The sequence below is a fragment of the Arachis hypogaea genome, chromosome 5 (assembly GCF_003086295.3).
Source record: "Arachis hypogaea cultivar Tifrunner chromosome 5, arahy.Tifrunner.gnm2.J5K5, whole genome shotgun sequence".
Lineage (NCBI taxonomy): Eukaryota > Viridiplantae > Streptophyta > Magnoliopsida > Fabales > Fabaceae > Arachis > Arachis hypogaea.
In genome coordinates, this window is record NC_092040.1 from 106,490,816 (window position 1) to 106,559,417 (window position 68,602).

The 68,602-nt window shown below is 31.5% G+C and overlaps 4 protein-coding genes and 1 non-coding gene across 5 annotated transcripts; all 5 read left to right on the forward strand.

The window, feature by feature from the left end:
• The first annotated feature begins 24,037 nt into the window (after positions 1 to 24,037).
• On the forward strand, positions 24,038 to 27,405 carry LOC112802516 (xyloglucan glycosyltransferase 4). Its single transcript, XM_025845773.3, has 4 exons — positions 24,038 to 25,288; positions 25,540 to 25,848; positions 25,946 to 26,350; positions 26,441 to 27,405. Exons 1-4 carry the CDS (start codon positions 24,650 to 24,652, stop codon positions 27,071 to 27,073), a joined length of 1,986 nt encoding a protein of 661 aa, XP_025701558.1. The 5' UTR covers positions 24,038 to 24,649; the 3' UTR covers positions 27,074 to 27,405.
• Positions 27,406 to 29,695: 2,290 nt separating this feature from the next.
• On the forward strand, positions 29,696 to 34,363 carry LOC112802517 (uncharacterized). The gene is made up of 10 exons (XM_025845774.3): positions 29,696 to 29,918; positions 30,028 to 30,153; positions 30,302 to 30,460; positions 30,940 to 31,023; positions 31,367 to 31,546; positions 32,398 to 32,490; positions 32,564 to 32,707; positions 33,427 to 33,534; positions 33,860 to 33,911; positions 34,051 to 34,363. Exons 2-10 carry the CDS (start codon positions 30,052 to 30,054, stop codon positions 34,089 to 34,091), a joined length of 963 nt encoding a protein of 320 aa, XP_025701559.1. The 5' UTR covers positions 29,696 to 29,918; positions 30,028 to 30,051; the 3' UTR covers positions 34,092 to 34,363.
• A 6,552-nt stretch (positions 34,364 to 40,915) lies between these two features.
• On the forward strand, positions 40,916 to 43,995 carry LOC112802518 (uncharacterized). Its single transcript, XM_025845777.2, has 4 exons — positions 40,916 to 41,678; positions 42,144 to 42,197; positions 43,154 to 43,213; positions 43,676 to 43,995. The coding sequence occupies exons 1-4, from the start codon at positions 41,367 to 41,369 to the stop codon at positions 43,802 to 43,804; spliced, it is 555 nt and encodes a 184-aa protein (XP_025701562.1). The 5' UTR covers positions 40,916 to 41,366; the 3' UTR covers positions 43,805 to 43,995.
• A 110-nt stretch (positions 43,996 to 44,105) lies between these two features.
• TRNAP-AGG (transfer RNA proline (anticodon AGG)) lies at positions 44,106 to 44,177 on the forward strand. The gene has a single exon. It is a non-coding gene; the product is annotated as a tRNA-Pro (tRNA).
• A 17,684-nt stretch (positions 44,178 to 61,861) lies between these two features.
• LOC140173271 (uncharacterized) lies at positions 61,862 to 66,912 on the forward strand. Its single transcript, XM_072196098.1, has 6 exons — positions 61,862 to 62,060; positions 62,280 to 64,079; positions 64,326 to 64,461; positions 64,918 to 65,376; positions 65,844 to 65,979; positions 66,313 to 66,912. Exons 1-6 carry the CDS (start codon positions 61,862 to 61,864, stop codon positions 66,910 to 66,912), a joined length of 3,330 nt encoding a protein of 1,109 aa, XP_072052199.1.
• The last annotated feature ends 1,690 nt before the right edge of the window (positions 66,913 to 68,602 follow it).

Genomic DNA, 68,602 nt, shown 5'->3' on the forward strand with positions numbered 1-68,602 from the left:
TTCATGGCTCTTCTGATTATTGATAATATTAATCGGAATTTATCAATGGCAAATTTGTTGACGATTTAGTCGTCAGTAATCAGTAATGGAGTTTGAAATAAAATCTTTGGGATAAAAAATTTAACATAAAAATTTAATAATAATATTTATATTAAAACAAAATTTATAAATATAATTATTTTTTAAGTTTGTTACTAATAAGATAATAAATAAATAATTTTACAAATTAAAAATATAAAATAATTTATAATGGTACTTTTCGAGTCTTTAGTGACATGAAATTTTCAATAATTGAATCAAAACTAAATTTTTTAGTAATTTATAATATTTATTGAATTTTTTTATCAATTTATACAAATACAATAATATCATACTTATTAAATATTCTAATATTTTTTATCATATAAAAGATTAATTAAATAAATAGTAAAATATAAAATAATATTAAATTAAATAAATAAAAAATACCTAATATTAAATAAATAAATAAATAATTTTATATTTGTTAGATGATCTTTTTTATTTTTATTTTTTTTGTTAGATAATTTTTTTATTTAATTTGATTTTAATTTTTAATTTGATGTGTTGTAAAAATCATATAAAGGCTCACTCAATTTAGTCCAAATCTAACATATTTTTAATATTTAAAACTAATAACTATTGTGCAATAAAAATAAAAAATAAAAAGTAAACCTAAGTATTTTAAATCATAATAAAATATTTGAGTCAATTAAATTATTTTTTATTTTATAAAAAAATATTACTAATTTTTTTATAAAAAATTAGAAGACTATAATCCTATTGTCTAAGTCTCAACTAAACTGCATCCCTATCTGTAATATTTGTGCTTCTTGTGGCTGAATTTTTTGGTTATGGAGGAGGTGAAGGTGTTGTGTTGGTTTATGGAAGATGGAGTTCTACACCTTTATGTGGGATAGCTTTTTGCTTAGAGTTAGTGTGTAAAAATCGGACCCTCCGAATTCTTTGTTTCCAAAAATTTATAAGCAAATCGGAGGGTCCGTTTTGCTTGGAGGAGATGAAACTCACAGAATGAAATTCGGACCCTGCGATTTCTCCGTGACAAATCGGATGATCCGTTTTAGTCATTGGTTTTTTTTTAAAGTAGCTTGTAGTAGTCGCTTGGTCCGAATTGTGCAGGAATATTTTTTTTAAATTTAGAGTAAATGAAATCGGACGGTCCGTTTTTATTATTATATATTATTTTTGAATTAGGGTTAACAACTCGGTTGATCCGAGTTGTGGGTTTATATATATAGTTGTGAAGGTGCGCGAACCGTAGACAACCGACCATATCCCAGTTTCTTCATCTTCTTCGACTTCTCTTCTTCTTTTCCAGGGTGTGGGGTCTGTAAACTTAGGTTGAAAAAGAAAGTTGTTGGTAAAGTTTTTGTGTTTATTTAAGTGAATGATAGGGATGGATGATAGAGTGCTTTTAAAAGTGTATTATTTTGGTAAGATTTTGTTGCAGACGCTTGAAGGAGTAAAATTTGTTTGTCAAGATCCGTTAGATGTTGTTATTCCCATCACAATTTCATTTGAAGAGCTTAAAGGCGTGATTTGTGAGAAGATAGATTCCGAGATGTTAAGAAAAATATCATGTATTTTGTACAGATATCCTGTACCAGTTTTTGGTTGATTCGTTCAATTTCAGACCAAATATATAGCGGACGAAGCGAGCATGCAAGAGATGTTTTCAATGTATATTGAAAGTTGTGCTCAAATCTCGTTCATCGAGTTGTACATTGAATTCGAACAATCTGAGGCCGACCGAAATATTTTACGGGAAGACTACAATAGTGACAGTGAGGAAGAGTTCAAAAGCACTTACAAAGTTGTTGGTCCAGACGGAGATGAAGAGCAAGGTGACGACAATGTGGCTCCGAATGTGACAGACGTGGCAAATGCACTAGCGAACGAGGTGCCTTTTGAAGAGCCATCTTTCATGCGTGTTGTGGATCTGGAAGCCATGCATGCTCCAGAATTTTCGGACTATATGAGTGCAGGTACTCAATCTATGATTTGTAAAAGAGTTTATTTAGTCAAGTTTGAGAAAAAAATATTTTGAAATTAATAGTATTTAATAACCGGTATTTATTTAGTTATTTAGTTAATTAGGATTTATTAATAAGTGTTTATTACGGTATTTAATAAGTTATTTAGGGTATTAGTATTTATTTTTAGTTATTTAGTTACTTTGTATTTATTTAGTTATTTAGTTAATTAGGATTTATTAATAAGTATTTATTATGCTATTTATGAAGTTGTCTAGGGTATTGGTATTTATTTTTAGTTATTTAGCTAATTTGTATTTTCTTAGTTATTTAGTTAATTAGGATTTATTAATAAGTATTTATTATGCTATTTATGAAGTTGTCTAGGGTATTGGTATTTAAAATTTCTAGGGTATTGGTATTTATGAAGTTTTCTTCGATCATAGTCATTAAAACACGGTTTGGATTTTGACTATTTAGAATTCCTCGACTACCGTCACTCCTAGTAGAATCATCAGATACAAACTCTCCAGAATTACCTGAATAGGTAAGAAATGGATACCTTACGTCAAACGAATGCCTATCCACCATGAAGTCGGCCTGCTGACCATGTTGTGCTTGGTCGGCATCTGAGGCCATGAACCCAAGCAACTGGCTAAAAAAACCTCCGTCTCCTGAGTCAAACTGTGGCCTATCCCAGTGCTGCTGATGTATCAGGAACGATGTAAGAAACTGTGTCTGAGGTACATATTGGCCTGTGGAATGACGTTGTTCTTCTCGCGGTGGAGACGGAGGTAGAGGTAGAGATGGCGGTTGAACCGCCGGTGACTGTGGCTATTGCTCTTCATTATGATCATTCATAACCTGGTCACCCTCAACATCCTCTTGGACCGCAAGATCCGACAAGTTCAAGTGATCGCCATACTTTGAACGGTACCAGTACATATAAGTATCTAACGGCTGCTGCATTGCCATGGTCTCCTCAGTAAGAACGTGATTATACTTGTTGTCTACTGCATCACCCAAAATGAATGAGACATGGATGTGGCCCAGTTCAGATTCTTAGGGCCAGTTAAGACTTCTCCGTGTGCACGGTCAAGACTCCATTCCTGATGAGGAACTCCCTGAACGAAACCAAACTGTCGTCTAAACCTGTCGGTAGCATGCAATTCAATACACTCAAAAGATACAACGGTACCGTTGCACTCCAAATCACCGAGTGCATGTAGATGTCAACAGGTATTATGTCCGAATCAACACGATCAACAGAATATGTAACCCACAAAAACTGGTAACAGTAGAGCAAGCAAATAATTAAAATCCAAATAACTAAATCACTAGACCTGACCCAAATATAACATTAATGCAAACACACCTGGTCTTCCTGAAGATCATCAATGGCCTTCCTAAAATGAGCAAGCTTAAGATATCTATAGACTCGGTATCCACGCTCCCAGTTACGCCACCTAATATAACGCATCTCATTAACACAATTGGATTCTAGATATGAAGATACCAGGTAAATGTAAGATAATGTTACCTGTTTGTAAGCGAAAAACTGCGGGGTTCCCTAGGAACCGGGGCTAGATGTGGTAGGCGAATCCATGCCCAACACAGTAGAAGTGTTAACGGCCCATCGATTTCCTTACAGTCAAATCTTGATGTCCTGCATAAACTCCTGTACAGGTGTGCTAGGTATGCTGATCCCCAACTGTACTGTCCAATACTAGCAAAATGACTCAGCATAGGCAAATACTTCCAGTCGACAGATGCTCCAGTCTTGTCTCCAAACAAGATCGTACCGATCAACAACATGATGTGGCACTTAACGTATACCTGTATACTATTTTCATCAGTCAGCTATATCCGTTCTTTTAAATCCCGTAGTCACGTCAGTTTTATGCCGCTTTCTCGACAATCTGACTTTCTCGGTGCGACCCCAAATTGGTGCAGATACTCCGCCTCTAAGGCATCAAAACTACTCAAAGTCATCCCTGTCACTGGAAGGCCATCGGTCGGAAGAACAAAGATCAGAGCCACGTCTTCCAGTGTCACGGCACATTCACCAATCGGAAGGTGAAAGGTATGTGTGTCCGGGTGCCACCTTACCACTAAAACATTTACCAGTGCTTACTGACATTGAACTACACCAATCTGACTAACATGGTAAAACTCAGTTGATCGTAAATGCTCCTCCACTCTCTCATTGTACCGATTCAGAAGGATAGGATGATCACATGTCAACATCCGTAAAGCCTACAAAAACATAACAAAAGCACGATTTAAATTACACAACTATCATACATAATTTAAAAAAATCTAATTAAAACATATAATTAAATTCAATCCGATTTATTAAGTAGTAACATTGTCATCTCTAATTTTAATTAATGTACATAGAGCCTATATCTAACTTACTGAATTTAATAGTCACTAATACATACTTTCACTTTCTACCTAACTAATAATGTTCCAATGTAATAATAATAAAGCTCCAACTAAAATAACATACTTCTATACAATAAAAGGCTAACAAAAAACAAGTAATTACTACAAAAAATGTAAATATATTATACTTTATAGATTCTAATTACTATTTGAAATTATCAACATTGTTCTAAAAAAATATACACCGAAAGTATTCTAAAATTATAATTTTTAGAATTAATTATACCAGGTAACTAATTAATTATTGTTTCTAATATTATTACAAAAAATTATAAACAAGTCAATTTTAATACTAATCTATTATACTGGAAAAAAAATTCTAAACAAGAATTACTTACATTTAAACAGACATGTAACTATTATTTAAACATATAACCATAAATTCTTAAAATTAATTGTAACAGTTAACTACTTTACTCTAATTTCAAATAAATTTACAAAAATTTATAAACTCATCATTCTTAAAACTGATCTATTTATATTCGAAAAAAAATTTCTAAACAAAAATTATTTTTGTGTATAAATCCACTTATCTAACTATTATTTACATGCATATTCCTAAATTTTTAAATTTAATTAAAACAGTTAACAACTAAACAAAAATTACCTATTAAACATATATATACTTCTAAGAATAAAACCCAAAATAGCTTCTGACCATTATCTTAAAAGACAATGAGACCCTTAACAAAAAAAAACTCAATCCGATTCCTAATAATTACCTCGAAAGGACAACGAAGTCCCTGTGCCAAAAAAAAATCCAAGTTTTTTTTTTGCACAGGGACTAATCAGTCCCAAAAAAAATATCAGGAGCCGAATTAAATGTTTTTTTTTTAGGGTCTCGTTGTCCTTTCGAAATAATTATCAAAGACCGAATGTGATATTCACTCTATTTCTAACTATTATTACTAACTTTCTACAATAATTAACCGGGAACTACTTCTAATATATTAGAACAAAAAAATTTCAAAAAAATTAATTTTTTTTAATAATCCATTACATTACAAATCTTAGATATTCTAAACAACAGCCAACTTTAAACATTTATTTTTAAATTTTTGTGAATAAAATTATACACTAAGTCACATATATATGTCTCATTTAAACTTCTAACAATCATAACTATAATTAAATTTTTAAACACAATAAATATAATTTTGAAATATAAAAAAATTTAACAAATAAAACTTACATAATCAGAATAGCTGAGATATTTTATAATGTGAAATTTCGGACGATCAACATTTTTAAGTTTTGATTTATTTGACATTTGGGATTTTTTTGGCTCAAACAGCTGAAGCATAAATGGTTGAGGGAGGAAAAAGATGAAGGTTTCGAAGCTGGCTGGGGAAGAAAGGGAAAGTGAATTCCCTGAGTACGCATGCAATAGAGCAATAGAGGAGTGGTTGGTAGTGTTAAATGGGCACCGTCTCTGGGAGCACCACACCAACGACACGTGGCTACGGATAACAACAAATCGGACGATTCGCTTTTGTCGCGGAAACTCACACGGTCTGAGTTGTGTGCTGCCAGTCGCACGGTCCGAGTTCTTCCTTACCTAACACCACACCAATGTGAAGCACTCCTCCCCATCCAGAACCAGCTATGGCTCCACATTAAAATTTAAAAGTATGTATTTATCTTTCGTACTGTTACTTCATATTACATTTTCTTCGTTTCATACTATCTGTAGCGAACTTTATCGTTATAATGTAAAATAGCACTAAATTTCTAGTTACTAGATTTCTGAGTTGTTTAATAATTTTATTACATTAAATTTTTGTTATAGGTTTTTAAATTTTAGAACTTACGTTAAAAAATCAAACTTTTTTAAAATTAATCTGTCGTTACCGTCGGATTGTGCGTAAAATTATCTAAACGTTTTTTCTAATTTTATTTTATTAATTATGACCGTTTAGAGTCGAATAATTGGGTAATAATTCGGTAATAACTTTAGTTTGGTCATTGTCAAAATCCTTAAAGAATTTTAAACAAAATCTTTCTAAAATTAATGTTAACACTTAACATACTCAGTTTTTATTATTATTATTATTATTATTATTATTATTATTATTATTATTATTATTATTTGAAATATTAATATTTTCTGTTCCTGTAAAATGACTGACAGCATAATTCCGTTAAAACAATTATTCAAATATATGTAATTTATTTATTGTATTATTTTCAAATGAAAAAAAATAAGTTATGTATAACTGACCAAATAAACTGAAGAAAACACACCTGAAATGCATATTAATTAGATAACATATAAAGGGGCACATAATAATGTACATGTCAATGGGATTTGTCTTGGACTCTTGGTTATTGAGTTTGATGAGCAGGGTCATGTGATGTTAGAATCAACACACAAGAACCCCATGTGATGAGCTACCCTGTCCACGGTTGTTATGCTTGTCTGCATCAATATCAATATCTATCTTCTATTCATAATGTATGTGCTATTATATATAATTTAATTTGGCTTCTCTTATATTGGTCCGTTATCCTCTGTGACATGATTACACAAGATTTTTCATGCATGATAGCAATATTTCTTGTGATTTTGTTCTGACATATACTAAAAGAAACAATATAGAACTCACTTTTGCCTTTCTAATATGATTTATGTATTATTGAAACTAAAATCATAGTTTGTAAATAGCATGATTTAATGAATCTAAGTCTGATTATGATGGGAATTGCACATCGCCAAAGTCCATGTTCTACTACTTTGTGTTGACTCACAATTGTTATTATATAATAAACAGAAGAGTCGCGTACAAAAGAGGATCGAAATCAGTAGTTAATATATTTCTATGCGATCATTTAAAATATTTGAATAGAAAAAAATAAGAGAATATTTTAGGATAAAAATAAAAGTGTAAAAAAAATTCATCAACTAAACCATGTTTAATTGTAACGAATAAAGAAGTATAAATTTTTAATATTGTTGATAGTTATGCCAAAGATGCATAAGATGAGAATTTTTCTTTTGTTATTGTGTTGCTTTAATTTTCTTGAATTATTTATCTATTTTAAGTGTCTATTATTAATTATTTTACTTTAGTGTGTTGAATTCTTTTGTGTAAAAAAATAAAAAAAGATTTTAAATTTCAAGTAATAAATTATACATACAAATTTATAAAACTTGGACATTTTGTTGAGTTAAAAGTGTGGGATATATTAAAAAAATAAACTATCATTTTTTTCATAAAAATTAAAAATATTACTATTAAAATATTATATTATATAAAATACTTTAGACGATCTTTTGTATTAATAGTTAATAATACATATTATTATTAAATTCATTTCAAGTATATGAGCAAAAAATTAGATACATAGTAGATGCATAATTATTTTTAGGTATATACATCCAATAAATTTAAAAAAAATATTTTTTTGTTAAGACACCATTAGATAACAAAATGCATTTGTTAGAATAATGTAAAACACACTTTATTTTTCAAAGAATAAATTACAATTTTTACTTATATAATAAATTCAGAATACTAACAAATTTAATTATAAATAAACGAAATTAATTTTATACTTATAAAAGATTATTTTTAAATGACAAAATACCTAAATATTAATTTTATTCATTGATAAATTTGTGAACATTTATATATATATAATTGATATGATATTTTCTCATTATAGATTAAAATAACATGAAACAATAGAATCAAATTATTTAAAATTTTATAAATTTAATTTAATTCTCGATGAAAGCTTTGAGTTCAACAACCAGAGTGAGAAAAATAAAATTCAATACAACAAATCATACAGCTAGGCAAAATATCTACAGCTATATAAATTAAATAAATTAATGACATAGAGCCCACTACTTTTCGGTCTTTAATATCATACATGTCATGTTTTATACCATCCTTAATAACCCAGTATATATGTGGAAAGGTGGAAAATAAATAAATTGAATCTCATTTAATTTTAAGGAGCTACTCCTAATTAAAATCTTATTACTTGATATTCAATTCCTTTTTATAGGTGATGGGAGCACGTTTGAAACCAACACTACTTCCTAACAAAATTTCACATTCCAATCCATAGTCCTGATAAAGGTTAGATTAAATTATCTGGTTATATTATTACCAAGAACATTACATGTATACTATTTTTTTTTTCAATTTTTTTAGTTATATTTGGAGCAGTCAACTTCATTGTTCCAATAAAGTTTATATAGCAAGATTACTAGATTAGCATTTAGTTGTCTTTATATTTGTTCTCCATTTTATACCTTTTTTGGTTAAATCCAGTCATGAACCATTCAGTATTTGTCGACTAGAAAATAACGATTAATATAATTCCGTCAAAGTTCGATTCATAAATTACTGTAGCCATAAAACTTGTTAGATAAATATTAAACTTCATCCAATCTCAGACAGCAAATAAAAGAAAATAAATATTCTGACAGAAAAATGGAACTAATTAATATTATTCTCATAGAATATTCTTCTTCTGTTTTACTTCAGGTCTATCTATTTAATGGCATATGCGTGTCACATGACTACTTGACTACTTGTATATCTTGATTTTTTTAAATAAAAAAAATAAAAATTTCCTGTAACATAACGACGCCTATTTTTGTGCTTCTTTTCTTCTTTTTTTTTTTTTTCACATAAATCGTCATAAGAAAACTTAAGATCACTCACTCATTTTTTTAGGGTTTTTAATTTAAATAAAATAAATATATGAATTATCAACTTGGACAGAAACTAAGAAAAATTACATTTTTGTATTATGTATCCAACCATATTATTTCGTGGCATAATTCCACGAGATATGGAAAAATTTGGTTTGTTTCTACATCAAACGAGATATGAAACAATAAAAAGGAACTATGTCTATAAATTAGGGGTGGCACCATAACTCAGAGTGGATTGGGCCAGATTCGGATGCCTAATCAAGCCTACTCGTTCAACTCATATTCTTAATATATAATATGAATTTATATATATATATTTATGATGAGCAAGTGAAAATCTGAATTTAAACTTTTTTCTATCTTTTACACAAATATTTAGTACACCAAATTAAGTAATTTAATTTGTTAATCACATATAAATAATATTTGATATTATAAAATGTGAAAGGACTAATTACAATTGTATTTGAATAAAAGTAAATTTGTCTTTTAGGATCAGATTAAAAGATTTAATGTGTGAGTAGCTAAGATTTAGATTGAGGACAAAGTTTAAACTCACAAATAAGATTAAGGTGGGATTTAATCCTAAATAGTGATGTTTATACTTATTTGATACATACTTTTGTTTTTTATTAATTTTTTTCTCTATCTTCTTTTCACAAATGGATAGTAATGAATATATATTTGTGTGTATTTTAGTACAAACTTTAGACATAATTTTTTTTTTGAACACACAAGCTCAACACAATAAAGTGGAGCGACAGAAACAAAGGACTCAGACTACAAATCAACAAACGCAATCTGAACACAATCCCTATTGTTATCTTTGGCATTGTCATCAACAACAAAAGAATCCACACTACTCCACTCTATATAATTGGTCAAACATTTGTGAAACACCTCTTATACATCGGCTTCCTTGTTATTAAATATCTGCCCGTTCCTCTCAAGTCATACATTTCATATAACTACAAAAAATCCTATCTGTCACTTGTTGCGCTCCTCTTTTCTACTAATGACACTTGTCCAACTTTTAAAGTGTTCTTTCAGTGACTCCGGAACAGACCACAGCCTTCCAAGTTCAGAAAGTCATTCACATAACACCTGTCAGATAGACTCAACCAAGAAACAAGTGGCGAATATGTTCAACATCTTTTTTACATAAAACGCACAAGTTATCACCGTGGTTAATAATGCCCAGACTATGCAATCTTTCTTTTGTATTTACCCTTTCTATCAAAGCAACCTAAATAAATAACTCCACTCATGGCAGAACCAAATCTTTCCATATGGTTTTGGTGAAACTGTAGCTAGTGATATCCTCCGGCAGCATTTCTGACTGCACCACCTGCACAAAAGAGTTAGTTGAAAAAATGCCTTCCTTGTCAAACTTCCATACAATTCTATCTTGCGTATCATGTGCTATCTTTACCGGCCTTAAAGACTTCTGCCATTGATCCACTAACTCTAACTCCTATTGGTATAATTCTCGCCTCTACTGGAAGTTCCAAATCCACTATAACCCATCACAAAACCCACAATCCCCTATAACAGATCCTATTTGGTTTGAAACCGAGAAGAGCCTCGGAAAACTCATCTTAAGTGGACGACTTTGTAGCCAAACATCTTCCCATAATTGAGTATTCCTTCCATCACCCATCTTCGTAGACAACCCAGCAATCATCTTATCTCTCACAATATGGTCCTTGAACTGCAGTTGACAGATATCCTTCTATGAACCTCCTCTACTAGGCAATGTCTGAGCTGCCAGCATCACATTGGGGATTCAAATTGTGACAAGAGCATACAATCTTCTTCCGTAAAGGACACTCCTCTTTTGAGAAACGCCACCACCACTTGAAAATGAGAGTTGTGTTTTTCACCATGGCATCACCCACACCCCACCCACCCAACTTTTTAGTAGCCTGAACCACTGCCCACTTGACAAGTGCCATACCATGTCTGCCTTCCTCTTTATTTCATAGGAATTTTTTCTGCAATGAAATCAACATTTCTGCCACTGCTTTTGACATCTTATACAGACTCAAATAGTACACCAACAAGCTATTCAACACAGACTTAATCAGGACTAACTTGCCCACTTTGTTAAGGACTTTTGCCTTCCACAGACTAAACTTTTTCTCTATCTTATCAATTATCAGTTTTCAAGTGCTGACCCGCCTTGGGTTTGCTCCTGAAGAAATGCCCAGGTATCTCACTAGAAGGTTCGCCTCCTTACATCCCAATAAATTACACATATTGTGAATCCATGGCTGTTTACGATTGATTGGGATCATACTGAATTTATCAAAGTTAATACTTAACCCCGACATCATCTCAAAATACCTCAGCAATCTCGCATAGTTTCTAATAATCTCCTCCTCTAGTGGGTAGAACAATATAGTGTCATCTGCAAACTAAAGATGTGACAACTCTATATTATCCTTGCCAACCAACAAAGATGAAATACGTTTTTTTCTGACTGCCTCTCCTACCATCCTATGAAGAACATCAACAACCAAAACAAACAAAAATGAAGACAGTGGATCACCTTTTCTTAAACCCCTCTCCATCTTAAATGGTTTAGTTGGTAAACCTTTTATCAAAATTGACATCGAAGCGATACCAACACACTTCTTCACCCATTCCCTCCACCTCCAACCGAAGTCCATCTTCTGTAGTATAATATCCACAAAGCTCCATTTTACCCGATCATACGCCTTCTGAAAGTCTAATTTAATGATCGCCGCTTTCTTCTTCCCCATCTTTAACCATTGTACAGTTTCACATGAAATAAGTGCTCCATCATGAATTTTTTGACCCTTCACAAATGCACTCTGTGTCTCCCATACTAGACCTATCATCACTGACCTCATCCTTCGAACCATCACTTTAGAGATTACTTTATATACGCATCCAACCATGCTGATCGGGTGGAGGTTCTTAATCTCCTTGGCTCCAATGAACTTGGGTGCTAGTGCCATCCACATAATATTCAAATCAGAAAGCAGCCTTGACGACCGAAAAAAGTCCAGCACAGCTGACGTGAACTCTACACCAATATCATTCCTGCACTTTTTAATGAAATTCATGTTATACCCATCACTTCTCGGAGCCTTCAATGATTCATAATTCCAAACCACCTCTCTAACCTCCTCCATTGTCAGCATTCTCTCCAAATTTGCTGACTCTTCTACATCAATCCGATTTACCAAACCATCCCTAAACCTCACCATCGGCGATCTCTCCTGGTGATACAATTCTTTGTAAAACTATCTGATAGCAATTTTGATCCGAGTTTGATTTCTTATCAGCCTTCCATTGATTACCAAAGCATCAATTCTATTATTCCTCTTTCTTGCCGATGCCAAGTTATGAAAGTATCTAGTGTTCTTATCCATATCCTTCGCACGCCTAGATTGAGACAATTGCTTCCAACGTATTTTTTTCTCACATATCACCGCTTGTAACAACTTACCAGTGCCTTCCTTCTAGCCTCTACTGTACCATCATAAACTCCATTGCCAATCATATCATCTATCTTCTTGATCTCCTCTTAAAAGTGCTAAATTTTCTTCTCCATGTCTCCAAAATTGTCCTTATTTCATCTCCCCAAAGGCATCGTTAATGCCTTCAACTTCTCTGTGAACTGCAACTTGCCAAGATTCGTCCATTCCTCCCTGACCATACTTAGAAAACCCTCATGTGTAAACCAAGAATCTAAACTTCAAAAAGGTCGAGGTCCACCCCTAAATTTGGAGTCCTCAACTATAATTGGACAGTGATCTGACAAACCTCTCGGTCCACCTTTCAACCGAATCTCCGAAAATTTCTCAATCCATTCCATACTCAATAGAGCTCTATCGATTCGACTGCAAGATTAGACTCTGAACCATGTAAATTTTTAGTCATTCAACGGTAAGTCCACTAACTGCATATCTTAGAGCCAAGCCTTAAAATCTTCTACCGATGGTGTTAACTGTCTTGTCCTTTCCTGTCTTCAATCTGTATAACTTCATTGAAGTCTCCCATGTAACATATCGAAACTTGACATCACCCAACTACAAAGCTCAGTTCCTCTCACATAGTCAGTTTATCCACTCTAGTATGAGCACCATATACTAAACAAAAGGCACAATTGAATTCATTTTTTAATAGGACTCCTTCAATACATAATCATCTCTCCCCTTTGTAACAGTTATTCATTTTAAATAGCATCTCATCCCACATTAACAACAGACCCCCGAGCGTGCCTTTCGAACCTACAAACTCCCACCCCCACAGCATCACTCTCCTAGATATGTACTATATCAAACTTAGTCACAACTTGCATCTTAGTCTCAATCAAATCTAACATATTCAGTTTTTGCTTCTTTTTTAGTTCTTTTACCATGCTCAACTTTTCAACACCCCTTAACCCCCTAACATTCCAAGTGCTAAAAATTATTTTAAAACGTTATTACACACCTTTTTTAGTTTTTGGGTCTGCATCTTTGTGCCTTTTCTTTTTGCTTAGCCAATATCCTCTTTTGAGCTAGTGCTTCATTCTGTTCTTGAAAAATTACTATAATGTCATCTTCTTCATTATACTGCACCGCTCCTTATTCAACAGCCAATTCCCATGTCTTTCTGTTTTCAAGCATCTCTTCCCGTTCCACATCTGTTACATCCCTGTTTTCCTGTTTTTTGGTGCCAATCTCCACGGCAGCCCCGTTCTTGGTACTGCCTCCATCAAGGCCTGTACCATTCAATGTTATACAGTCAGCAGGGGTGCCTTTTCCATCCTTAGCTAAATTGTCTCTACAGCCCGCAATAATATTTCGGATCGCTACAGACCTCTCCTTTGCTTCCTCCTCTCCCCCCGGTCCCTAGACGAATGAAGACCCACCATCGTCGACACTAACCGGTTCGCGTCAGACGTTGCGGGCTCCATGAGAGGGATTCCTGACAAACCCCAATGTGACGGTTTATCTTGTATTGATTTTAGGGGATTTTATAACCTTTTACCCACATTTATTCAATGAAATAGCATGGTTTTGTATATTCTCCTTTAATTGTGCTTAAGAGTGAAAACATGCTTTTTAGGCCTTAAAATAGCTAAATCTAATTCACCTTGATTCCATTAGATGCCTTGATATGTTTGTTAAGTGATTTAAGGTTTAGGAGGCAAAGATTGGATCAAGGGAATAAAGAAAGAAGCATGAAAAGTTGGAGAACTCATGAAGAAATGAAAGAACCGGAAAGCTGTCAAGCCGACCTCTTCGCACTTAAACGACCATAACTTGAGCTACAGAGGTCCAAATGATGCGGTTCCAGTTGGGTTAGAAAGCTAACATCCGGGGCTTCGAAACGATATAAGATTTGCCATAGTTGCTACAAGTATGGTGGCGCGCACGCGCATAGTACGCGCACGCGCCGTTGCTGCCACCTAGTCCACTTGAAGCAAAACGTGGCCAGCGATTTTAGAAGCCTTGTGGGCCCAATCCAACTCATTTCTGATGCTATTTAACCCAAGGAGTGAAGAGGGAAACAGAAGTTAGTTACTATTAGTTTAGTTTAGTAGTTAGAATTAGTTTCTAGAGAGAGAAGCTCTCACTTCTCTCTAGAATTAGGATTAGGATTAGGATTAGTTCTTAGATCTAGGTTTTAATCTTTGCTTTCTTCTACTTCTACATCTCAATTCCTTGTTGTTAGATTCATTCTCCTTCCATTCTTTTATTGTAATTTTCTTTGTGTTGTTCTTATATTTTGTTGTAGATCTAGTATTGTTCCTTCTACATTCTTCCAATTCAATAAGAGGTAATTCATAATAATTGTTCTTCTTTGCTTTTCTATTGTTGATCTCTTGCCTTTGTAGTTAGATCTCTCTTTAATTCTTGCATTTAATAATGTTTACTTCTATTGCACTTTATGTGTTTGTTGAAATGCCTCTTCTAGATATAGTGTAGATTTTGTTCCTCTTGGCCTAGGTAGAGTAATTAGTGACACTTGAGTTATCTAATTCCTTTGTTGATTGATAATTGGAGAGATTGCTAATTGGTTTGGAGTGCACTAAAGCTAGTCTTTCCTTGGGAGTTGGCTAGGACTTGTGGCTCAAGTCAATTCATCCACTTGACTTTCCTTTATTAGCAAGGGTTAACTAAGTGGTAGCAATGAACAATTCTCATCACAATTGAGAAGGATAACTAGGATAGAACTTCTAGTTCTCATACCTTACCAAGAGCCTTTTATAGTTGTTAGTTTATTTTCATTGCCATTTACTTTCATGTTTCTTATCCAAAACCCCAAAACACATCACAACCAATAACAAGACACTTTATTGTAATTCCTAGGGAGAACGACCCGATGTTTGAATACTTCGGTTTATAAATTTAGGGGTTTGTTTTAGTGACAAACAACTTTTTGTATGAAAGGATTATTGCTTGGTTTAGAAACTATACTTCGACGAGATTTTATTTGAGAAATTCTAAACCGTCAAAAATCTAATCGTCAATTCCGGCCGGACGAAACTCGAGCATAGCCTTCCCCATCGCAGGCCCATGACCCTCAACTCCACAAATCCGTAGCTGCCCAGCGGTTTGGTGCCCAGCTAACCTTAGACATGATTACTACGAAATTTTGTTCAAATAATACGATTGTCTTGTATTATTGCGCACTCATCAGATAGAGTTATTAGTTAAGCCAAAGAATCTCATATTCATGAATACGGGAGTATTGGGATTGAATGAAAAAATAAATATCAGGTATTGATTTCTAACAATAATAAAAAATGGGAGCTTTCATTATCAAGTCTTTTTATTTATTTAGAAGGCTATGAGCTTATTCGAGTTTGTTTGACTGTCATGTGAATATAATTTGATTCAACAAATAGAGTGTTAGGATGAAGTTGAAAACATTGCGGATGATTCAAGTTATTGGATTGTGTGTTAGTTTTTATTATTTGGTCATTATAAATGTTAGAATATATTATGATCAATTAGTTTTTATTAGTATTATTTAGCATATTTGAATATTTATTATTAGATATTACATCTTTATTATTTCGATTTTCTTAGTACCTATAAATATCTTTTAATGTTATATTATTTCATACAACTAAAATAGATACAAACATTTCTCTACTACTCTCTTATTTTTCTAACATGGTATCAGGATCATGGTATCCTCCACGAAGAGAATAAATTATTTTTCTTCTTGTAAAATCACTATATTTTTCACATTTTTCTTCTATGTCATTTTTTCTTGTCTTTTGTCATTCCTTTAATATGCTTTTTCATCTCAACAATTAGTTTATCCTCTCCGTCTTGTGTCATTTCGAATTTAATGAATCAAACACTATTGTCATCTGCAATTTACCTATTCTCATGGTGAAAACATATAATTTTTGTCACTTTCTGACAATTCGTCATCCTTTGGCATTTTACTATCTCTTCGTAGTTTACTACTTTTCAGCCGTTTTCAGGCAGTTCTCCATCTTTTTGACAATTTCGTCTGTGCTTTTCTTGCTGCAATTCCGTCTGCGCTTCTTTCCGAAAGTTTTGTCTGCGCTTCTTTCTAGCGATTTCGTCTACACCCATTCTATCAGTTTATGTAGTTTTTTTTTCTTTATTTCATTGTTTTAAATATGTTTCAAATTCAATATATTAGGATCAATTAACCTTCATTAGAACTATTTAGCATATCTCAATATTTATTATAGAATATTACATCTTTATTATTTGTATTATTCCTTATGACTTAAATAGACACAAATATTTTTTCTACTGCTTTCTTTTACTTTTCTAACAATAAAGTATTATTTTGGCTATTATAAAATATTATTTTAGTGTACAACGTTTGAGCCGATTCCTAACATTTTAAACGTCCTATTTCAGTCCCAAAACCTTCAAACGTCCTATTTCAATCTCAAAAAAGTTTTAAGTCAGTTAAACATTGTCCCAATATTAAATTTGACACAAATAATTCGTATATTGAAAGGCTAATAGCATTCGATTTCAGTTTGTAAGTAAAATCGATCCACCAACGATCATTAATATAAAATTTTTTTCTTTGATTTTGAAATGTTGATGATTGATTGTTAGGATTTAGAGCTTTGTACACAAAAATTAAAGAAAAAAAATGTGACAAAAATTTTTTTTGATTATATTTTTCTAATACATGAAAAAAAATGACATAACTTATAATGTCATTAATGTCTATATCATTTATTCCATTAACTATTAATATCAAATTTAATGATAGAATCTCATTGAATTTGTTTAAAACATTTTAGAATAAAAATAAAATATTTAAAATATTAAAAATTAAATTAAGATTTAATTCAAATATTATAAACCAAAATAATATTTTATCCTATTTTTTATATCTATTTCCAGTCGGTTAGTATAAGTATCATGATATGCTTGTAATCTTGAAATGGATTTATTTCGATACAATTGAGTTATTCTTCCAATTTTTTTGTTTTATATTCTATATCATAGATAACAATATGGTATCCAGAGTCATTCTTCTACAATAAACTTTAGGTTAATTAAGTTATTTAATTTAGTTTAATTAGGGTTTAGATTAGGTTATATTAATTTGGTCAATTAGATTAATTTAGTTTTAAAATTACAATAAACTAGTTTTGATAAATTTAGGTTAGTTTAATAATTTATCTCTTTTATCAAGATTGTGTTGTTTACTTTTTTATCAATCAGAGTTTGCTTGGTGAGTTATTCCTACAATTCTCTTTTCCTTTTTTTTTTGAAACTGAGGTTAGTTCTCTCTAAATATATTTAAATATAAGTAGTTAATCCGACCTAACTCAATTAAATAAGATTATTTACTTGATTTATTATAAATAGAATATAATATGGTACGAATTTATGTATAAATAAAGTTGGATACGAATTCAAAATATATGCTATTATTCTATTCTATCCGTATTTTTAATATATTATATATTATATAATATATATTTAAAAATTATATAACCTCCTTTAATCAATTACTAAATTAATTATTTAAATTATTAATTTAATATGTTTGTTATTTAACAAATAATATTTGGAATTAGAAAAAAAATAATGATAAAATATTTCTTTTAATTTATATTATTTTAATTTAATTAAAAATTTAATGATTATATTATTTATAATTTTATATTAATTTTTTTTAAAATTTTATTATTTTTAATTTTAATATAAACATAATTTTATTTTTTATTTTATTAATATATATAAAATACAAAACCATGAATTTTATATTTGTTTAAAAAAATTGATAATACAAATAGAATCGAATAAAATAGAGTTGAAAATTTTAAAATGCGAATAGAATTAAGATTGAGAGATTTTTAACCTACAAATAAATTAGAATTGAGTTTTAAAAAAAATTACCTCACACATAAAATTAGAATAAAATTTAAATCCTATCATATTATATTGTATATTTCTATCCATTCTCAGTTCTAGATAGTGTTATCTGAAAGTTAGTATCAACTTTTCTGCAGTTATAAAATAATCTTAAAAAGGACATTAATCGTGTTTGGACTTTGGATGCATGCATATGTATCAATTAAATCAAAACAGAAAGAACAGTCCTGCTTGCTCCACAACGTTCATGCAGGTATCAATCAACTTGCACTTTTCAAGATAAGAAGCATGATATGATGGATGAATATAATTCATAAATAAAAGCAAAAAGTAAAATATATATATATATATATATATATATATATACACTTTTTTCTGGAAAGGACAATCATTGGCAAATAAGGTTTTTGAATCATTTGAAAAGAATATAGCATTGTTTGCGTAGTTATCATCCTGAAGCCTTAGATTAGACATAGTATATTGTATCTTATTATTAAGAATGTTAGGTTGACACTATAATATTTTATATTAATACTAAGTTAACAACAATTAAATTAAAAACTAATGAAAATTTACAATTTATAAATTTAAAAATCAATTTAATTTTTTTAAAAATTATAAATTATTTTAATAAAAACTAAAAATTTCAAGGATTAAAATAAATATTACTAATATTATATATATAATTAACAAAAATTATTATTTTAATCACCACTTAATAAATTTTAAATATTAAATTTTAAAATTCTATATTTTAATAATATAAAATAATAAAATATTAATATTAATAAAAAAATATTTGTTACTTAATATTTTTTAATAAATATATAGATTATGTTATATATATATATTAAAATTAGTTAATAATTAATTAACGTTAGTCACTAAGTCAATATAAAATATAAATATATATTAAAAATAAATTAAATTATATATATAAATATATATATATTTATACACAAATATATTAATAATTATTTTTTAACGATAAATTTTAATGTACGAATAATATTTTTATATTATTAAACGTCCACCGCCTGCACAAACCTTCTTATAAGGAATTGTATATTTGTATTAACATAATATGGAGAGAGTTTGTATAATAACATGTGTGGATATTTATTTTGACTAAAATTCCTTAAAATCCTTCCTATTCAGAAAATATGATACATATCGTAATGAGTAATGATTTTGAAAATTTTAAACACCGCGTCATAAGTCATAACCTAATCTATCCCACCGACACACGCTCATCATGCCAAGCCAAAGCCAGAAAGATATACATTGTGGGTCTACACTAACTACTATAAAAATGCAGATACAACGTAATTAAAAAAATTCAATGATGATGTTTATTTATTCTTTATTATTATAAATGAATAATGTGTCAAATATACAACACTGAAATTTGATATGTTCCTTCCTAGTTGCACTGAGATCCAAAATTAGAAGCATTACAAGCTGGAGCATGCTCACTATATATAGATATAATATATTCCCTAATTTACTTTTAGAGTAAAAGGGTCAAACACATACGAGCTTATCAATCGGTGCCGGATTTCATTTATATATAGATTCGATTTTTAATTAAGCTCTTCAGATCCATCATATTAGGCTCTGCTGTCTCTGTTATCCAACGTTGCATGAAAAACCTTAAACAAAGTCAATGATGCCATTTACATTTGCAAAACTTGGTCACCATGTGAAAAATGTACATGAAAATTAGCGCCACCCTTAATAGTACTACTATTGGATTAAATTGGTGACTAAAACTGAGTGGAAATTCTCATGGTAATTAATTACTAATAACTCCAGTACTAGGTATGAGACTAAAATAGGAGTTGAATTTATTATTCAATTCAACACCCAATTTTGTCAACTTGCATTTGGCTGGATTATTGACTGCATTTTAATAACCTTTAAATACGGCATCGATTAAGGCACAAAAATCATTTGTAAAATTCTCTCATACACACATGTATATAGTTTATTTATTGTGTCTAAAGACATACATTAAAATTATAAAATACATTTTTTATTAAAAATAAAAAATTTAAATTTTTAATATATTTATTAATAAAAATATTTAAATTTTTTATTAATAATAAATTTATTATATGTTCTCATACATATTAACTAAATTCATATATATATATATATAGACTCTCACTCTGTTGACTTTCAAGACTAAAAAATTGTAAATTATTATCAAAATAAATGGAATATATTACATGATAATTCACATAACATGAAAGAACATCATATAACCCCTTTCTTGTTTTTCATTTGTAGTATAGTGATAACTCCATCAATCATTGTATAATAATAATGACTATTTTCTTTCTATCGTTGTTTTATCTCTCTATGATAATATTTCATTTCTTGAAAGAAATTACAGTTACTCCACAAGCAAAGTAATTAGAGATGTGGAAATAGTTGAAGATTACCATGAAAGGAGGACATGAACAACGTACCCCCTTTTTTTTTTTTTCTCTTCTCCCTCTATCTAACAAAAAGTAAAGAGAAATAAAAGGGAAGTTAAAAAGGAAGACGAATACTTTGTTAAAAAAAAATAAGCCAATTATTTTAGCTGTTATTGATTATTAGTAGATCGAATAATTTTCTACATTAATATATTTAATGTTTTTTTTTTTAAATTATTAGTACACCAAATTTATGCTATTATCCTGATCTTTAATTATTTTTTACGAATTAAACCAGATTATAAGGTTATATTTCAGAAATTAAAAGAATATTTTTAAAAAAATATTTTTTTTTTATTTTTATTTATATAAGTTTGTGTCAAATACGGTCAATCACTTTATGTATATATAAAATAAAATAAATACTCTCAATCACTTTGATATAAAAAAGAGACAAAGACAAATATGTCCTTGATCTTTTGATCCGCACACGTTTAAGTTTTCGAAAATTTAAAAATATATTTAAGTTTTTGATTTTTTTAAAATCTAGACATATCAAATTTTTACGTTCATTTGGATCTATCAGACCTAATAGAAAAATCAAATGTGACATTCGTTATACTGACATAGTTGATATAAAATACACACATAAAATAATTTTTAAAATAAAAAATTAGACTCACAAATTAATATGTCCAAATTTTAAATTAAAGAAGTCACAAACTTAAACATTTTTTTTAAATTATCAGAAACTTAAATATCCGAATCAAAAAATAAAAAATCAATTTGTCCTTCTCTCTTAAAAGAATCATGTGTCAACAAATGGATTTAACTTCAAGTCTAAACAAATTTCATGAAGAGGATAATAAAGGCATTTAAACTTTAGGGTTGTTGTAGTAGCTAATAGCTAGTGTTTTATAACTATTAGTAATTAATGTTATAAAGAACATATAGATTAATAGTAAAATAACCTAATAAAAAGTAATATGTACAATAATTTTCTTTAATACTTCGCTATGAAAATTCAATTTTAATGGTTGAAATACTCTGGAGTTTGGAAAAGTAAAGGAAGAAGATACCCTAAGAAAGGAATAAACAAAAAAGTTGTGAATTATACAGTTCCAAGCGTTGGGTTTTTTTCCTTAAATTTTTTTTTTAAGTTTAATATTCTTTGTATGTGATCGAAAGAATAAAAGCTTACCTAAAACAAATAAGAATAATAAAAACTAAAAAGATTAAGATCGAAACTAAAAAGTATGAAAGACAATTGCTCCAATATTCTTAAAACTTTTGAGGAAGTAAATTACTCTTTGTCATGGAATTATCACATAATAAATAGATTTAACGTGCATATTATAACATATGAAATAATTACACTTTGAATTCATTTAACCCATAGTTAAAGTTAAATGAAAAAGTTTTTGGAGTATTCATCAAGGCTCGATTTGATAAAATTAATTTTAATATTTAAATAAAATAATTACTGTGTTGGTTTTTATAGTTTCTTAAAATTTTCAATTAGGTTCTTATAGTTTTTTTTCCTTTTAATTGGGTTGCTGAACTAAATTTTTTTTCAATTGAGTCTCTACACCATTTTTTTTCTTTTATTTAAGTTTCTGTACCAATTTTTTTTAGTTAGATTTCTATACAATTAAGCCAATTATTACCGGACCTAATTCAAAAAAAAATTTTGATACAGAAACCCAATTAAAAAAAATATAGGAATTTAATTAAAAATTTCACGAAAATATAGAAATCAATAGAATAATTAAACTATTAAATAATTTTATAGAAATAAATATAATAAACCGTAAAAATAAATATTGATGTTCATTAATATATAATATTATATTACACATTTTAAATTTAGAAAGCACAAGTTAACTCTAAAAAATATCTTGATAAAAACTTTCAAAGCAACTCTAATATTTTTTAAAACTAAAATACACATGTGTTTACTTCTATGTATAATCGTAACTTAATAAAAATAATAAATATTTTCGAACACGTTTAGACACACCTAAATACTATCAAATGCCAATATACTCAATTTTATTCTTAATATGTATTTTTAAAATAGTTTAAAAATAATGTATATAAGTATTTATTAAAATAAAAATATATTAAATATTCGATATAATTAAAAAATACATAAAAAATTAAAATATTAATTTATATTTTAATATTTATAAAATATAAAAATACTATTATGATTTATATAAAAAATGCTTTATATTTAATATATATACCGTGTCTTCATTTCTTATATACCATGTCCCATATTTATATTAGTGTCCGGTACCGTATACAATGCAAACAATATTTCTTAAATTTATGCTCTTATAACAAGAGCCAGAACCTAGAAATGATACAATAAATTAGTTATTTAGAGTTTAATTTAAATATGAAACTTTAAATTTCATTAAAATACGAAAATGACTTTATTCATGTGCTAATTATATTTAAGTTAAGCCAATCATCCCAAACTGCATATATATTTTGGTAATTTATTATCTAATCTTTGGAAAGTAGTGGAACAATTGTCTTTCCCATAGTCACCAAAAGAAAAAAAAGCCTTTCCCATACTTTTTTAGTTTTTTAGTTCTATATTACTTTTTTTTTAATTTCAAATTTTAGAGTTTTTATAGAATAAATTACTATTTCTAATATTAAAATATTTAAAAACTCACAAGGTTAACTAGGAAAGATTTAAAGTTTTAAACTAACTTGATATCTATTTAAGATTATGTCAAATGAATAATTTATTGAATAAATTATCAAACATTTTAAATTATTTTGTTAATTTAATTCAATTGTTTTTTTTTTTCATAAATACCTAAAGAACATATCATAAATGTCAATTCGCTTTTCTGGATTATTATGTGATTAATAGAATCATCACCAAATCCAACTAATGTGCCGTGTAATCATTGATTGCTAAAGGGAAATCATTAAATACCGTAAATATCTTCTTTTTTCTGCATTAAAGAGAAAGGAAAAAAAAAAAAAAACACTCTTTCTAGTTTCTATTATGTTAGAATCCTCAGATAATCTGAACAAAACATGTGTAAGTGAAGGAGTAGGAAAAGTATATAAATAATTAAAGGAAAAAAAGTTGGGAAATTTCTGGTTCCAGTGTGTCATCACAGACAAGAAGCATTCTCCGATCTGCATTTTCGCTGTTTCCACTTGTCAGGTTGAGAATAATAAAACATTACCATGTGGTGCATCATATACCCCTTATGGTGTGCTCGCTGACGTGTCAACTAACCATTGGTTATCATATAAGATTGAATCGTTTTTGGCTTTTGCTATTTTCAGTTTCACCCAACCAAAAGTAAAAAGAGAGAGAGAGAACATCAAATTTCTAAGCTGGTTTGTTAGTTGTTACCATTGAATCACTATTTATGCCTTCCTTGTGCCTGTCAAAATGCTTCTATAGTTTTCTCTCTCTTTCTCTTTCTCTTTCTTCCATTCTCTCTTATATTCTCATTGCTTTTGTTTTGTGAGTGCTAAAACTCTTCCTCAAACACAACACAACCTTTTAGATTTCTGTGTTGTGGGTTTTTGGTTTTGTCTTGTTTGGTTGGTTCTTCACATTTTGAGAGATATGGCAATGACCCTTTTGAGGTAACACGTATGAGAAGCTCTCATTTGGTCGCCATCAAAATCCATTAACAACCTCTACTTTTTATTTCTCATCTATTTTAGTTAGTTTCATTGAGGTTGTGAATTCTTATGATGGCACCACCAAGTTCATTTCCGGTGTCAATTGAGAATGTCAATGAATTCACCTTGTTGAAAATCCATGACTCAGATTCTGCTAAGTTTCTTGAGAAGCAGAAAGCTTCAACCCCCAAGCAGTTAACATGGTTTCTGCTTCTCAAGCTTCATAGGGTCTTGACCCTATTGTCATGGCTAACTAATGGATTCAAATCCTCCTTTGGCTTGATCAAGAAGAGGGTTTCATTGCCTGATGATGAAGGTCCAAAGCACAGAGGGAGGTTATACAGGTTCTTAAGGGTGTTCCTTGCCCTCTCCATTGCTGGTTTGGCCATTGAGATCATTGCTCATTACAACAATTGGACCTTGCGTGTGATCCAACCTTGGGAGGTTGATGGGTTTCTTGAATGGTCTTATGTGGCTTGGATTTCATTCAGAGAAGATTATGTTGCCCCATTAGTATTGTTGATGTCAAAATTCTGCATTGTTTTGTTCATGATTCAGTCCTTGGATCGGTTAGTTCTTTGCCTTGGTTGCTTCTGGATCAAGTACAAAAAGATCAAGCCAACCTTTGATGAAGATGCTTATGACATTGAAGACCCTTCAAGCTTCCCAATGGTCCTTGTTCAGATTCCAATGTGCAATGAGAGAGAGGTAAACATATATAACATAAATATAAAAAAAAAAAACAATGCAACTTGATTAGAATGTTCTTTGGTATTCTGCCATTGCTTGATCTTGTTGAGTTCTTCTATTGGTATAAATTTCTCAATAGGTCCTAGCTTTCTTTAGAGCCCAGAATTTTGTCTTAGTAATTGGTTTAGCCTAATTTAGATATAGTATGATTTTCCAAGTTTACATGAGGCTGAAAATTTGATTTTTCTTTTTTTTTTTTTTCTTGAAAGGTTTTTGCACAATCAATTGGTGCTGTTTGTCAACTTGATTGGCCAAAAGATAGACTATTGATTCAAGTTCTAGATGATTCAGACGATCCGAATTTGCAGCAACTCATCAACGAGGAGGTTTCCTCTTGGAAAGATAAAGGGGTCAACATTATATACAGGCATAGATTGATCAGAACTGGTTACAAAGCTGGGAATCTCAGTTCTGCAATGTCATGTGACTATGTCAAAGACTATGAATTTGTTGCAATATTTGATGCAGATTTCCAGCCAAACCCTGATTTCCTCAAACTAACTGTTCCACATTTCAAGGTTAGATATCTTCATAGGCTAAATAAAAAGATGTAATTTATTATGTCCGGTATGAAAAATTCTCTAATAATTTTGTGATTTTGCAATTTCATTACAGGGAAAACCTGATTTGGGTTTGGTTCAGGCTAGATGGTCCTTTGTGAACAAGGATGAGAATTTACTTACCAGACTTCAGAACATTAACTTGTGCTTTCACTTTGAGGTGGAACAACAGGTTAATGGTCATTTCCTCAATTTCTTTGGATTCAATGGAACTGCTGGTGTCTGGAGGATTAAAGCTTTGGAGGAATCAGGAGGCTGGCTTGAAAGAACCACCGTCGAAGACATGGACATAGCCGTCCGCGCTCACTTAAACGGATGGAAGTTTATCTACCTTAATGATGTCAAAGTTCTCTGTGAATTACCAGAGTCTTATGAAGCTTACAAGAAGCAACAACATCGCTGGCACTCGGGTCCAATGCAGCTATTCCGGCTGTGTCTTCCTGCTATAATAACTTCCAAGGTAGTTTTCAGCTATGATTTAACTTGTGTTCAATCTTTATGCTGGAAAATGAATCCAATTTTCTGAATGCATATTTACTTTTTTGTGCAGATTTCAATTTGGAAGAAGTGTAACTTGATATTCTTGTTCTTCCTATTGAGGAAACTGATACTTCCTTTCTATTCCTTCACCTTGTTCTGCATCATCCTTCCCTTGACCATGTTCATACCTGAGTCTGAACTTCCCCTTTGGGTGGTCTGTTATGTTCCTATTTTCATGTCATTCTTGAACATCCTTCCAGCCCCGAAATCCTTCCCTTTCCTAGTTCCCTATCTCCTCTTTGAGAACACCATGTCAGTAACAAAATTCAATGCCATGGTTTCTGGTCTATTCCAGCTCGGAAGTGCTTACGAGTGGGTTGTGACAAAGAAGACTGGCAGATCATCAGAGTCAGACTTGCTATCCTTTGCCGAGAGAGAATCAAAGTTATCCAGCGAAGAGAAGATTCAAAGGAGGAACTCAGACTCTGGCTTGGAATTGCTAAGCAAACTCAAGCAAGCCGAAGCACCAAAAAAGAAGAGAAACATGCTATACAGGAAGGAACTCGCACTCGCTTTCCTTTTGCTCACAGCAGCTGCAAGAAGCCTTCTATCAGCACAAGGACTTCATTTCTATTTCTTGCTCTTCCAAGGATTAGCATTTCTAGTGATGGGTTTGGACTTAATTGGTGAGCAGGTGAGTTAAAACATGAGCAATTGGAATCGGTTGCTACTTGTTTTTTGAAGCCCTTGTGCAGATTTGAGTTGAAGTTCATCATCCAATATACAACCATCTGAAGAACTAAGCAAGAAAAAGATTACAAACTATAAAACAATAATAAGCATTGAGGCTCCATACACCAAAAGATTGTATTTTTTCTTTTGTCCCATTTTTTGGTAGACTTCAAATTTGTTATAGAGTGATGGCATTTTGTGGATTTTCACTTGTGTAAAGCTTTAGAACTAAGAAAATATTATTCAACATAACTGTATCTACTGTCCTTACAGATTGTGAAATGGGAATCATTTCTCTCTCCAGTTTCTTGTTATCAAATGTCTTTCGATTCTTTTACACTATGATTTAGAAGGGAGAAAAAGATGGAATGTAAAGGGAGGAAAGTGTATAATGTCACTTGATCTTAAATATGTTAGAAGGATATGCATATGCATGAATGCATGACAAATCAGTTCTGGTTTACGAAAAGGCATTAATGTCAAAAGCATTGATGATGCATGATATAGAATATATTCCAATAACAAACTGTAGGATGAAAAAACAATTCCAGAGGATATCAAATGCATGATGTTCAATAAAATCAACAAGATGTAGCTCAATTTAACTGAAATTCACGTTGCTTTCATTGATATGATCTTTAACAGAAGAAGCAACTTTAAGCTTACTAAAACAGTACATAAGTTAACTAAAAATGATCTATCCTATTAAATTATTTGACAATGCCTTCATGAGGTGATCTAGAACATCCCAATCTTCCAACTACATCTTAATATGCTTCTAAGTATCTTTCGATGTTGTTAAGTTGTTAGAAAAAATTAATTTTTTAATAATTAAAAAAAAAATTAGTGTGTTTCACAAAACTTTTGTAATAAAATAAAAACACTAAAAAAAATATTTTAAAAACTATAATTTATATTTTTTTAAAAGATATTTGTTATTAAAAAAGATATTTTTAATATAATAAATAAATAAATAATACTTTTAAACGAAATTTAAATTCTAGACATATGTTTAAATAAAATAGTAAACTACTTACTAACTCAAGTTGGTTTGGTATTCTTTATATTTTACATTGTCAACTAGTTTTTTTTCGAAGACTTTTTTTGGTCATTTTTTTTTCTTTTAGAAGACTTTGAAGAGCCTTCCTACGATCTAACCTTTTTTTTGATTGAGCCTTGCTATGAGCTTATATAAATTATTTTAATGGGCCTGCAAACATAATTGGGCTTCAAGCTCTGTCATGCACTTTTCTTCTTCCTCTTCTCTTTTTCAGTCTTTCGTTTCTTCTTTGTTAAAAGTGTTGGAAAAGAGAAAAGGGGTTTGAACATTTTAAAAAAATTCTACTTTTATGTTTTACAATTTTTATCTTTTCAAACACAAAAATGATTCTGCTTGTGAATGCACGTTTAATAAAAGCTAAAATTGGTAACTTTCATGTTTTATGTTCATAGTTGTTAGTTACTCTTGGGAAATTAGGTGAAAAATTTATTTATTTTTAACCAATTTTACTATTTATTTTCTTCTATAAGAAGGATACCAGTAACTATTACTTTCACAGTAGTTCTTTGTAGTTCTTCCTACTTCATAGTTCTTCGTTCTAATTTTTTTTTATCAAAATCGTTTAAATTTGTTTCGATCACTAGCAAATTGAATATTTTAATTTTTATATTATTTTTAGTATTCATTTTCATATTTTAATTTTTATATTTTTTATTGTATTTTTTATTTATATGATAAATATTTTTTATATTATTTGTATAGTGTTATGATTTCTCATCTTATATTCTTATATGAGTTTTTTTAATCATTTATTATATTATTTTTTATATGTATATTTTGTATGAAATCTTTTTTTATTTTTGTTTGGCTTTGTTTATATGGTTTTTTAATTTATTTTATTGTATTTCTTTTATTCATATGATAAATGTTTGTTAATTTTTTTTATCTTTTAGATATTTTATGATATTTTTATTATTTTTTATTCATATAAATTCTTTTATCTTTTACTGCATTATATTTATGTTGTGTATAAAATATTTTTATTTTTTTATTGATATAAATTTTATTTACTTTTTATTGTATTTTTTTTATATAATATATGTGATTGGTTTTATGAAATTTTTATTATTTTTTATTTGTATGATTTTTTTTCTATTTCTTTGATGTACTCTATAAAAAAAGACAAAATAAATAAATAATTAATTATAAGTAACAATAAAGTAATAAATAATGAAAATTTATAGTTTAAAATAATATTAAATTAAAGAATACTAACAGTATGAAAAAATTATAGAATATTTTTTTGTTTGAAATTATAAAATTTATAATACTCTCTTTCATATTTTTATTTTTCATTGTATTTATTTTATTTATATAATAAATATTTTTTATATTATTTTTGTTAGTGTTCTGATTTTGTATATATATAAAAAATTATTTAAATTGATGTCTCTTTTAATAAATTTTTATCTAAAAATAATTTTGAGTAATATAATTTAAACAATATTTATTTTATTATAATTAATTTTGATATAAAAATTACTAAACATAAATCACATTAATATAAACTTACTTTTTATTAAAGTCAATTTTATGCAAACTCTATTAACAAACTGTAATCCAACCACACAATTTCTTTCGACTTTTCTCCCCAAAATAACACGAAGTTTGAAACTTTGGCTTATTGGCTGTTCAAACTTTTCTCACTACCCAGACCAAAAAAAAAAAAAAAAACTTCTCTCACTGCCTACTGGCTCTCATTGTAATCAATTAGCAGTAATCACATCCTTTTCCACTGTCAGTGAAGACTGAAGAGGTACAGTGATGAAGTTCAAAATTTTGAAAAATGTCTATGTTATTACTATTCATTGATTATCGTTTTGTTTCTTAGTTTGAGCTATGATTATGCCTTTGTTGCTTTACAGTGTGGTGGTTGTTCTTTCATTCCAATGGCTGAAGAAAAGGACGCCTTCTATGTTGTGAAAAAAGGGGGTGTTGTTGGCATCTACAAGTCTCTCAAGGACATTCAACCTCTCATTGCATCTTCTTCGGTAAACACCCTTTTCTCTAACCTTTGTTATTATGGCTCTTATGATGCAAAAGTTTCTATCTTTTTTGTTTTCTGCATTTGGGTGTGGATGCATTTTGATGTTTAGGGTTTATTCTCTCAATAGGTTTTTGATTGAGTTTAACTAACAGGTGTCTGATGATCCTGTAAGCATTTTGAAAGGGTATTGTTTAACTAAGAAAGCTGAAGAGTTCCTTGTATCAAATGGGCTTAAGGGAGCCCCTTATTCTATAAGTGCTACTAATTTGAATGAAGAGCTTTTTGGAAGACTTGTTACTTGTCCTTATCAGGTTAGAGGAACTCTCTCTATTCTTCTTGTTCAAATTGTCCTCTACTCTATGGTCTATGGTAGTTCCTGTGAGAAAATGGAAAATTTTCCTCATTTATGGGAGAAAGTACCCTTTTGTGACCTTGATTATGTTTGTGAATTTTCATTTAGAATGAAAGGATCATAGGAAGAGAAATGGAGGGTCTGAAACATAAACCTTACTCCATTTTACAAACCCTTCTCTTCCTTCCCTTTCTTTCCAAAGTCAAAACTTTCAAACAATTGTAATGCTGAGAGCTTCATTTACTATTAGCATTATTTATCATATTGTTTTTAAGGGGAGTGGATTAATGCCACTCCTATTTTGATGATGCTTCTTCCATACATGCTCTCCATTCCTGTTTTTAGACTCCTTGTCTATTTGGAGCATTGGAGCTTAAGCTTATGTCTATGTGTCTCTGACACATTATAACTTAATGAGGAGATTAATTTATCTTTCAGGATCCATGTGCATCTGGAGGAAGGTCTCTAGGTGTGAGTTCCTCATCGAAGTTATTGCAAGGAGCCTTTCAATCTGATACTAGTGTAAGCAACATTTAAATTTAATATTGTCTACCAAGAATACACCTAATTTTAGCAAAGAAATGCTGTCAAAGTGAAGCAAAAATTTGGTGCTTTTGTGTGATCGTTATTTGTAAGAATTGATATTAAATAGCATGTTCCCGAGTTTTACGGGTAGCCAAGCACACTATGCTTGCAGCATGAACAGTCCATGCAAATTTCTGATCTATTGTAGTTATTAGGGTTGTCTGAGGGCTATTTTTATGCCTTTGATGGGACTCAAATTTGTAATGTCTTTGATTGTTTAAATATGATGTATGTCTTTGATTCGTAATTTTTTTTCCTTTCCTTTTCTTTTATTGTTCAGAAATTTTCTGGGTCATCTTTACATTCAACAAATTCTCAGAGGCAAGTTTCATTAGTTGGGTCATCTTTCGGTTTAACAAGTTCTCAGAGGCAACTTACACCAGAGGTATCTCCTTTAGTTTCAACAAATTCTCAGAGGCAACTCACACTAGGTGGATCCCAAGCTCAGTTGTCTAATTCTGTAAGTTGGTTTATCTATTATTTTCATTGCGATATCAGGATTCACTTCCTAATTCCTAGCATAGATGTCTATTTGTCGAAGTGCATGGTATTCGTATGATTTAATGTAATTGCCACTCAAATAGTTTTCACTTCCCATTCCTTAGTTATTGTGTGAACTTATAAGTACTCTTAAAGTCATTATATGCGTATAAGTTCTGGTCTTTGAAAAAATTTTTAAAGATACACCATAAAATTCTGGCAATCATATTTAACTCTATTTTGGACATTTTGTGGACGATTTACATCTCAAAGGTGAAACTCTAAAATCCCAATCATCCTAGACTAATGTTAATACATGCATGTATGCAATAATTCTTGTAGCTGAAGGTTAGTGGTGGCACCAGCCACCAGCAAGGCAGAATAAAATTGTTCATGTGTTCACTTTCAAAATGCTAAAAGTAAAACGTGTTCTGGCTAGGCGGAAATATACATTGTATTCTTTCTTTGCTTATGTTTGTTCTGCAACTTGTTTGTTCAAAATATTTGGAAAAACACAATGAATTTATGCTTACAAGTTTCACTGAAGTATTCTAAGTCAAGAATTTGTTAGACCTTCTAACATTTAACAGCATATAAGCATGATATCAGATGACATTCTATTTGGATGAAATGTCTTCATCGGTCTTGGTGCAAAATCAATGCATTTGACATTTGGATTGCACTCCTTTCTTATTATTATGTATTATTATTTTTTGGGGCTTTTTCATATGATGTTCCTTTTTGGTACACCTCTCTTTCCACGTATAGTATTTGGGACACTTAATGTATAGAACAATGCAGCTTCAAGATTTTACATATCTATATTTGCAGCTTTCTTGCACCCTTGAGTTTGATGGTGCTTCTAAAGGAAATCCTGGACCAGCTGGTGCAGGAGCTATACTTCGTGCTGCAGATGGGAGCAAGGTGTAAACTGCGTACAAATATTCATTTTATTTTTGTGTTCTTTGTAGAATTTTGCTAAAAAGTCTTTTCACAGGTCTATCGAATACGTGAAGGAGTAGGTACTCAGACGAATAATGTTGCTGAATATCGAGCTTTACTTTTAGGATTGAAACAGGCCCTTCAGAAAGGATATCGGCACATTCAAATCCGAGGAGATTCCTTACTTGTCTGCAAGCAGGTGTGTTATCTTACAGACTAACACACAATTTTTACTTTTTTCTTTTTCCCGTTATTTCCTCTTTTAAATCTACCTCTGTTCGTCTGTGTTTCATTTCTTAAAGTTGTTTCTGAATACCAATAGAAAGAAAAATACTCTCTTAAAACTTAAAAGATGCCATAAGCTTGAGGAATGAGAAAATGTAATTCCAATTGTTAGTTATACTCGCGTTGTTTCAAAATATCTCTCTTAAAACAAAAAGATTGATGTTTCAAAATAACTGATATTTTAATTTTTCGGATAACACCGTTAATTTAATTGTGATAATTGAGTAAGCATTAATTACATATGGTCATACATTTAAGGGTAATTTTATCTATTCATGTAACTTTAAGCATTGAAGGAGAGCCTTGGAGCAATGGTTGAGTTGTCTTTGTGTCTGACCTCAAGGTCACGGGTTCAAGCCGTGAAAATAGCCACTGATGTAATTATCAGGTTAGGCTGCGTACAATGCACCCTTTAGGTGTAGCCCTTCCTGGGCCCTCCATTAATGCAGGATGTTTGTGCACCGGGCTGCCCATATAATTTTAAGCATTACCAAGATTTATTTTTATTACTTTGACTAAAAGTGTTGTGCATTTTTTCCTTTTTGTTTTTGGATAGTTATTTTGAAAAGTAGAGACTAATGAATACATTTTCTGCTAATCTATATAGCATCTTATGCCATGGCTTTGTATCAGGTAAACGGTGAGTGGAAACAAAAAAATCAGAATATGGCTATGTTATGTGCTCAGGTCAACCAGCTGAAGGCGAACTTTCTGTCATTCCAAATCAACCATGTTCTTAGGGTACTTTCTAAATGACATTATATTAAGTGTTTTTTGTACAATATAATGAAATTATTGCCAATTTTCCCATCCTTTTTTCTGTGGATAATTCTACACATGCAACTTAGATAAACAACTGCCATCTTACAAGCGTTTCTGATATCATGTTTCTGGTTTTGTAATTCGCATGCATATCTAGTGAAGCGATCACATGATCTAAATGTTTTGAGAAGCTAGATCGTGTAAAATTCAAATGCTACCTCGAACTAGAATTTGACTGTAATGAGCATATATTTCATAAGCTTTTATATGAAGTATAAGTAGCATGTTTCTGTTGATTTTGAAGGAGAAAAACTCTGAAGCTGATGCTCAAGCAAACCTGGCCATAAATCTCAGAGGTTAGTCGGTTTCTTGCCCGTAAAATCGTTTGTTTGCTTTAATCCTGTTTTCATTCTTGATCAAAGGACAAAAACAACCTTGCATTTTCTTGATGATTTATTTATATTTATGTAATTATTGGCTCCTAACCTTCTACAGCTGGTCAAGTTGAAGAAGATTGTGAAGATCTCAGACGTTAATGAAAATTTAGTTGGAAGTTGTAGCTAAGGAAACACATAAAATCCAGAAACTTATAAGTATATATTTATGTTAAATATGTTATGTGGAATTTCTTGGTAGTTGTGGCATATTAAGCATACCAAGAAACCTTACATGGGACAAAATGTGATCATGAACATGCTAACATATATTTATAGTAATATAGATTGCCACCGTTTAGTTTTGGGACTTAGGTTCCATTGTCAGGTTTGAATAACATTGACTTATTTAATGCAATTTGCGTGTTTATCAATTTGTGGTGTTTCCAAGTTTGAACTTCAATCTTGCTCTAGCCTTTGTAACCAAGTAAACTAAAATTGCGGGACCTGATTACGGCTGGTGTGACGACCTCCCGGAGGACCTGCTGATGGTGATTATGGCAAGAATTGGGACCGGTCTGGTCAAGCGAATTTTGGTCAACACAGGAGCTGACTCTAACATCATGTTTCAAAACGTGTTTGACGTCCTGGGTTTCAAAGAAAGCAATCTCAAGAACCATCATCATGAAGTCGTAGAATTGGGTGACAACAATATCAAGCCTGACGGTTTCGTCGTCTTACCGATTTGTGTGGGTTTCGGGACGAGTAGGAAGTCTGCAGTGGCTGAGTTTATGGTCCTGAGAGACTTTACGATGTCCAACGCCCTTCGATTTTGAGTACTTCAGATAAAAATCAAATGCAAGCTGCAAAGTAGAAAAGTGATATTTACCAATTTTTTCTGCACAATTTTCACTGAAATTCAAAGTTGTAATGTCTTACACGGAGTCAATCGCATAAGCAGCTTCTGACTAATCAGATTTAGAAAAATACGTTCACTCAGTAAATTCATCTCAGAAATCTTGTTCGAATTCATTCTGTTCATCCATCATATCTTGGTCACAAACTAGCTCTTTTTGTCGGTTAATGTCATCGTCTTTCAGGTATTGTTCATCCATCTCAATGTCCATAAATATATCTGACATCTTAAAAATGTCCAATGAAAAAAAAATTCAGTACACTCCATCTTATAACATTACAAAAAATAAATAGCTTCTAATATTGCTAGCAGGGACGGATCTAAAAATTTTAATATGGAGGGACCGAATTTTAAATAATTTTTTTATTCTATAAAAGAAATTAACATATAATTATTAGAGTTAGTTTTTTAAAAGATTTATTAATATATATATATATATAATTATAATTTTTTTCACAATTTTATTTTTAATATAATAATTATATAAAAAATATAACAATATCAATAGTACATGATAAAATTATAAAATACCAATAATTTATAGAGTGTTTAGTTAAAAATTATCACATATCTTATTAATCAAAGTTAATTCTTTCAAAAATTTTAAAAAATTTGAAAATAAATTATAAATTATAAATTATTTGAAAGACACAGTACCCTTATAGAATATAAAATATAAGATATCTTTATAAAATTTTTCTTTTAACAACGTAAATTTAGAAGAAAAATGAGTATTTTTTACAACAAAATAATATCTAAAGTACATAATGTAATTATCAAAATATAACTATGTAAGTTATTATTAATATAATAATATGAATGTTAAATATATTAATATAAAAAAATAAAAGATTTTTTAAAAATAAATATAGAGATTATTATATAAAAACTAATTTGAAAGGTACAAAGACTTGATGGTATGATATTAAATTAGTTAAATAAAAAATATTAGTGAATTAAACAATTAAGACATAAATTCATTAGATAGTGAAAAATAATACATATAAAATTATTAAATTACATAATACTTTTTTATTTTTTAAACACATTTCTTATATATAAATATAGTTTCTTAAAATTTGGGGGGAGGCGAGGCCACTACTTGCTCCCCTCTAGGTCTGTCCCTGATTGCTAACTAATTAATAATAAAAAATAATAAAATTTATTTATTTTTTAGTATTTCTCGATGTTTGTGAATAATTAAAAGATAAAAAAAATTTTCATTACACAATCAATTTCACGAATAAAATATTGAAACAAAGAATTACAAAATTAGAGGTTCTATTCACTAACCTCGATTTTGAAATCAAAACGGTGGATTTTTTTTGAATACTACAATGAAAAAATTGATTAGACCTTTGCTGATTGTTGTAACTGTGATTATCAATTAAGGATGAACAAATATTGGATATTAAATAGAGGGATAAAAAATGAAGAAAAATTGGATATTAAGTAGATGGATATCCGAAAGAAAAACAATGAAATTTTTTATAATCAAAGAGATTGATATACGATTCTAATTGTGGGATTGAATCATTGGTGATAGATTATTCACCAATTTATAATCTTAATATTAAAGAAAAGATAAGTTTAGAGTATCTAAATAAAAAATTGAAGATAGAATTTTAAAGATAAGATAGATTAATAATAAGATAATAATTTATGAAAACGATAAGAAAATTGAGAACGGCGTAGTGCACAATTCAATTGATTGGGTAACACAACCAATCGATTGAATTGGGTAAATCCATATTGCTTTGAAGACTTCAATCGATTGGGTAACACAACCAATTGATTGAATTGTGAGACCTCAAGTTGCTTTGAAGCCTTCAATCGATTGGGTAATATAAACAATCGATTGAATTATAAAAAACCCACATTCTAGTCATCGTTCAATTGATTGGGTAATATGACCAATCGATTGATTTTTGTAAAAACCATGCTGCCTTACAACTTTCAATCGATTGTTTTGTGATAACTTGAAGTCCAATCGATTGAGTTATGGAAAACCTGAAATTCAATCTATTGTTTTGTTAATCCAATCGATTGATTTTCTAAGAAACATGATTTCACAACCCTTGATTGATGTAACGGATCAAAGATAAAATTTTAATCAATTGGATTGCCAAAAAGTTATTACAATCAATGGAAGATCTAATTCATTATTGATTTTATTTTTGATTGTTAATAAACATAATAGATGAATGATAAAATATTAATTAATAAAATAAAAAATAGTTTTTATAATTAAATAAAATATATGGGATTTATTTGTAATTAAAATTAGAAAATGACTATTTAACAGTTATTAAAAAAACTTAAAAAACAAGTTCTATTATGGAACTATTTAATAGTCCAAACGTCCAAACAAGGGATGGAGAGGGTCGCAACGAAAGCTCGACGGACAACGGCAATAACTCACTCCTTGTGGCGGCAGTGGAACTTAGAACCCTAATTTTTGAACTTTGAAACTTTGCTTTTTTAAGTCTAGTTGAGTCACGAAGGGGGGTGTTGGAGAAGGGGTAGGTGGTTTTTTTTTTTCTAAAAAAAGAACTCAAAACGATGTTGTTTATAAGAATCGGTCAGTTTTTCGTCTAGTCCAACTGGCCAGTTCAACAATTTTCAAGTAATTTTTAATTTGGCAGTTTTAAGTACTAGATCGGATCGTTTTTATTGATGATTCTTGGTTTGACCGGCAAATCTAATTTTTTGAACCATAGTCATTGTATATTAAAAAAAATTAAAAAATCAGTTGATTAACTACCACATAAACATATTTTTAACTCAAGAGAGATTATTAACAAAAGATTAACTAGTCTCACAAAATAAAAAATCAAAGATCAAAATTGTATTTTTTTGGCTGAAACCTCTAAATCTTTCAGAAAATTTTTGCAGAGATAAAGATGGATAATTCTAATAATAATTTTAATTTTATATGAAAGTCAATCCTATTCGGTGTACTGATATGATATCTTTTGAATTAATACTCAAAATGGCTCCTAAAATTTGGAGACAGACTCAATTTAACCCTCGAAATTTCAATTGACTCTATTTGAACCCCCAAATTTGAATAAGTGACTCACGTTAGCCTTTTGTTAATCTCCGTTAATGACACGCTTACCTGGAATGTTAAGTGACACGTGGACTTAACAGGTGGGCTTATTAAAGGACGTCGTTTTCTCCTTGGTCGGTAATCTCTCTTCAAACGACAGCATTTTTCATTATGAGGTTAAAATTCAACAACACCAATTATCAAACCACCAAAACAGGGAAACTCTTCTTCTTCTTCATTCTCTCGCATGCATCATACTGTGGAAGATCAATGTCGCTGGTAGTGTAGGGCGCTAGCAAAGCTTGTCACACGCGTTCTCGTTTGCTAGCACGAGGAAGAAGAAGTTGCGCACCACTGTTTCTCCAAAAAAGGTTAGTAACGCAAGCATTCTATGTTTGGGTTCAATGTTATGTTTTGTGTCTTCTCTTGGTTGGAGTTTATAGGCCATTAATTTGTGCTCTATTTGATACTCAAATAAATTGGGTTCAATGTGAAAGAGGATAGTTTTAGTTATTGGTCCTCTGTTATGTTTTTTTTCTTTTAAAAGACTAATTATGATTAACGTTAATTGTGTTACAAAAAAGAAATGACATCTAAACTAGATCAGAGTTGAATCATTTGTTTCTTACATATTTATACTAAACATGCTAGCCATTAGTGGAGAGTTATGAGTACTGGCACTTAGTGTTGGAATTATGTACTCAATTTGAGATGTTTAGTTTTACTGTTATCATTTTACTTCAACTCTTCTAAATGATTCAATAGTTGAGTTTTTTTTTTTCTGAAAATATAAAATGAGAAATTTATGAATGAGTAAATAGCTTATGCTTGTCAATGTGATAATGCGAAGCTGTTAATTATGGACAACAAAAAATTGTATAGCTGTTGTTACACGGATAAATTTTATATATGAATTTTTATATTTTCTGTTCTGAAAAAATATTGATTGGCATGTTAATGTAGAATCATCTGATGCATGATATGAAAGGCCTTGGTTGTTGAAGTTAATTTGTTAATTGATTGAATTATATTTGTAGATGAGTGATTTGATAACCATTGTCTATCATCACGGAAGCATCTTTGTTATAAAGAATGACGACAGTGTAGTTTACGAAAAGGACAATACGGATGAATTATCTAGACTAGATGAAGATAGATTGAATGTATTTTCACTGAGGGATTACTACAAAGAGCTCGGTTATGCTAACATTGTTGAATGTTGGTGGCTTATTCTTGTGAGACCTTTAAAGAATGGACTAAGAGCACTTTCACATGACAAGGAATTGTTAGAGATGTGCTATCTTGCAAGAATGAACCAAGGAAGAGTCCACTTAAAAGAGAAGGCCAGAAAACTTTGGAGAAAGGACGTTGATGAGGAGCCTTCGAGCAGTAAGAAGTCTAAAACTGCAACAAAGTTAAAGAGAATCTACATATAATTTACTTGTACCTACTGCGGTGTTAAAGGACACACTAAAAGAAGTTGTGCTCATAGAAAAGCTGATGATATTACAAGTGCCCTTGCAGCAGCAGCTGTTGTAGCTAAATCCAAATCCTAAGATGGATCTAATGCAAATGCACCCGATGATGCTGCGACACTGGTATACAAACTGTGGATGCTCCACAGGTTTCAGAAATTGACATCACCCAACTCATTGTTTCACAGCCACAAATTATAGAGCAGGTACCATTATATAACACATTAATTAATTACATTTAGGAAAATACTATGTGTTTATTCATCATTTATCAAATATTTCTAATTACATGTAGGTGCCTCCACTCATAAGGCTGGATAAGTTGCCGCATAAAAAAAGAGCAACTCCCGGTGTGGAACCAATGCAAGAAGCTAGTTCTGGGACAGTGTCAAAGTTTACTGAATTTATGAAGTTTGTCCCCACTCCGGGTTTCAAAACACCAAGGAAGAAATAAAGATTAAATTATGTTGTCTTTTGTGGATGAATTGATAAATGTAATCCAAAATGTGTGTTTTGAGATTATTTTGTGGTTGTTTTGTAACTAAAATTTGCATAAGTGATTGTGTATGCCTTTTGTCATGTCTTGTATAGGGTTTTGTTTTGGAACCTTTTAAATAGCCCTTTTGTTTTGTGACTGTAATGATGACATTCTAGACATCATTCTTGGTTTATCATGTGTTACAATGGTCATTGAAATGACTATGGTTGACCTATGAAATCAGATTCAACGTTTATTATTATAACTTATTTTGCAATTTAGAGATTTGGTAGATAAATTATAGGTTAGTTTATTATTGATATTTGTAGATTTATAATCAGTCTCTTGTTTATTCTTACCATTTTATTTTTATAGGTTTAGTCACATCTTTTAATTTACAGAATCATACCTATTTGTAATATCCTTACTGAATTTGTAAGTTTAGTCAAAACTTATAATTTACAAAATAGATTTGTATTAAAAAAAACATAATTGTAGTGACATTAATTCAATTTTATTCATCACTTTCCTACACCTAAGACATAGCCAATGGCTACAACTACAAACAAAACAAGAAAAAAACTCAAAATACTATTCCATACTTTTAAAATTCTAATTTCAGCTTCTATTGCACTAATCTTTCAATCCACGTTCATCTTCCAATACTCAATTCTATTTTCAGTTTCATGTCTCATGTCTTCTTCTTTCACACTATTTGCCCACACAAAAAGTTCACACTATCTATTTTCGGAGGTCTATCACAACAAGAACCACAAAATAAATTATGCATGTATTACAAAAAGATGTAAATTCAAGAAGGAAGCAATTCAAGAATTCACATTATAGTTTGGACATCCAAAAAAGGTCTCTCTGAATTTGCTTCTGTTCTAGACCAACAAAAAATGGGACGTATTCCACAATCACACCAGTGTAGAATCTTTCCAAATCTAGCTCGATTTAGATTTCTATCCAAACTTCCATGTGAGTGGGATCTGTTGCAATTTTCGGAATCTTGACTGGTGCTCCTCATCATATTCTCCAACACCCAAACAATGATATCAATTTGAGAATTTGGCACTTGTTAGCGTTTTATATTCATTAAAAAAGAGATTAAATTGAATCTAAAAATTTTTTGCTTATGTCAGCAACATTTAATAAGGCCATTTGTCAACTCCACGTGTCACTTAACATTCCAAATAATGTTAATGAAGATTAACAAAAAAGTTAATATGAATCACTTATTTAAATTTAGGAATTTAAATTGAATCAATTAAAATTTCAGAAATCAAATTGAATATGTCTCCAAATTTCAGGAGCATTTTGAGGATTAACTCGATATCTTTTCTACCACAATTTGCCCTTTGAGATTGCATACTCTATTCTATATTTTATTTAGCGTCGTTTGCTTGTGATTGTGTTTGTGTGCATACTGGATAGACAGATAGGGTGACGCCACCCAGTGCCCAGTGGCAAATAACGTCCACAGTGAGCGTTCAGTGTTTGAGAATTTGCCGCAATGGCCACACTCTCTTTTCACTCCATTCCTTTCTCTTCTTCTACACTCCCCACTCCTTCCTTTTCTTCTTCTTCTTCTTCACTTGCTTTTCGCACCTTCTTCCCCTTCCAAAATTCCAAGCTTTTTCTTCCTCGGCGGGCACGCACAACCTGCAACAACACCAACAACAACCGTAGAAGTAGGTGGTTATTCGTTACCAAAGCTGTTGAAGAAGAGGTTCAACAACAGCATCAACAAGAAGAAGCCACCACCGAACAACAACCCGTTGTTGTTCCCGTTTCTCCGTCTGATACTCTCACCATGTTTTTTCAGGTATTAACACACGCACCCCCAATCCAGTTCCCGTGCTTTTGTTAGAATGCCCTAATTTCAAATTCTAGAGTTGGAGTGGAACATTGCCTGTTAATTTAACTAGTTATGTTGATGCGCCTTTAACTTGTGACTCCAATTTTTGTTCTTTACTAGTAGTGTTCACTCAATCAATACTTTTTCTTTTCTTGGTGAACTTTGGGTACTAATTTGAACATTCAATGGCTGGGCTGTGTTTGACTGTTTGTGCAATTACGTCTTCAGCAAGGTTTTCAAACTTGAGAGATTACACACTTTAATAATACAATTTCACTCCTAAACTCAATTTAGGGAACTAAACTGGTAAAATCTGAGTCTATTCGAGTGTTTAGTAACTTTCGGTTACTACTAATTGTAGTTGTGTTCCTTTTTTTTTTTCATTGTTCCTTCTTTCTTGAGACTAACTGTCTGCATTTCGCAAATTTGAAGGCAGAGGGAACAATGAGTGAATCAGCCATTCCAACCGTATCCAAGGCCTTAGAGGTGCATCCGAAAACTTTCTTTTATTGTTCTATTACTTTGATTTGACGTATTTCCTTGTATGTGTTTATTCTTTGGATTCCCTGTAGCAGTAGTAGCAATAATACTTATAATTAGAATATGCTTTTGAAGTAACTATCTGCTATTTTCTTCTCAGAATGACCATATCAGTTTTTGTTGGGTGATTATAAATTGTAATGATGTTGGAGGGTAGGAAGTATGACAAACATTTGTGATGGTTTTTAATCCCAATTCCAATGCATGTTGTGTTCAATTGTAAATTAAAATAATACTTTAGAAATTGTGTGTATCTTTGATTGAGGAAATGATAAAAGGATGATGATGAAGAAATTTAGGAGGGTGTAGATAGAGGTGTCAGACATGGACTTTCTATTTATGCTGGACCATGTCTCTTCCTCTAGTTGTAGGGTCTAATGCATTCTACAGAATTGGATAAAAATGTGAAATAACGTTGTCATTTATGTAATTGTATAGCAGTGTTCTGGTATTCTGAAAAGTAGCTCATGATGCACACACTGTTGTACCAAAAATTGATTTGCCAATGCAGGTGAACTAGCTGGAATTTGTAACAGTTATTTAATGAATGTTTTAGATTCTGCATATTCATTGCAGAACAAATATAAATTTGTAATATGGGGTAAGAGAGGAAAAGCAAGTGAAGTTGCTTGTGTTTTGGTTGAACTTTTTCTCTCTTTGCATTCAACATTTCCTTCCTTTTCTGTGAGTGGTTATATTGCAGATTTGTTACAATTTCTGGAAAGAAATCCATACCACCTAGCGACTTTTGTTAAGCTATATTCCCAGGAAATAATTTGCTGGGGACTCTTGTGACTTGTCTTCTTTCTTCTTTAGTCATGTTGCCGTTGTCTTTGTGAAATTTGGCTTAATTGAACTTATGCTGCTTTTCAATTTCCTTAAGTCTAGTTCTTTTTGGGCAGGACATAGAGGGTGTTGCAAGTTTGAAGGTTCAGGTTCTTGAGGGACTCGCAACTGTAGAGGTATACTCTAATATTGCCAAAAGGATTCCAGTGATAAACTCAAATTTCAAAGAATTTAATCTGCTCTTATAGTGTTATCCTGGAAGTGCAGGTAATGCAAAGATGAAATATTCTACAAAATGACGAACTCCATAAATTTATGCTCATGGATTTTTTTTTCTTTAATATATTTTCTGGAACAAACATGCTGCTTAAAACCAAAATTTTGAAAAGTTTCATATATCAATCATTCTATACTATCAATTAATTTGAAATGATCATCCCAATAGGTGTTAAATTATAATTGTTTGGGTTAGTAACCTTTGCCATACACTTCATTTTTAGCTTTTCAATATGAGGAACCCATTCTATGTCTTGGAAACAATTTAGAATGTACCGTCTGTTTTATTTTAAAAAATTGCACATAGAATCTGCTTCTATATAAAAAATCATTAATGGTGAATTTCTATGATGTTTGTTTAGTTGAAGAAGCAGACAACTGTCCAAGCAACAGGTGTGGCTTCTAGTTTGGTGGAAACAATACAGGGTTCGGGTTTCAAATTACAGACACTGAATCTGAGTTTTGATGAAGAATATGTTGCAGCTGAATAAACTAGTGTGTTATTTAAGAACACCGGAGATGGAGAAAATGCATCTAAAAATTAGAAGGGAAAAAAAAGTGTGTATTTATTTTTCCTTGTAAAAGCCTACTTTCATATTGCTGACCGAATGTAGCATGCACAGTTGAACGTGACATAATTTGGCAACAACTAAATGTAGTGTTGGATCTTATTTTTGGCACATACTCCATATTTTGTTTATAAGTTTGATGTGTTAAACTATTAACTGGGCTTATAGCGCGATATGTTTTTTATTATTGGAAAAACTCTCAAATTATTGAGATTAAAAGAGTGGGCATTTGGTCTAGTGGTATGATTCTCGCTTAGGGTGCGAGAGGTCCCGAGTTCAATTCTCGGAATACCCCATTCTTATTTTGTTTGTTTTTTTTATATTTCTTGAAAATAATGATAAGATTTAATTACTTGATTGATTTTTATAATTTTATCAAATTTTTACGATTTAAAAGTTTGTAAATTAGTTCTTATTTTAAATATTGTATAATTTATTTTATAATAAACACATATTTTAAAGAGTCTTGCTAGGTGTTGGAATTTTTTTATTTAAATTAAATAAATATAAAATTACAAAAATATATGAAATACAGTGTAATTATATAATGCAAAATTGGCCACATACAATTTATGTTAGGAGAGTTAAATGGAGTCTCCGTATGACATCCATGTAAGAATAGAATATAGACTTAGTATCCGAGATATGCACAATGTGCAAATTGGTGACTCAGTATCTAAGATGTGCTGATCCAATTTAATTCAAATAATTTTAAATTTTAAATTTATAAAAATATTTCATTTAGAATTTGGATGATTATAATTTAAATTAATAATTTAATTTAATTCAATAAAACAAATATTCTTATATTATTGTATTAGTTATTCATGAGTACTACAAAATTAATTTAAAAAATGACATTATTAAAATAAATCATACGCGTATAAAATGACTACACTTTACATGCATTCTTAATCTCATAGTTATTAAAATCGGATCGGACCAGTCGGTTCGATCAAAAATCTAATGAACTAAACCCAACACCTGTCCGGTCCAAAGTTCCAACCGATTAAAATAGAGAACCGGTACGAATCGGTCAAATTCGGTGAAGATCGGTCCGACCGAACTTCTCGGTTGCACCAGCGTGCTGGAGTTCGAATCCCTTACCTGAAGAAAGTAACAAAGTTGATAGGACCACCAAGCTACAATGCTTCTTACTAATATAAGTACAAATTATAATACATATACGATATTTTATTTTACTTATATTCAATTTATTTTAATTTTAAAATCACTCATTTTTAAATCAATTATATTTTATTTAACTATAATTTTATATTTAATACAAATTAAAAAAATAAACAAAAAAAATTATTAATCACAATTTATTTATTTTTCAATAAATATTTGTAGTATATAATAATAGGTAAAGACTCACATACATTTGTCTTAATATGAAGTTGATAGTTGAAAATTGTCAGATGATAATTTAGTTAAAATTGTCAAATCATCTAACGGTTCTTAAATATCAACTTCACATGAAAATAATTGTACGTGAATAATGATCCAGTGACCCAGTAGCCTGACTAGTGACCAAGTTAACCGGTTCGACTAGTAATCTACTGGTTGAACCAGTAACCCAATAATCCGATAACCTGACCAATTCGATCACCGATTCGGTTCTAATAACTATGCTTAATCTAATAAAGCAATCTTCTATGTTGGTATGACAAAATAGTATCTATACAATATAAAATTAATATAATAATATCACACAATAATATCTAAGAGACAATAATTTTATTATAGTACTCTTTTAAAACAATTATAAATAATTTAATTATAAATTATCAAATATATGAGTATAATAATCAAATATACAAATATAAATAATTAAATATAATAATTTATCCTTACTCATAAATAATCAGTATAATAATACGAGTATGTTTAATTAATAATTTAATTTATTTTAATAAAAACAAATATACCTATTCATTATTTATAAAAAAGACCTTAATTTTTTATAAAAAAATTAATTTTTAATTTATTTATTATTTGTTAATAAAATAAAAATTATTTTTTTAAAATATATAAATACTATTGGAACCTAAAAAAAATATCATACTCGTCAGAAAAATTTGAATTCACCGACAATTATACACTGAGATAAAAAGCATCTAGGACCATTCCATATAATCCAAGACCAGTACATATGCCTCTTTTCATCCTTATGTACCCTCCCTCGCCCCATTCTGAGTTCTTAACCATCTAATAATTAGTACTAATTTCATTTGTACCATAACCAACTACAGTAACACTATGATTAAGCTCATACCCATATGTTTTATAAAAAATAGTCACCAAGTGTATATCTCGGATACTAAATTTGTATTTCTATTTTTGCATATATCTCGGGTACTGAGATCTCATTTAATTCTTTTGACACAGATTAAAAACTTAATACCCGTAATGTGTTCAATTTTCGAAACCCTCTTAATAACTGAGATGTGGTCAATTGTGTATTTATGTAATTATGTTATACTTTATGTATCTTCATAAATTTTATATTTATTTAATTTAAATAAAAAATACTAATTATTACACATCTAAATATTTTTATCAACTAAGTCCAATCAAATTTATTTAAACCCAACATAAATCTCTCATAGACATGTGCATGAAATCACACTTTTTCCTCTTCCCATAAAAAACAGCACCGAAATTTTTAAAGATATATAAAGTTATTAACTTTGACAAAAGAAGTTTTTATTTTTGACAACAAATTTTTTTAAGGTTTTGGACTTAATGCTACAGTTTTTTTTGTTTCTTATTCTTCTTTCTTTTTTCTTTGTGAAGAATGTCTATATTTTTATTTATAAAGTTACGTATTTTTTTTTTAATTTGTGTTTGTTTATTGTCAAAAAAGATAAACCAAAAAATAAAATAAAATAAGTTACATAATTCTTTCTTTTTATTTCTTTTTTTTTTGTTTGATTTTTTTTTGTTTTTTGTTTTTATTTTTGTTCTTCTTAGAAGATAAAACAACAAGAAGTATGTGAGTGTAAAACAGAAAGAACTATGCAAATAAGAAAGAAGAGGAGGAGGAGTTATTTGAAAAAAATATAAAACAGAAAAATAGTACCAAAATTTTTTATCCGTGACACATAAAATAGAATGATGCAATCTTTTTTGCTTTTTCTTATTCGTCTTTCTTTCTTTTCTCTTGCAGAATTTCTGTCTTTTTATTTATAAATTTATGTATTTTTCCTTCAAAAGTTATTGTGTTTATTGTCAAAAAGAATAAATTAAACAATAAAATAAAAGTTTCATAATTTTTTCTTTTTATTCTTTTCTCTTTTTGTTTAATTTTTTTTATTTTTATTATTCTCAGAGGGTAAAACAATAAGAATTATGAGAGTGTGAAATAAGAAAAACTATGAAAAGAAGAAGGAGGAGGAGGAGGGGGAGTTGTTTGGAAAAAAATAGCACCAAAATTTTTTAAACGTCACACATAAAACAGAGTGCTGTAATTTTTTCTTACTCTTTTTTGGAGGAAGAAATAGAAGTAGAAGACAACGATGACGATGACGACGACGTTGAAAAAGAATTGCGCACATAAAAAAAATGTTGTAGCTTTTTCTTATTTTTTTAGAAGAAGAAGAAGAACATACAAAGAAAAAACAGAGGTACATAAATTTAACTTAGTTGAACTTGGTTAAAAAAAATTTATTTGTCTAGTATTTCTATATTTTAAAAATACTTTGTATGTTTTTAACAAAAATTATCTACTACTTATAGTAATAAATAAAAGAGTAATGTGCACTTACCTCTTTTGTTTTATTTGATTTCAACAGATAACGTATTTTTTTAACTAAGTTTAACGTAGTTTATTTTAATTAAGTATTTTGAATGATATCGTGAATATGTTTAGCACGTTTTTAATTGGTATGCTCTTTGCAGACATGACGACAGGTAGAGGTATTGCGGATCAGCCTAGTGGTTGTGGTCGTGGTTGTGGTAGAAGGAGGGTTTCTGCCAGTATCCCTGGGAATTATGGATCCTTTCCCTCTAATTCAACTATTTCGGTGACGTCACAGATTGCGTGTGCATCGGAAAAGTCGTTTCATCATGGTGCCTAACCCCATCTACGTCCCCGCCTCTACGGTGATAACTCTGCCTCCATCCACTCAGCAGCCCACTGTCTCGATAATGCTGCCTCCAGCGACGGACGCTGCGGCACCAGAATCCTTTCACGGAAGCCAGCCAGTTGATGCCCCTCCGTCACCTCCCATTGTACAGTTGACGATCTAGCCTGATGGCGGAACGATGTAAGTACTACTTTAAGTCTTTTATATGTTGAAACTGTTTGATATATCTTGACTATTGATTTTTTATTATTGATTCTAGTTTTAGTGGATTTATGGATGTTGCTTCTTGATTATTGACTGTTGTTCATTTATTGTTGACAATTGGTACTATTTAAATTAATTATTGATAGATAGAGTTTGTAGCGCATTCTAATTATAGATGAAACTCTATCGAAATTTCTAAAAAAATCCCTATATATTATAGTTCTTTGCTTATGAAGTTTTAATTTATATTGCCATATTAGTTTGTTTGTAAATTGTTGATAGGTTTGCGCCAAACAACAATGCATGTACTCAAGAGATGACCAATGTCATCAAACTGATGTACGACCATCCATGACCGAGCTATAAGAAGATCCTCTCTAAGACCAGAGAGCGATGATTTCAGAAGTGGGTGGTAAAAACTTAATATAGTCAAATTCTATTAGCTGGTTTATATATTCTATTTTGTTTAATACGATATATTTTGATTAACTAATTTTAAAGTTTCTTTGTGTAGCTTCCCTTTATATAGGAAAAGGAGCATGATGCCCTTATCAGGAAGATATAAGACCATCAAATGGGTAGGCGGCTGCAACAGATGCTGGAGAATGTATATGAGAAGCGCGACCACCTCACTGTCTGGCTCCCCTTGGAAATCAAGAAGGCTCTGTACATTTTCCAGGAGATTGATAAGGGGTTCAAGCATCAGCGTTTCACAAATAGAGCTAATAGGGCATCAATCACGTCGTCCAAGTATACCGGTGACTTAGCGACCTTCATGAAGACTAAGGCCCGACTAGTATGTAGCTTTTCTAATTTTGTTATTAACTTAGTTAAATTCTTTGACATATCATTAGTAAGCATCCTAATATATTGCTTCAATACAACATATGCAGTCGAAGTTGTTGGATCATGATGTGACATTGGTTGAGACCTTCAAGTACACTCACACTTTGAAGGAGAACAAAGAGAGATTTGCTGATCAACAGTCCACAGATCATTATGTGAGTAAACATCTGATATTGTGATATAAAGTTTTTAATTAACTGTATAGTATCGTCCTAATCATAATAACATGTGTTACACAGGAGTCCTATATGCAGAGACTGGAGGTTGCAACTTAGCAATCTTACCGAAGTGGAGGACGTCAGTGGCTCCGCTACTTCAGTTGTCGATCTCAATGCGGTTTAGCGCGAGACCGCCTTAGTACCGTATAAGAACCGCGAATACGGGCTGGGGTTGTTCTTCGCTAGCAACCTCCGTACCTCCAAATTGAGGCCATCATCCGCCTCTGTCCCTAGTCAAGCTGTCGATCCCGAGGAAAGCTTTGATTTGAGGCTGCATGTGTAGGAGCTCACCCGGAGTCTTCACGAACAGGCTTTGGAGCTGGCCGAGACTTGGAAGAGGTATTAGGAGATCCTCACATGTGTGACGGACACGGATGACCTCAGGCTGGAGTGGAGGGAGCAGCTGGAGCGGCTTCAGCGGATAGAGCAATAGATGGCGGTGTGACAAGCTCAGATGCGCGACGGTGGCAGCAACACTACTGGTGGCAAAGGTACTATTGGTGGGAGACAGACATCACCGCCTTCTCCGCCGCCTCAAAAGGACCACGGGAATGATAGTGACTACTACCAAGATCTTTAGTGATTAGGGCTTTGTTTTATTGTTTCATTGTATTTGATTTATTTGACTTTTAATTTATTTGAACATTTGATATTTAATATTACATAATTAGTTTCTATTATTTATAATTTGGCCACTAATTGTGTGAAAAATAAATTCATATAATAAATTAAAAAACAAAAGAAAAAATTAAAAAAATTGCATCACAATTTTTTTTTTTAAAATTGACATTCCATTTGATTTACCGAGGACATAATCCGATGGTAATAGTGCGAGAAACATGATATTGTGATGCCAACGCTACCTTAAAAAAATTCGCCAATAACCAAATAGTTTTTTGGGTAGGTAATTCGTCGCAGAGTCTGACAGTAATTACCGTCGGACAAAAAATTCGACAGTAATTGATTACCGGCGAGGTTTATACTGTCGAATTTCTTCCATCAATAAATTTATCGGTAATTAACTTACCATCGAATTTTATTCATTTTTTTCAACGATAATTCCGATAGTACTCAATATTTTTCTTATAATGAATGCCCACAAAAACATAGGTTAAATAAGAGAAATATTAGCCATTGTATTATTACCATTAAAAATTTACCACTAAAAAGTGATTTTTATTGTAATGTTTAGTCACTATTTTAAACGATAAAAAATTATTATTTTAATTCGGTAAAAATAAACTTTAAATGACATAAAATCACATTTTAATAAGGTAAAATGATTATTAAAATGTCAATTTAAACGAGCAAAAATTGTCATTTTAATTTTATAAAAGTAATGATTTTAACTGTCATTTGAAACAATGAAAAAATGTCATTTTAATCCAGTAATTATGACGATTTTCAACTACCATTTTAAATAAAGAAAACACCACTTTAACTCAATGATTATGACGGTTTTTAACTGTCACTTTATACTATAAAAATTATCGTTTAAATATTACAAAAACTGCTGTTTTAATCATAGTAATTATGACGATTTTTAAAAAACTGTCATAATATCCAAAATAGCATTTCAGATTATAACATTTTAGAAAAATACCGTTTTTGAGTATAATGACAATTAAAACTGCGGTAATTATCCCAAAATATTACCATTTTAATTCCTCCGAGTCAGTGTCATACACAGTCTGGACCTTTTACTTGGACCTCTTAGTGGATGGAGCTTCCACCATCTTCTCAATCTCCTCTGCCTCCTGGCCGTTTGAGTGAACTCATGGTCTCCATCAGTTCTAAGCTTTCTCTTGCTTCTTCTCATCAGGTTGTCTTTCTCCTCCACTGACGGAGGAGCATCAGTACCCTCACCCACTAGCACAGACGTCGTCATCCCCTGCTATCCAAATTTTTATAATGATTACAATGCTGGAAGAATCTAGATTTGATAGACCATATCTTCCATATCTATTGAAAATTTGGGCATGGCACGAAAGTGTGTTTTTTGTACAGGACTTAATTATTGCAAACACATTAATTAATCGATTCGACTAGATCATCGCTAAATCTAACTACGACGACCTGGTTAGCATTGAGTTTGGACATTGCTCTTCCACATGTTATCACATGTTATACTTTGAAAATTGGGCATTATTATACATTTTTCTCAGTTTTTTATTTTCAATTGTATTATGTTTTATCCGATATATAAGTTAACATTGAAATTTTACATGCGGGTTGTAATGGCTCTCACATTAATAAAACATATTTATATCAAATAACATGTATATATTTTTTTATGATTTTATTTTAAAATATGATACTCGAGCAATCTTATTGCTTTTCATTTTATTTGTTAATTTTAATTTTATCAATTTTTAAGATTATCCAACAGCTATGAAGGTGTGTTTTTAACCAAAAGAAAAATATAAAGATAGAAATACATAATTTCATTTAAGACTTTCATGGTTGAGTAGCTTCTTATGCACAACAAATTTTATAAATGATTTGACGGTTAAATTTCAACATTTCGCTACAAGAATAATCTAATGAAATTTTATGAATTTTGAAATTGATTTGATACGTCATCAAAATAACATATAATTTTAAAAATAAAAATAAATATAACTACTGGATTATTTATAATTAGAATAAAACATTTATATAAATCAAACCAATACCAATATTACATAAATCATCAAACTCAAATAACGTTATATGAATGTCTCAAACCATACTTTTATATAAATCGAATTAAATTAATTCGAATTATACAATATAATAATAAATTGAAACATATTGATTCGAATTACATTATAATTAAATTACTTGCAAGTTAATTGTTTTTAAAACATAAATGTCAACCAGAAAGTATCTTCCATTTGGATTCATATAAAATATAAAAAAATCAAAACGAATAAAAATAGAAATCCAATTTTTGTGTTTAGTTCAAATTTAAAAAAATTTACATTTTTATAAACTTATGAATTTAAAATGGAACATTAAACAATTTCTAAAAATTCATTAAAAATTATCCTTTGACTTATTAACATCTAAAAAATTATTACTAGAACTTTTGATATTGAAAAAGTTAATATAAAGTATAACTCTCCAAGGCAGCATAAGAGTTAAAACTTAAACTTTTTTAGAATCAGAAGTAACAGATAGTTATACATTATAAAATGACTAACTATATTTATACAGTATGTAATTTGACCAACTATTTTTATACTGTGTTTTAATTATTTCTCAAATTACATATTGGATAAATATAGTTGGTCATTTTATAATTTATAACTATATGTTATTTTTTACTCTGAACAAAATTCAAGTTTTAACTCTTATACTACCTTGGAGGACTATACTTTATATTAACTTTTTGGGTTAAGTACGATTTTGTTCCTTAAGGTAGGGGCTGAAAATTTATTTCGTCTTCGCCTTTTTTTCGCTACAAAATGGTCCTAAAGGTTTAACTTAGTTTTAAAATCGTCATTTTTACCAAAATTTTAATTTTTATTACCAAATTACCCCTAATTAAAAAAAAAAGAAAAAATGGGCTGAAGGCTGCAGAACAGGGGAAGGGGTAATCACGCTGGGGGAGGTGGGTTTTTAATGGAAGAAGAGGGGGAAGGGATGGTGGGGAAGGAAAGGGGAAGGGAGTCCGCCGCCGCTGCTCCTAGATCTTGCCACCGCAACTGCTCCTCGTCGTTCGGTCCTCACAGCTGCTCCTCAACATCGACGCCAATAGATCTGGGAGGGTAGCCGTCGTGTGCTGCTCATTGCTCGCCGTTTCTGCTTCTCCTCCTCGCTCAGTCGTCGGTCGTCGCTGTTCCTTGCTGGTCACTGCTGCTTTCGATTGGGTTTGCTGTCTTCTTAGTCCACTTGGCAACCATTCCTATCACTAGAACTGGGATTAACCCAGTTAGGAGCCATGGTGCTACCATCATCTTCAACAGAAATCATGCATGGAATGATCAGGTATGTCTTCTTCGTTTCTAGCTTTTTTTTTTGCACTCATTTCTTTTTGAATTTCATATCTCCTTTTCTTCATTGCAGTGAATTTTTTGGGTTGGGCCTTTCATTAGAGCTGCTCTTGCTGTCATGTTACCACCAGATAGTCATCCGATTTTGCATTTGTTTATGCTTCTGATTACATTGGGCCTTTCTTTGTGTTTATGCTTTTATTCCATATCTTCTTTATGTTTTTGTTTTTGTTTATGTTTCTGTTTCACTCTGATTCTGTTTATACTTCTGATTACATTGATTTTGTTTCTAATTTTATTATTGTTATTGCTAGTGTTGTTGTTCTTCTGCTTCTACTTGTTGTTTTATTGTTGCTGCTATTTTTGCTTTATTTCTGGTTGAATTTGAGGGAAAGGGGAATAGGAAGGAGAATGGTATTTTAGTTTAAAGAACGATTTTAAAACTAAGTTAAACCTTTGTAACCATTTTGTAACGAAAAAAAGGTTGAGGACAAAATAAATTTTCAACCCTATCTTAGGGACCAAAATCGTACTTAACCCTAACTTTTTCAATATCAAAAGTCCCGATAATGATTTTTAGATGCTAATAAGTGAAAGTATAGTTTTTAATGAATTTTTGGAAATCGTTTAATGTTCCGTTTTAAATTCATAAGTTTATAAAAATGTAGATTTTCTAGAATTTAAACTAAAACACAAAAGTTGAGTTTTTATTCTTATTCATTGTGATTTTTTTAATATTTTATTTGAATCCAAATAGGGAGTGATTCCTTATTAAAATTTATGTTTTAAAGTTAATATAAAATAAATAAATAATTTTAAATCGAATCAATGTGTTTTGATTTACTACTATATTATATAATTCGGATTAATTTAATTCGACTTATATAAAAGTATGGTTTGAAATATTTATGTAACGTTATTTAATTTGGGTGATTTATGTGATATTGACATTAGTTTAGTTTATATAAATGTTTTATCCTAATAATTATGTTAGGTGTATGTTAAAATTAACTATTAAAATATAATATATCTATTAAAATATTAAATATATATTAAAAAAAATTAAATTATATGAATATATAATAATTAATTTTAGTAGTTAATTTTAATATATAAATAATATTTTTTAATAATAAATAATGATGTATTAAAAAGAGATATTATTAAATAATATTTTAAATTTGATTGTGTGAAAAACTGTTAGTTTAAACAAATATACAGTTGTAAAACTTCTAGAACACTCTTTGAATATATTTTAAAAGAAAATGTATAAGTAAATAACGAAAATATTAAATAATATGAATAATGAATATATTAAATGTTTAATTTATTAGGTATGTAAATAAGTATTTTATTATTAAAATTTAGATAAATAATTTAAAATATAATATATTATATTTAAATTAAACTAATTTTAAAATTTATTATTCATATTATTTAAAAAATGATTGATTACCTAATCTAATTTATTTTAAAAACACCTAATAATTTATCTGCCAATACCATCGTGATCATAATTGCAATCTCTCGATCCGGATCCCCAACCCCAACCCCATCAGAGGCTGTTCCCCTTCGTCTGCCCTAATAAAGATAACTTTAAAAAGGACAGAATTAAAAAATATATATATAAAAGCTGAATGCGCAGTACTGATGATGTGTAACAGGAGTGGCAATTGGCCCCCACATTTTAATAATGTCCATTCCTTCTTAGTTCTTATGAGCTGTGATGTATCTCACCAGATATGTGTGTTACATCACCATATGCAGGTGTTACCGAAACACACCCACTTTCTTATTTTCATTTTTTTAAACAGATATTATCATGTTTTTCTTTGAAAAAGTTCTATTATGAAATAAACAAATACTTAATTGAGTATACTTGAACTACTATATTATAATTTTGTTCACTTCATTTAATAACCGTGTTGACTCGAGTGCTTCTAAATGAAGACAATCTTTGTATTATTGTATACTAAAAATGACAAGGTGACTATATTTATAAGCTATAAGTACTTTTTTTATAAATATATTACTCAATTTGATGTTCATTATATTATGGGTAAAACGCAGAAATAAATCAAATCTAATAAAAAATTACATAATTTACCCAAATCTAAAAAAGTTACATAGATAGAAATTATTAAATTAAATTAAATTTATTCAAGTAACGTAGAGACGTGAAATAAGAAAATTTATGTAACATTTTTAAATTTGGACAAATTGTGTAATTTTTTTATGAAATTTAGTTTATTTCTGCATTTTACTCTTATATTATTTTTGTATTGAATTTTTAAGTATACTATTCTAACCAGCAATATTATTATTTAGCGTCTTTAGGTGAAGATGGCAGAATTTATATTTTGATTTTATATTATGCATCTCATGTACAAGAAAAATAAAATAAATATAAATATATCTTATTTATATTATAAATAACAATTTTTTATACATATTTTTTCTTTGTTATTATTTGTTATATTTGTTTAATGATCCTATAAACTGATTTCAAAACTAAAAAAAGTCCATATATAGTCTAAGACATCAAAAATAAGTTTTAAAACCAAATATAAATTTTCTACTTAAAATATGAATCTAAGTTAATCACTTCTATCATTTAAAAATCTCTTTTAGCCATTTCAAAGAGGAAAATGGATTCTCAACAAACAAATGACTTCCTCATATCATATGCTTAAAAAAAATCTAGAAGAAAATATAAAATGCAGCATAGAAATAGACAAAAACAACAGATTTAAGAATTATGAATACTAAATTATGCTTTAATTAACTAACTCATTTATAAAAGGATACATAAAGGTATTTATAATAATACAAAACTAGAATATCGGGTTAATGTTCAAATTCGTCCCTGAAAGATCACGCGATCTTCATTTTCGTCCCCGAATGATTTTTTTAATCAAATTAGTCCCTGAAAGATAAACTGTTAGTCAAATTAGTCATTCCGTCAATTGGATGATGACGTGTCACGTTAAATGCCACGTGGTATGATGACGTGACACACCACGTGGCAGGTCAGTAACACGTGGCACGCCACGTGACAGGTATGCCACGTGTCACTTGACATATAAAAAAAATTTCTATTAGTCAAAATAGTCTTTGAAAGTTTGGATATAAGTCATTTTCATCCCTCAAATTTTAAAAGTTAGTCAAACTAATCCTTATATAATTTTTTATAATATTAAATTTATAATATTTTTTTATACTACTAATTTTAATATTATTTTTTAAACCTTAATAAACAAAATTCTCTTTATATAAAATAATAAAAATAATTAAATTTTTATAAAGTTATTTTGTCATTTGTATTTTAAAATTTTACATTTTTAAATTGTAATTTTTTATGTGAATTTTTTTATTTAAATGAGTTTATCAAATTATTGTTGATTATATATTTAAAAATTTAATATTTTAAATTTTACTAAATAATATAGTAATTATTTTAAATTTTAAATCTTTTAAATTTTTTAAATTATAATTTTTATTATTATTTAATTTGTATAGTAAAACTCAATAATTGAAAACTGGTTTATGGAATCACTTTTTGAATTTTAATATTCTAATATAATTTTTTAAATATTTCATTTAAAACAAAAGGAATTTTATTTTAATACGAAACATATCTATTTATATAATGTACTAGTGCGGAGTAGCCTATGTTATGCATAGGTATAATGTTTCCTATTTCATTTTATCTCATTGATTTGTGAAATTAAAAGAAAAATTATATAATCTATCTCAAACATATGAAACACACAAAAATTTATTATGATGTTTGCACATATTACGCTTAAGAAGCAATTCATTTATAATAATAATAATAATAATTAACCAACCAATTTTTAATATTTTGTAAAGTTTGGAATTGAAGCAAAATTTGTGAATCTTCTTGAATTTTGACTCTAAGTATCACTACCATTACCTCCTATATATAAGTAATACCGTAATGGAAAAAAAAAACAAGATGTAGTAGAAAAAAATATTGGTATAACTTTGTTTAGATTAACATACATAAATTTTGATTTTGAACATATAACTTTGTTTAGGTTAATAAATACATACATTTCAATTTTGAGTATATATATATTCCAGCAAAATGTAGTAATGTAACAAAAAAGGTTTTAGAATAGAAAAGAATAAAAGAGATTTTGAGAAGAATTAAAGGAGAGAGATAATTTTATGAAAAAAATATAAAAAGTATATAAGGACTAGTTTGACTAATTTTTAAAATTTGAGGGATGAAAATGACTTACGTCTGGACTTTCAAGGACTATTTTGACTAATAGAAAACTTTTTTATATATCAAGTGACACGTGGCATGCCACGTGTCATTGACCTGTCACGTGGCGTGCCACGTGTTACTGACCTGCCACGTGGCGTGTCACGTCATCATGCCACGTGGCACTTAACGTGACACGTCATCATCCAATTGACGGAAGGACAAATTTGACTAACTGTTTATCTTTCAGGGACTAATTTAATTAAAAAAATCATTCGAAGACAAAAATGAAGATCGCGTGATTTTTCAAAAACAAATTTAAACATTAACCCCTAGAATATCACATAATGTCTTAGACCCTGCTGAACTAAGACTAATTCAATCTCTCTCTATATAAAACAAACTCTAACACTCTGTACTAAACAACTAATTTTCCATCAATGCTAATTAAAAATATATACTACCATCTATATCCTCCCTCAAACTTAGTGTTCTCTAGAAGAAACTTTGAGTTTGTCTCAAAATAGTGTGAAGGTTGCATGGAATATAGGCTTTTGTAAACACATATGCTATTTAATTTGTGAGTTCAAACGAATGTGCACCACATACAATTGTTTATGATTTACTTTATCCCGAATCAGATGGAGGTCTACTTCAAAATGCTTCGACTTACTATGAAGCACAGGATTCGCAGTGAGCATGACAACATCAAAATTACCGTAGCATGTAAGATTCGAAAAAATATTAATTAAATAAATAAATAATTAATAAATTAAATATGAATGATACGGGTTGATAATTAAGAATTTGTAATTTAAAAAAAGTACAGGTAAAAATTTAACTTAAAAAATAAAATTGAGCGTAAAAATATAATTAACTGTAGAAAAATATATACGGATGTTAAAATTAACTGTACTGACTTTGGTATATTCAATACTGCGAGTGAGAAAAATAAAATAGTAAAAATGAAAAGAAAAATATTTAGAACAAAAATCCGAGCACTTATATTAAAGGTTTTGGTTTTAGGTGGACAAAATGATCTCAAATCACAACGGGCTTTCACTTGTACCCAAGCCCACATATTTAACCCCCTCACTTAGTGCATTTCATAACAATTTAGCCACTTTCTCCCTTCATTGAGAGAGAGCATGGATAGAGAAGAGAGGAAGAAAAGAAAATTCTAAGTTACTATTCACACCAAACTTCAAATTCACATATCTCTCAAACCGAAGCTCCAATCGACGACTTATTTGTGGCTATACGTTTGTTTCGACTCTCTCTTCAATTCTATCTAACTAGTAAAAAATCTTAACCACCATTTCTAATATGTTTTGACCAATGAACACGTGGTATAAGATGAAATAGGATGGCTTGTATGCTTAGGTTGATTTGGTACAAATTGGAAGCTTGGCCTGATTGGTAGAAACTTGGAAGAGGACCGGTCGAGGCTCGATTGTGCGAGTTAAATCTCGGGATTGAACGGAGAAGAAAATCGAAGGTTGAGAAACTGCCGTCAATAAGAAATAGGTTTTAGTTTCGGGTAGGCATTATGTAAAATTATGTAAAAATCTAGGTTAACTGCCTCTAAGATAGCATTGGATGATGGGTTATTCTGAATGATAATTGCTTAGTGTGAATGCTTGTATGAAATGATGTGAAGTGCTATGATTTTGTGGATTGCATTATTGATGAGCAATATGATTGAAATTCAACATGAAATTGTGAGTTGATTGCCTATTATGGTGATTGATATGAAAATTGGATTGGAGGCCATGGTAGGGTGAGATATCCCTTATTTAATAAGTTATGGTAAGTTAGTGTAATTGCCATGTTGGGGTTGTTGTTGTGAATGAAAAATTGTAGTGAATTATGTTATATAAGTTGGAATTGAATGATTAGGCTTTAATGGATTGGAATTGATTAATTGGATGTTGAATGGTTAGAAAGTGATTGAGAATTGATGAAAGAGTACTGAGGATGCCTAAAATTGGTTTAGAATGGTTTGGAATGAAATGAAAAGTGAATTTGTAAAATTGACCATTATGCAGAATTTGGTAAAAAAAATATATTTTTGACCAACTTCGACAGGACATAACTTGGTGTTTGGAGTTTAAAATTTGATTAAACTTCTCTTGAATTAAAACTGGTAATGAGAGCTTTAAAACTGTCCAAGAATGGATGAAAAAAGAATTTTATAGAAAACGTTATAAACGTTTGAAAATTAGGAGTTGAAATTGAAAATTTCAGAGCTTACAAAATTTGGAGTAGGGGAAGGTTCTGTGCGTACGTATAACTACCTAGTTTTGGCCAAAATGCTATTTTTGAACTATTTAACCTCTTCAACGTGTTTATAATCCCTTTAACCTCCATATGGAGTCGAATAACTAATTGATTAGCCTCGAATATTCTTGGGAGTGATAATAAAATAAATTGATTAATTCACGGATAAACATTTGGTTAATTGGATGAAAATATTGCAGGGATGGTCATTTGTCCCATCCATGGTGAGGACGGTGGTATTATCCCGCTCACGAGAAAACAAAATTGATTAATTGGTAGAGAACTAGGGTTCATAAATCTAATAATTCATGAAATTTATTAAAGTTAATGATTGTTGGTTAATCTCCTGGGTAAGATATAAAGATTGTGATTTGTCCCACTTGTTTTGTGTTGAGATTTCAGATACCTGGGTAAGATGCAAGGATTGTGGTTTGTCTCACTTGCTCTGAATTGAGATTTGAGACACCTGAGTAAGATGTAAGGATTGTAATTTGTTCCACTTGCTATGGGTTAAGTGGGGATGGTAGCCTTGTCCTGCCCACAGTAAGGACGGTGGTGTTATTCCACTTACTAGAAAACAAAATTAATTACTTGAAGAAGTGAGATTAATGAATCTAAGTTTGATAAAATGATAAAGAATTGTGGTTAATAAATATAATAACTTGTGAAATTAGTTAAAGACGTTGATGTCGACTAATTGTAGCCAATGGCTGGATTGGCAAGGTCAGAGGTTTGTCTCGCTTGCGTGGCAAGGTCTTGGGTTCGTCCCACTTGCAAGGTAGTGTCGTGGGTTCATCCTGATTGCGAGGCAAGGTCGTAGGTTCGTCCCGCTTGTGTATTATGGTTTGGCACTTGCACCAGACAAGGACGGAAGCTCCATTCTGCTTGTTCGTAGTTGCGGTACGGATGTGGGAAAGGTGGTAGGGCACTATCCCTCGGAATATTATTCTCTGAGTATTCCTCTAGGAGAAGGTGGTAGGGCACTCTCCCTTATAAAATTTCCCCCACATCTCTCTAGTTAGAAGGTGTGATTGGGCACTCTCCCTGTGAAACATACATTTTTTAAAGGGGCACTCTTTTTATTTTTTATTATTTTTATAAACAAATCTCTGGGGGGGCCTCTGCCTCCCCTGCATAATAGGTAGCTTCGCCCCTGGAGCTTTTGGTGGATTGATGACTACAATGCTTTTATCCGAAAGAAAATAAACTATCATATCAGTTATCACATTAAATTTATTTTTAATATTTTTGTTTTCCTTATGCATGAGAGCTTTTGGTGGATTGATAACCACGATTTCCTTATTCAAAATACAATCAACTATGGTATGGGTCAACGTTTTTAGTATATGTTGGGCTAGGTCCATAATGGCAAAGAGGAGGCTAGCCAGTGGCTGTAACCCAACTTGCTGCAATAGCTATTACGCGCCTACTTGAACAACGATGCCGACTATAGGTATTGGCAGAAAACGAACAAAGAGAACATGGCGTGACTCTATTCACTATGGGGTTCAACAAATGTTACCAAGATCAAGAAGAAAATGGTATAATTAATTCATTTACATAATTTTAAGTTAATTTGACATTTTACCTTGATATGACCAGTAAACATCGGTTACGAGTTATAGCTCGGTAATGCCTGAGATCCAATCATAACCGACGATTTCATAATGGCCATAAACGACCATTAATCAATATCGTCGGATTTACAATTAATCATCTTCCTGGGCGTTACGACCTAAGAAAAACGGCCGACCTTTTCCGCTAATATAAAGCAGACGGGAAGAGCTAAGAGAGGTATGTCACTTCTTCCAAAAATAAAGATCTATTATCCACTTTGCACTAACTTGAGCGTCGGAGTGCCTTTGCAGGTACCCACCCTCGCCGTTCACCCTTTGCCGACGTATATCTTGGTTCACTCTAGAAGTCCACTGACCTTATCAGAGGACGAGCTATACTTCGAGATAATCAGGCAAGAACATTTGGCGCCCACCGTGGGGCCTAATAGTCTTGATATATCATTCGTAAAGGTCCCAAAACATCCTTGAAATACGTTCATGGCTGATGTTCCTCCCCCTACCTCATCCGAGCTCCTACGGATGGTGACCGAGCTTTAACAAGCAAATCAACGAATGGCGGAGGAAAATCAAAGAATGCAAGATCAAATCGCACAATTGGTTAATGCTCGGTTAGAGCATAACAATGATCATCATAACCGAGATGAAAATCATGAGCGTCAATCAATGCCGACCCATATTTCTGAAACACCTCAGCAGGAGGAGGAAGAGGCCCAACCAGACGCTGAGGACAAGGAGCGCGACAACTCCGCTGGCCCATTTACGGTCGACATAATGAATTTTCAACTCCCCAGACAGTTCACCCTGCCAACGACTTTAACCCCATATGATGGGTTAGGAGACCCGAAGCAACATATTAAAAAATTTTGATCTATTATGATCGTTAACGGTGCATCGGACCCTATTCTATGTCGTTGTTTTCCATCATTTTTAGACGGTCCTGCACTTGACTGGTTTTGCTCTTTGCCTGCAGATTCAATATTGCGTTTCCAGGAATTGGCCAGGCAGTTCGAGGATCACTTTGCAGCATCAACAATATACCTGCATGATTCAGACTACCTGACGACCATCAAACAAGGGCCACAAGAAAGCCTGAAAGATTATATTACTCGCTTTACAAAGGTCACCATGAGGATCCCCGATCTTCATCCTGAAGTCCATCTCCACGCCATTAAAAGCGGCCTTCGTCCCAGCAAGTTCCAAGAGACAATTGCTGTAACTAAACCAAAAACCCTGGCAGAATTTCACGAAAAAGCCAAAGGACAGATAGATGTTGAAGAACTTCGCCAAGCTCGAAAGACAGAAAAATCAGTTATCATCAAGGATGATGATAAACCTCGGGATAGCAAGAAACCCTTTAAGTCTGTCCCCCGCTACGACTCGTACACCAAGTTCAACGCAAAAAGGGATGACATCATCAAAGAAATACTCAATTCCAAGTTAATCAAGCCTCCTCGTAAGGCTGGCGCTTACCGAGAGTCCAAAGCTGTCGATAAATCCAAATATTGCACTTTTCATCAGAAGTACGGGCATACAACCAATGAATGTGTGATTGCTAAAGATCTCCTTGAGCGCCTCGCAAGACAGGGCCACCTTGATAAGTTTATTGCAGGGCATATGCAAAAGAACGTAACCTCGGCTTTCGACCCATCAGCAGCAACCCCATCGTCAAAAGAAAAAGATAAAGCACCAGCCCAACATCGAGGAATTATCAATTATATTTCAGGAGGATATGCTGGGGGCAGAAATACAAGCTCGGCTCGAAAAAGAACTTATAGGGCCATGTTGGCAGTAACGGACGCCCCTAAGGTTCCACAGCCGAATCAACACTTCCCAGAAATGACTTTCCGCTCAACCGACTTTACTCACACCGATGCTAATTATGACGACCCAGTGGTAATTTCTGTTCAGTTGGGAGACTTAATAGTCCGCAAAGTACTCCTCAATCCTGGGAGCAGTGCTGATGTATTATTTTTTACCACCTTTGAAAAGATGAAGTTAAGTAGCAACATTTTGCAACCATACCATGGTGACTTGGTCGGATTTTCGGGGGAGCGAGTTCCTGTTCTGGGTTCCGTGTGGTTACAAACCACACTCGGTGAGCAACCATTATTTAAGACACAAGACATTCAATATCTTGTTGTCGATTGCTTTAGTCCATATAATCTTATCTTAGGTAGACCATTTTTAAATAGATTTGCAGCAATTGTGTCTACAGTTTACCTTTGTGTTAAGTTTCCTGTACAGGATAATGAAGTGGCCACCATATACGGTGACCTCCAGGAAGCTCGGCAATGCTATAACATAAGCTTGAAGCCCATCAAAAAGAGTAACATGGCGCAGGTCAACTTCATACAACCTGACCAGTCGAGATTGACGGAAATAGATCCAAGAGCCGACTTTGAAGATCAGCCTATGCCAAATGAGGACTTAATGAAGGTCCTCCTAACCGATGATCCCATGAAATTCACTTTTGTAGGAACGACGATCAGTAAGGAGGAAAAAGATTCCCTTATACGGTTTTTGCGTGAGAATGCCGATTTATTTGCCTGGACCCCTGCCGATATGCCCGAAATAGATACATCTATCATTACACACAAATTGGCAATTAATCATGAAGCTTGGCCAATCTCACAAAAGAAAAGAAATCTCGGCGCCGAGAAACGCCTTGCATCTCTTGCGGAGGTCAAAAAGCTCATTACGGCTAACTTCATCCGAGAAATTAGATTCACAACATGGCTCGCCAATGTTGTTATGGCAAAAAAGAGTAACGGTAAGTGGCGCATGTGCGTCGATTTCACTGACTTAAATAAGGCATGTCCTAAAGATGCTTATCCTTTACCTTGCATTGACACTTTAGTTGACAACTCTTGCGGTTATGGTTCATTAAGTTTTATGGACGCATACTCTGGCTATAACCAGATCCTCATGCATCCATCTGACTAAGAGAAAACCGCCTTCATAACTGAATATGGTAATTATTGCTATAATGTTATGCCCTTTGGTTTAAAGAATGCAGGAGCAACATACCAGAGACTAATGAATAAGGTCTTCGAGAACCAAATAGGTCGGAATATCGAAGTTTATGTGGACGACATGGTCGCTAAAACCATAGTCGGCAACACTCATGTCAAAGACCTAGTAGAGATTTTTGGGCAAATCCGATGATATAATATGAGATTGAATCCTGAAAAGTGTGCTTTCGGTGTATGCGGAGGAAAATTCCTCGGATTCATCCTTAGTAGCCGAGGAATAGAAGCAAATCCGGAAAAATGTCAGGCGATACAAGATATGAAAAGTCCAAAGTCAGTAAAAGAAGTTCAACGACTAACAGGGCGACTCACGGCTTTATCAAGATTTCTACCCTGTTTGGCATTAAAGTCTTTTAATTTTTTCCAATGTTTAAAAAAGAACACAAAACATTTTGAATGGACTGAAAGCTGTGAAACTGCATTTCAAAATCTAAAACAATTCCTTTCAAAACCACCTGTTTTACAAAAGCCAAAGATCAATGAGCCATTATATATATACTTGTCTATTACTGATGTGGCAATTAGCTCTGTCCTTGTAACAGAAACAGAGATAGGTCAATAGCCGATCTATTTTTTAAGCAAGTCACTCCAAGGCGCCGATCTTCGCTACCCAAGGTTGGAAAAACTCGCACTGGCCTTGGTCTTCTCGTCGAGACGACTCCGACCATACTTCCAGGGACACACCATCATCATCAAAACCGAACAACCTCTTCGGCAGATCCTCTCAAAATCCGAATTAGCGGGCAGACTTACCAAATGGGCCATCGAGCTTTCAGAATTTGATATTCAATACCAACCAAGAGGATCTGTCAAGTCCCAATACTTAGCCGATTTTGTGGCAGAGCTCACCCAGCCAGGTCTGGAAGAAGAATTCTCAGATTGGACCTTGTTTGTGGATGGAGCTTCAAACCCCCAAGGGTCGGGGGCAGGAATACTATTGGAGAGTCCCGAAAGTATCATCCTTGAGCATTCTCTCCGCTTCTCCTTTAAAGCAAGTAATAACCAGGCTGAATACGAAGCCTTAGTCGCTGGGCTCAGGTTAGCTGTTGATTTACACATTACCAGCTTAAAAGTCTATTGTGATTCTTTGTTAATGGTCCAACAAGTAAACAAAGTTTTTCAAACTAAAGACCAAGTTTTATTGAAATATTTAAAAATTGTTCAACAATTGCTAAATAATTTTTAAAAAATAGAAATTTGCCACATTCCCAGAGACCAAAATAATAGGTCTGACATTCTATCAAAATTAGCTACTACACAATCACACACAGCAACACTACTGCAATCGACTTTAGATAAGCCGAGCATATATATCATTAGCACTTTAAAGACTTTAAATGAGAAAAGTTGGCAACTACCTTACATACAATACCTAAAGGACGGCTCTGTTCCAGAAGGAATCTCAAATAAGAAGGGATTCCGACGACAAGCCTCTTTCTTCACATTAATGAATAATGTTCTATATAGGCGGGGATATTCCCGACCACTTTTGAATGTTTGGACAGGAATGAGGCCGATCTTGTACTAGCCGAGGCTCATGGAGGAATATGTGGGATACACTCGGGGGCAAGGAGCCTAGCACAGAAAATACTTCGAGCCGGTTTCTATTGGCCGAGCCTCTGGGAGGATAGCAGAAAGAAGGTCAGAACTTGCGATCAATGTCAAAAGCACGCACCGATCATTAACATTCCAGCCGAGTATCTTCACCAGTCTATCATAAGTTGGCCATTTAACCAGTGGGGGATCGATATCCTCGGCCCGTTTTCCACTGCTCCAAGACAGATGAAATATTTAGTAGTTACTATTGATTATTTCAGCAAGTGGATTGAAGCACAACCCTTGGCGAGAATCACATCTTCCCAGATGATATCCTTTGTTTGGAAATATATCATATGCCGATTTGGAATTCCTTGACATATTGTCACAGACAATGGTCGGCAATTTACCGATCATAATTTTAAAAAATTTTTGCAGAACCTAAAGATAAACCAGCACTTCTCATCTGTGGAGCACCCGCAATCTAATGGCTTAGCCAAAGCCGCTAATAAGGTCCTCCTGCACGCCTTAAGGAAAAAGCTCGACGACGCCAAGGGACTTTGGGCTGAGCTAGTTCCAGAAGTATTGTGGTCATACAATACTACAGTACACACATCTACTAAAGAAACCCCATTCCGCTTGGTATATGGATCTGAGGCAATGATTCCTCTAGAAATTTCGCAACAATCTTTACGAACGCAAGCAGAAAATCATGATCAAGCTCGCCAAGCAGAACTCAACTTAATAGAGGAAGTCAGGAATACAGCATCCATTCGCCACCGAGCTTTACAACAGCAGCTTGGCCGAAGACATGCTAAACGAGTTCAGCCAAGATCCTTCAACATTGGAGATCTTGTGCTCAGAAAAACTGAAGAAGCTCGCCGACCACCTTCCCATGGAAAGCTTGCAGCAACATGGGATGGACCTTACCGCGTACTTGAAGTCCTCGGGAGAGGAGCTTACAGACTAGAACATTTGGATGGTACTAAGCTCCCGAGTACATGGAATATCAACTCTTTAAAGCAATATTACAGTTAAGACAAAAAGCAGAATGCTAGTACTCTTTTTCCTCACTTGAGATTTTTCCCCTAAAGGGTTTTGCTCAAGAAGGGTCTAACGAGGCTAGCATACCAGGATTAAATTGTTAAGGTACTGCTTTGAATAAAATTCAATTATATTTACAACAATTGTTAGCATGTTATTATCAACTATCCTTACCTTAAATTTGCAAAAAATAAAAACATCACGAGGAAATTTGTCATCACATTACAAATCACTCCTCTTAACAGACAAAACAAATAATATGCAGAGCAATACTCAAAATACGGTTCACAGACCCCTTTCACAGGTATCAGACAGAATAATTAGGGTCATACAAAATCTAATTACACAGATCTCTTAACCAGAATAACACAGTCATGGGCCATGATTCCCAAAATAAAAACAAAAAATAAACTAGTTAACTAAATTATCACCGCCTTCTTCGATCACCTCTTCATCATCTACAAGTTGCCCATCCCGAACCACCTTACTCGGGTCCAGCAGTAAAAAGTCACCATCAGGAATAAGAAATTTCACCTGGGTCACAGCCCGTTCGAAGCTTTCAGCAAAGGCGTCAAGAATATCACCCTTTCTACTCGCCTCAAATTCCTTCATTTGAATGGTTAGATCAATAACTCGTTTATTTATATCTTCAAGCTCAGTTTCTTTCTTTTTCAACAGCTCGGAAGCCTTTTCATGATTTTCTTTCTCAACCTTAAGTTCCTCTTCCAAATCAGAAACATTTTTCTTTAGTTCAGTTAGGACTGCTTCTTTCGAAGTCAGTTGTTCCTTCAAAACAGCGCACTGATCAATCTCAGTAGCAATTTTCCTGTGCTTTTTCACTTGACTTTGCCCAATACAGGCCAAACGAATACCCAACACCTGAAAATTACAAACTTAGCAGTGTAAAGCCTACAATACAAATATTTAATTAAGACAGGTCATCAAGATAAGCTAACCTGAAGAAATTGATCAACTCCTACATCCCCAGCCTCTTCCACCCGAGCTATGTCTGAAAAACTTTGGACAACCTCGTCTGCAACAACATTGAAGGGAAACCCCCGATCCCAAACAGATGAGCCATCTCCGTTATTTTCAAAAGCGTGGAGCTTATCCTGTTTTGCACTAAAACCGGACAGGTCTTCAAGTTGAATCACACCTTCTTTGCCCCATTCCCCAGCGGTAACAGTACCATCAGTTTCCTTTTCTTAAATACAATCCCTTTCTTCCGGGGAGGGGGCTGGTCAACTTCACCCCCAACATCTATTTTTCAGCATTTGAAGACGAACCTTCAAAATTCTTGGATTTAAATCGCGCCCTACGGGTAGAAGCCGACACTCCCGGAAATCTTCCGGCTGTGACACAGACAAAAAGTAATCATCAGTAAAGCAATTATTCAATCCAAAAACCAACTCAACACAAAATATAATCTCACCAAAATAATCCATCACAGCCGACCTATTATCCTCCCAAGGGAGCAACTCGGACACAGACACCAGTCCCCCCTTAGCTACCATTTCGATCAGAAAAGATATAATACATCCATTTCGGCTAGTTATCAATTCAGGACCCAAGATATGTTGGGGTTGACAACACCAATACAAGGGAAATTTCTCCCCAAGGTGTTCATCTAGATAAAAGGGGAAATCCGCATCCACTGACTTCACTTTCAAAAATATTTCTTTGA

Excerpts from the sequence above, each read along its gene's own strand:
- LOC112802516 (XM_025845773.3), top strand. The coding sequence starts at position 24,650 with ATGATGGCACCACCAAGTTCATTTCCGGTGTCAATTGAGAATGTCAAT. Across the intron at positions 25,289-25,539 it reads CAATGTGCAATGAGAGAGAG|GTTTTTGCACAATCAATTGG; the intron begins GTAAACATATAT and ends TTTTCTTGAAAG. Across the intron at positions 26,351-26,440 it reads CTGCTATAATAACTTCCAAG|ATTTCAATTTGGAAGAAGTG; the intron begins GTAGTTTTCAGC and ends TTTTTTGTGCAG.
- LOC112802518 (XM_025845777.2), top strand. The coding sequence starts at position 41,367 with ATGGCCACACTCTCTTTTCACTCCATTCCTTTCTCTTCTTCTACACTC. Across the intron at positions 41,679-42,143 it reads CTCTCACCATGTTTTTTCAG|GCAGAGGGAACAATGAGTGA; the intron begins GTATTAACACAC and ends GCAAATTTGAAG. Across the intron at positions 43,214-43,675 it reads AGGGACTCGCAACTGTAGAG|TTGAAGAAGCAGACAACTGT; the intron begins GTATACTCTAAT and ends ATGTTTGTTTAG.
- LOC112802517 (XM_025845774.3), top strand. The coding sequence starts at position 30,052 with ATGGCTGAAGAAAAGGACGCCTTCTATGTTGTGAAAAAAGGGGGTGTT. Across the intron at positions 30,154-30,301 it reads CTCTCATTGCATCTTCTTCG|GTGTCTGATGATCCTGTAAG; the intron begins GTAAACACCCTT and ends TTTAACTAACAG. Across the intron at positions 32,491-32,563 it reads GTGCTGCAGATGGGAGCAAG|GTCTATCGAATACGTGAAGG; the intron begins GTGTAAACTGCG and ends GTCTTTTCACAG.
- LOC140173271 (XM_072196098.1), top strand. The coding sequence starts at position 61,862 with ATGGCGGAGGAAAATCAAAGAATGCAAGATCAAATCGCACAATTGGTT. Across the intron at positions 62,061-62,279 it reads GGAGCGCGACAACTCCGCTG|ATTCAATATTGCGTTTCCAG; the intron begins GCCCATTTACGG and ends CTTTGCCTGCAG. Across the intron at positions 65,980-66,312 it reads GGGAGGATAGCAGAAAGAAG|AACCTAAAGATAAACCAGCA; the intron begins GTCAGAACTTGC and ends AAATTTTTGCAG.